The sequence below is a fragment of the Anabas testudineus genome, chromosome 7 (assembly GCF_900324465.2).
Source record: "Anabas testudineus chromosome 7, fAnaTes1.2, whole genome shotgun sequence".
NCBI classification, from domain to species: Eukaryota; Metazoa; Chordata; class Actinopteri; order Anabantiformes; family Anabantidae; genus Anabas; species Anabas testudineus.
The window spans coordinates 20,122,263-20,177,613 of record NC_046616.1 but is presented as its reverse complement, the minus strand read 5'-3'; the positions used below and the strand labels follow the sequence as shown (position 1 = coordinate 20,177,613).

Below are 55,351 nucleotides of genomic sequence, written 5' to 3'. Positions count from 1 at the left end.
ACTAGATGCCTCTGCCTTTTAGGCCTCGAAACATCCTTCATAGGTCCTTCAAATGGGACACATCCAGGATGGATTACAACTTGACCCAGTCTGAATCTTTATAGTAGCCTACTGATGTAATACTTTACCCTGCATCAGTGGGTTGTTGACCCAGTGCTATTACTATTTTTTTTATAGTACTGTTATTTACTCAAACTGAAATGTGGTCATTTTGTTCCTGTGTTAGAAACAAAATGTTTGACCCTAGGCTATGATGACTTATGATGTTTGCACTGATATTTTCAGTGTCCTACAGATCCTTATTCTGGAAAGCAGTTTTTGTTAGTTAAACTAAAAGGTAAAATAAAAGTGAACTGAACACACCTCTGATTACAGCCAGCCACTTGGTGCACCTGTTGATGCTTAGTTGACTGACTCTCATTTGATTGCAGGGGGAGGTAAAAAAAAAAAAAGCGCATTTTCTTCTGTGCTCATGTTTGACAATTGAAACTAAATAAAAGGAGACATCAAATTGATTTGGCTGAAATTGTACTAAATTACTAATCAAGACAGAAGAGTAGTCATTTGCATTGTGCAAATGGGGGATTCGTTTCTACAACCAAATCTTTCAAAGAAAGAGCAGTGTTGGGATATTTACTCCCCTGGGGGATGGATGGAGAACCCTGGAGTTCGGCAGTCCTGAGAGAGGACACAACACGAGCCCAAATGATGAAATGAAATGAAATATCTTGCAAAGGCCTCGGCCATTCACCACACAAACACATGTGCACTCGTTGTTTTTTTTTTCTTATAATTATTATGGGACATTCTGTTGAATGTTGAGCTGCTCGTCGTTCAGTCGGGGTGGGGCCCTTTTTTTTTTTTTTTTTTTGTCCAGCATACCGCTGTCTGAGTCAGGATGGAGAGATGAGGACGGGGCATCCCACTCACCCTCTGCACGGCCGGAGACACTGCTGCGCTGCTGTCATGGCAACAGCAGCGCCAGCATGGGCCTATAATGCACAGGCCAGGAGGAGTCTCACACAGGCTGCACACACGCACACACACACGCACACAGAACTACACATATAAGACAAATACAGATCTTAACTGTGTGCAGGTTAGAGCTTCTTTTGTGTACGACGACATCTGTACACTTTACAAAAAATCAACAAATCATCATCACAAAAGGAAAAAAAACATAATAATCTAAATCTATCACAATGGGTAGCTGAGTCTTATTTGTTAGGATATCTTGGTTTTACAAGAGCCTCATAAACTGTTTTACCGACAATTTTACAGGCCGCAGTTTATGTTTCCTCACTGCAAATAAACTATGTTATCAGTGTTTTCTAGCATATTTATCAGACAGTTTAAAATGATTCCGCCTGCTCCCTCTCTCACCTTCTGCGTCTTCAAATCGGACATTTGCTCCCGGGGACTAAAGGGAACAGTACGCCACTTGTAAACCGGGGGCTCTGCTGCAAATGAATCCAGCTACCAGCCTAATTACACAGCGGGCTTTTTACGGGATCCCATTCAAACAGGTGTGAGGAGCAGAAACAATCCCAGGTGGCGCATGTTGATCGGATATGTGGCCACGCAGGGGCACGTTTTGAGCATCTCTGCGCTTTTTTTTAAGGGTTGAGCAACCCGCATCCGAAAATAGTGTTGGCTGTTAGAAAGTAGGTCGATAGGAACTGAGAGCGACGTTTGTTTCCACGCTTTTGTGTGTGTTCTTTGTTGTTTAGCGAGGACTGTGGGTTTTTTTTTTTTCTCAGAGCCTAGCCTTGAGTGAAGAGCGTTTTACGCACAGGTGGGAGATACCCGTTCAGCATAGGACAGCCCCCCTCTCTGCTCCTCAGCGGATGATGTGAGGAAGTGACATTTTTCACCGCTGCGGTTCGGGACAGCACGGCTCCTCTGCAAACAGGTGTGCTGCTGTCCGGGTCACTTTTACTAGGAATTCACGGGGAGGAAGCGTCCCAAAACCAGAACCGAAAGCTCCGGGACACGGGACAGCGGGGACCAAAGGAGGAAAGCCAACCCCTTCAAGTCTATTCTTTATTAGCCTGGGCTGTTTGAAAGGGTTCAGACACAGAGGGAGAGGGAGAGAGAGAGAGAGAGAGAGGGGGAGCGATGGCAACGAAAAAGGCGTGCGTGGATGCGCCCAAAAGGAGCCGGAGTCCGGTCGTGTTGGAGGCGGAGATGTTCAGTGAATTTCAGGACTGGTGTCTCCGGACTTATGGAGATTCTGGTAAAACAAAGACCGTCACCCGGCGAAAATATAACAAAATCATGCAGACACTGTTGCAAAACGACGAGTCGGACGGCGTTTATGTCGACAACAGCCACATCAACGCCAAATTCAAATTTTGGGTGAAGTCTAAAGGATTTCAGGTCGGGACCAACGTTTTGGGAGAGCACAACAAGAAAGGAGCTCCAGGGAAACCCGTCCTATATGTCCCGGTCAAGTCAACGGTAAAGTGTGTGTGTGTGTGTGTGTGTGTGTGTGTGTGTGTGTGTGTGTGTGTGTGTGTGTGTGTGTGTGAAACACACAGAACGTGCGTGCATGTACAGGGGCACGAGATGTCCCGTTGCCGCCTCTAAGTTGTGATTATTTCAGGTTGCACACATGCGCTTGTCGCACGAATAAAAAGACAAGTTGTTCTGTTTTATCGTCCCGGTTCGCCCTCATCTTCCCTCATAAAGCTCGACTTTGTCCACATCCCGACCAGAGCAGCCCTACTCTCATCCCTTGCTGCCATAGCAACGCCGGTGCCTCCTGGCAATCGCAAATGTAGAAGGTAGGCTAACGTGCACAGCCATGTCGCCAGAGAGGTTGAGGTCCTGTCAGTGGCGCGCTGCGGGGCGCAAAGCACGACATGATTTACTACTGACAACATTTAGTTTGAACCGTGCTTTAGGTTTTGTGCAGCCCGGTATGGTGACGCTGTGTGAGTGTGTGTGTGTGTGTGTGTGTGTGTGTGTCTATGTGTGCGTGCGCGCGCGCGCAGATGCAACGGCATGTTCTCGGGTCGGCTATGTCAGGGCGCTCCGGTGGGCCCCTTGAGGGACTAGAAGCTATTAACGCCAACTTACAGGCTAAGATGTCAGAGCCTCTGTTCAGCTGGCAGGCTCAGCTGGTTTGATTGTCAGCGATTCGTATAAGGACACGCGCCCTCACTGTCCCATCTAAAGCACGCAGAACGGACCGTGTCCGCGCGTCGGCGACGTGTGTTTATCTTTCTCCTTTAGGAGAGACAAATAAGGCTGGAAAACCCTCAGATATAACACGTAAGCATGTGTCTGTCAGAGAAATGTCATCGTGTGGCAGTCAGTCTGAGTGCCTGCACCCCACTCCTCATTGTCCTGGGCAGGATGCGGATCGGCTCGCAGAGCACTCGTTGCTCTGGCAACACCTGTGTAGTTCAGGATAGTCTGCCGCTGCCGCATTTCATTGTGCTCGCTCCGACATTAAGCTCTGGAAGCCAGTTTAAGACTGTCCTTCCAGGAGAAACCTTTTTAAAATGAATGTCGGCTTTTGATAGAGGGTGGTAGCTGTGCGTAATTGGCGACCACGTGAGAGGCTGTGGCGGAAACAAAAGGGTCTTCTCGGGACTGGAGCGCGACATACGCCCACAGTTGGTGCTCAGACTTGGGTCCAGATATCACCTCATAGGTCCCGCTGCGCATTCCGCAGGCAGCCGGTGCACCGAGGGTTAAAGCCCACACTCTTCTTTTGTAAGGGAGGATAAACATGTACATGACGAGCTGTCAGCCAGTGGCCCCAGCAGCTCTGTGTGTGTGTGTGTGTGTGTGTGTGCGCGCGTCTGTGCACGAGCGCCCATGTCTCTGTATGGTGTTTGGGACTGCTGTGCCGGCAAGGAGACAACCATTTTAAATAAGCTCCTTCAGGGAATGAACCCCCACTACACCACACCACACACCCACCCACCCACCCCCCTTACTGCTGGGACAGAGTCTCTCTGGACCTCAAAGAGCAAAAACACATTTTCTGTTAACAAACTAGACGAGATATTGGCTCTGATTACTGAATGAGTCCTTTGATTATAGCTGTATAGCAGTGATCCCTCCACAGGTGTTATACCTGTGTGAATGCACAATTAAAATTTAGCCCAACTGCCTTTACAAAAGTCCTCTAATCTCCACGAGGTATTAGGTTTCCCTCTGGGCAACAGGGCAGGAGTGATCTGTCTCTGCAGGTGCAGATGGTGCCTGAAATGTGTTGTTGATTAGCTGTTCTCTGTGGATCCTGTCATTTCATTCACATTCATTCATTGTGCAATACATTTCTCAGTATAAGATTCTTCTGCTTGACTGATTTCTCTGTCTGTAAAAGTGTAAAAGTGTTTATTCGAGCTATGAAATGAGCTGCATTCTTTGTAGCTAATAACACGGGGCTGGGGAAAACCTCCCCCTGACTCAGCTTCACTTTAAATTTAAACAACAAACACAACATTAGCCAACACAAGCTGCTTCTAATGATGAGTCAGAATCCACAAATCAACCAATTTATATGCATATGACTGTATTAGAAAGCATTTTCCATTCAGCTTGCGTTCATAGGCTTTATAAATAGGCCGTCCTGGGCTGGTGTAAAAGTGACCCACACACACATGACGTACAAATACACACACACACACACACACACAATGGTCACTGCCTCCTCGTATGGCTGCAGGGCTGGGGACGTGTCTCTGGAGCTCGAGCACTGGAAGCTCCGCTGCAGCTGCTCCCAGGGTGTGCCAAGTTTCTGTATGGGGGCAGGCAGGGGGCTAAATGACGGGAGGCTGGGTGGGGGTAGGGATGGATGGTGGCTGATGTGCAGACAGAGAAGGCCTCTTCTATGTGTCAGTGAAGCATACAAGGCGGCTTCAGTGTGTGATGGGACAGAAAGCCACGGCACAGTAGCACGGACTCATCGACACAGAGTAATTTTCTCTGTGTGTTGTCTGTCCATCCTCTGTCCTCGTGCCCATGTTGCCTCAACCCTCTTTCTGCACAAGTCAGAGCACTCCCAGTGCTCGGAGAATCCAGCAGCCCTCAGTGTGGAGATACAACCTCGTTTAGCTTTCATTATGTCCTGATTAGAGGATGCTACAGAGGAGGAGGGGAATAGGACCAGAAACAGACACAGACGTGCACCACAGAATTGCACAGTACATGAGCACAAGCTTTTCCTGAGATGAAGGGAGTCAGAGTGCAGCCAGTTTCAAAAGAAATGCTTAAACGCCCTCTGTGTTTTCTTTGGGCTGACATGAGCATTGTACTGAAAATTTTGAAATACTGCGAGCTGTTGCTTTTTGTTGCCATGCCAACTGAAATCTGTAAATATCTCTGTTCATCTCTCACAACTCAGTTTTGGTGGCCGTGGTCTCCCATAGAGACACACAAACAGTATGTACACATGTCAGTTCAGGAACACTTCACATGATCCACAAAACGTTTCAAAGTGCTTATTTTATGCTTTTCATGCAGGGAGTGCTGCCACAAAGTGGGAACCCAATCAGCTTGTATAAACCTTAATATTTTAATATAGATGATTATTTGAATAAGCCAAGTTTCCTTAAACTGAAGCAGTTAGTTGATCAACAGTTCACTCACCTGCAACTACTAATTATGGATGATTGAGCTGTAAACTTAAAATAGGAGAAAGTCGCTTGTTGTGCTGAACCAAAACCAATGATATTGATAGTGATTTTCAATTCATTACTGTTAAAAAACTAAGGAGACCTCAAAATATTCATATCTGAGAAACTGAAAAGAAAGAAATTTGGTTTTAAAAGAGACTTAAAGTAGTTAATCAGTTATCAGAAAAGTCTGATTGTTTTAATAGTCAGTACTTGTTAATCACTGCAGTAGTTTTTATCGTCTGAGTACTAATTGATTGTTTGGAAAAATTATTTAAAGTTTGATCAATAATGAAAATATTTGTTAGTGGCAGCTCTAAAGAGACAAACAAAAAAAGATTTAAGAATAGAGGATTTAATTATACTGCCAATTTACAAAATAAAGGTCTTTCTTGGGGCGTCTTCCCTAGGTGTAGAAATCAGAATCCACTATTCCTCCTGTATGTTTGTGTCTAACCATCAGCCAGGATGAGGAACATCATCATTATTATCTGATTAATTAGTCCACTTTTCCTCTGAGGGCCCCTCTTTTGTAGTAGGGCCACAGAGGCCAAACAATACTGGTTTCATTATTCATCAGCATTTACATTAATGCTATCTTTGCATAGCCAGTCTCTAGTGCTTTTGTCCTGCATTCTCTTTCACTTTCACCCCTCTCTGGCTGTGCTGACGAGGGGCAACACATGGGCTCATCCTCACGGGTTCAAACGACAAACGCTCACCACCCCAGTGAAGAATCACTCACTTGTTCTCATGACTTTTATCATCAGAGCCACAAGAAATTACCTGAGTGTGTGTGAGGGGGAATCTTTTCATCATGAGTGCGTTGGTTTGAGGGTACAGGGTACTTCTTTGTTAATTTCAAGTCACACTGAGATTCATAGACAAATGAGCCCATGTCAATATTGGTTATTTCTGATTCTAATATGTTTCTGTGACTTACTGTCTGTGGGTGATGAAATCCATACTGCGCATATATGTGGTAGTTTGTACGTGTACGTGTGTTCCTACAAAGAGGGGGTCGCTGATCGCATGCTCTGTGTTTCCTCCCTTCAGCACCCTCTCTGTTGCCATGGAGAGACTGTTCTTTGCTTTCCCATAGGAGGAGAAATTAACACCATTTTTAACTGGCCCGGGGGCCTCCCCCCTGTGTGGGAGATAGTATGAGTTCTGCTGCAAACACACACACACAGACACACACACAGACACTGTCCTTAAGATGACAATGATCATACTACCACACCGCTACTGTCATTTCTGATACCTTCGCGAGGCCAACATTTAACAAATTGGGACAGTATGATAATAGCCTGAAAACGGTGAAATGGACTCTGGGATGTAATGATGTATGTTCGAGTCATTTACATACCATTTTGAGTCAGTGACTGGAACGTCAACAGTGCCAGTCTGCGGGGCCAGTGGGACTGTCTGTGTCTCCGGCTCCATGGGATATTGTGAATGTCACATACTCTATCAAATAATGTTCATCATGGGAGCAGCCAAGAGTAAAGCACCCAGACACGGATGTCGGACAGAAGGGTAGAGCCCGATGCACCTGATGTGGATTTTGTGATGGGGTTTCTGAATTGAAAGAGAGGAGATGGGGCAAGGAAGGGGACAGGTTTTTCAGAAAAAAAGAAAAAAAAAAAAGAAACGGGGCCATTGTAGATGTAATGGTGTCTTTTATCCCAGTTTTTTTTTTTTTGTAGTATAAGCCTTTATCTTGTACTATCTTCCCCTTGGCACACTCACAGAGGAAACACGAATTGTCCCATTTACGTGTCCATTAGCTAGTTGATAGATTTACAGAGGGGAGAGGGGGCTTTAAAAGATGACCTGTTGTCACATCTGCAGTGAGATAATCTGAGTCATGAGTACTGTTGACATAGTCATCCACACACGTTGCCTTTATAGCTGTGAGGACACAATGCATTCCCTAGCCCCTTATTCCAGGCTTAACCATTACAATTCAGTGCCTTACATGAACCCTATGCCCAATACTTATGACCTAACCTTTAACCCTCAAAACCTTTGAGGCTGGGGACACTGAAGCCAAAATGTCTTCACAACAATGGTTGTGAATACACAAATTGCTCACCCAGCCACAGAAAGATGGGCACACATGCACACTGGGAGTACCTGAGCACACATTAATGCAGCCACCACTTAAGCTACTTATTGTGTATCCACCTTACAAAATAAAACGCCATGTGCAGGCTTATGGTGCAGCTTAGCTTAAGTTTAAAAGTTAGGGGCAATGGGAAATGTGTGCTTTGTGTGATTTTGGATGTCACAGTCATGTTTACCCATCCACCCATGGAGCTAATTTCTTGTGTGAGGCATCTCTTCCGTCTTTGCCAGCCTGCCTTTGTGACCCAGCTGCTTCCCTTGAACCCCCACCCCTTCTCCTCCTCCTCCTCCTCCTCCTGACCTGCCTGTGTGCAGGACTGCTCCTCTCTCCCTTCAGCGACTCTGCTAAAGTGTGTGTGTGTGTGTGTGTGTGTGTGGCTGCCAGCGGGGGTGGGGGCAGTCGACTCAACCCCTCTAGTCTCCTAGCAACAGAGCGGTTTGGTGCGGGACAGGGAGAGCGCGCAAGGGATGGGGGCTGGTTGTACAGTGACTGGGGAGAGCAAAGTCCTACGGGATTAGAAAGCTAGAGAGAAGGCGGAAAGGAGGAGAGTTTTGCAGTGGTGTTGGCGATTAGGGAAGCTGACATCTCTCCTTTGCAGTTTAAACGGCATGCTGCTGATGAGACCAAATATCTGCAGCACCATTCAACAGCTGTTCTCCTCTGAGATGCTTCCTCAACAAGCTCTGCCCGGTAGACATGTACTGTACTTAAACACACAAGGCACGCACAAATACATACACCCAAAGCACGTTGTGTTAAGAGGTGAGTGTTTAACTCCCTGTTGACTTGTGTTTGGAAACTAAAGAGCTTATCATTGCAGGAGGCCCCAGGCAGGCCTTGAGGTAGCAGGGTTGGTGTGATGGCCAGTGAAAGAGAAGGTCTTGGCTGAAGCAGAAGTAGCCATCAAGAGGCAGCTAATGTCTATTTTCATTATCGATTTATCTGCCAGTGTTCTCCTTGATAAATTGATTATTTATGCTGTCCATAAAGTGACAAGATGCCTGCTATGATTTCAGAGATCCCACTACATTTGAAAACCTCACCTTGGGCACAGTAAGGAAACTGTGATAGACATTTCTATGTATAGTTTTTGTCATTCTGATTGTCAGCCTTGTTCTATTCTGTACACATCATGTCTATTGAATCTCTGTCCATCCTGGAAGGGGTATTTCTCCCCATGCTCTCCTGGAGGTTCTTCTGTTTTTTCCCCATTAAAGTTTCTTTTGTCTAAGTACAGACGGTGTTGTGTGCTGAGATTGTAAAGCCCCTGAGGCAAAGTTGTGATTTGTTCATTTATAAGTGAAATTGATTTTACTCAAGCCTTTGTCTTGATATTTTACAGGCTAAATGAATATCAATTAATCAGGTAAGTAATTAAGAATCAAAGTTGCAGCCCAAAGAACAACTAATAATGGTCTTTGACTAAGACTTCAGCAAAATTAGCTGAGCTCACCACCAGGTCAGGTGGGTGAAGTACGCAGTATGTGCTTGTTTTCTGGATGGATTCGAGGTCAGATAAAACCCTCCCAGCAGAATATCCGGCGTGTGTGTGTTGGATATTTTGTTGGGGTAGAATTTAGTGGAGGATGCAGCAGCGCTATGGGTGCATTGCACACCCCACAGTTGTATGAGATTATCTAAATCCAGCGTGAATGGACCTGACACCATTGTCCCGAGAAGCAGCAGCAGCAGCGGCGGCGGTGGCGGTGGTGGTAGTGGTGATGCCACTGGGGGAATGATGATGATACCTCCAAGTGCAATAGATTACAGCTGTGATGATGAGGTGGAGGATCGCTATTATTTCATTTATTATCATTACATTTAGCTCATGCTGACAGGGGAGAGTGGCTACGGAGAGAGGGAGAGGAAGGGAGAGGGCCGGATTAAAACAAACCCGCTCTGTGAGCCTGTTTTAGTTGCCATGGCAACGATCATTACCTCACACTTGGGAAAGCACGAGCAAGGAAAGAGAAGAGGTGGTGGTGGGGGGGGAGAAAGAAAGAAAGAAAGAAAGATGGGACAGAGGTAGGGGATGAAGACATAGAGGCAGGAGACAGGACACAGTTGGAGAAAATGAGGAAATAAAATGTCACATCCCGGGAACTGTGGAGAAATGTCAAGTAGAGGAGGGGGGGAAAGTGTGATTCCTCAATGCCAGGGGGAGAACTTTTTGAACTTGGGACCCTCCTTTTAGTCTAACTCAAACAAAGATCACTCTCAACCAAGAACCCATGATAACAAACAAATGGAATCACATCCAAATGAATTTGTTCCATTTCATGCTCATGACACTTTGTGTTTAAAATATCAGCAGGTGCAGGAATATAATGATTATCTAGGGGAAAATGAAAAGTGTTGACTGATTGTAAGGAGGTAATGAGGGGATGAATGACTTATTTGGAGAAAAAGCTGGAGGTAGAAAGGACAGGAAAACTCCATGCAGTGCTGCGGATGGAGGCCGTTGTCCTGGTGATCCCACTTCTATGGGGTGTCACATGACCCTTCGCCCAGCACACCTGCCCGAGAGAAGTCAGCAGCAGTTTCTATGGCGACAGGGTCAGCAGTACAGGAGGCAGGATGGCTGCCAGAGGTGGTGGAAGGAGGGACTGCTGGTCTCGTACAGTGTCGATGGTGTTATTTTTAAACATGGCAGAGATGAGGTTGCTGACCCAGCTGGGGCCTAGACTTCTCTACTTGAAGGAGAAATTTAAAGACTGAATGATTGCAGATGGAGGGCCAGACAGAACAGGACAGGTTGTTTTCACTTTTCTCTGGTGCTGGTGAGGACACCGTGTTCAGGTTGTACAACTGTCTGTAACCAAATAATCCATGACTCATGTGAATGCGTCTGAACATCCTGCTCACATCACTAGGATGCAGAAATCTTTTGCAGCCACAATTTTCCGATATCCTCCACTAGAGATGAGACACACAACCCGAGGCAGGACATTCCACTAAACTCCAGTGTGTTTCTATGTTTCAGTGTTCAGACGGGAACTCGGCCCAAGACAACTCCTCACTGAAGCGCGTCGCTGTGGTCGAAGACTTCTTTGACATTATCTATGCCATGCATGTGGAGATGGGTGCTGATCCTGGCAGAGCACCCAAACATGCAGGCCAAAAGAAGACCTACAAAGCGGTGAGTAAAGCCAACAAGGAAACCTACTTGCAGCTCACAGCCAATTCTGCTAGCATTGGTTGTTGGTCAATATTGAGGATGTTGACCGTAAAAAGCTACATTTTATTCCTCTTGTCTGTATCTCTATGTCCATAGTGCTTTGAGCTAAATGCTAACAACAGCATGCTAAGATGCTGAGGTCAGAGCTAACATGCTGATAAGCAATAAGTACAACTAAGCCCAAGTTTTGCAGGTATTTAGTCACAAAACAGAATGAAAGCTCTTCTTATTTGTTTAGAGGTAAGTTGAAAAATGTTAGCTTGCTAACACACTAAACTAATATGGTCAACATAGGAAACATTCTGCAGCAGGTGATTGACATGAGCATGCTAACATTAGCACTGCTGGGTACATCCAGTACATCCACCATGGCACAGCCTCACAGAAATACAACCGTGGCTTAGACTCTTTTTCGCATTTTAACATTTTAATATTTTTGCAATCTGCAATTTCTTGAGAAGGGACATAACACTGTACAAGAGAGAAACACTGTACTTTAAATATTCATTTAGTTAGAGACGGTAGAGTCTCTTTATTGATCACATGGATGTTTACTTTTTTTTGGGGAGCTTTAAAATGTCATTGTGCTGGGAACCTTTCCTTTTTCTTTGTGTAAAATGTGACCCACAGTTGGAAAGATCCCCAGTAGGGTATTTATAAAAAGGGGCTATGCTTACTAGCTCGGTCACCATAATGTATAATTTTTAGCATTGGTTACCAAGGGAACAACCAGCCACCTTTACCAGGAAAGTAGTTGTCTTGCTACAGGGTTTTTTTGTGTCACAGTAGCTCCTGTATGTTTCTGGAACAAAGGCAGTCTGTAAGCTGAGGTGTGGTCTCGGGCGTGGCGTGGTGTGTGGTGTCCAGACAAACCCACGGGCTTCGAGTGCATCTTTTGGTACATCTATGCTGGGAGGTACTGTTGGAGGGGTGAGCAAGAGGTAGTGTTGGGGGGTTTACCCCTCATGTCCTTCCTTCACCCCAGGATTGTAAAAAAATAAATAAAATAATCGAGCCAATTCCTTCTGCCCTGTAGAGAGGTCCTGTCACGTCTCATAGAGTGTACCCTTTTGAGGAGGCAGCATCACTGGGGCAGGGCATAATATGGTACTGTCACTGTGGCCTTCTGGGAGGTGCTCACTCCTCTGGGTAGCCTTTCCCTCTCAGCTGCCTCAAGGGACCATGAGGGGTCAGGGGGTGGGGGTGAAAAGGGGATGGGGATCCGTAGCAGTGGCGGTGGGCCGGTGGGGGTGGGCACCCCTGCTGCCACTTCATAGTCACGTGAAGGTCGCATTTTACAGTGAAATGCCAATGGGGTGAAGAGGGGAGGGTTGCATTGCGGTGGAGACAAACCGAGAAGGAAGGCTGTGCATGAGAGAGGTGTAGATATGAGCTGACTGCACCTGAGAGAGCATGAAGAGGAATAAAATGTGCGGCACTTGTGTTAAAAGGTATTAAAGCGGAAACGCTGTGTATACAGAGCTACAGCTGGAATTAGGCCATACGAAAGCATGAGTGAACGCCTAGAGGGAGGATTTCTCCTCATGCCATGTCAAGATAACACATATTCGCCGACCCCAAACTTTCACACATGTATGGCACTATAAAAACAAACAAACAAACCAAAAACAACAACAGCAACAAAAAAAATCTGCAGTTTGAATTCAGTCACAGCCTGAGCCATTTCTGTGCCGTAACCCAGTCTCCTGTGCTCACTCCTCCGGCACAGATAGCAGAGACGTACGCTTTCCTGCCGAGAGAGGCGGTGACTCGGTTCCTAATGAGCTGTGGAGAGTGTCAGAAGAGGATGCACATCAGTCCAAGCACTGCAGAGTTCAAAGGTAAATGCACACATCTGACCTGTGTGACTTCCATGCATGCTGAGATACACAGTACCACTTTAAACTAAAAACAGTCAGCCATTATTGTTGTAGGAATTTCTAAAAATGATTTCCGTGAGATTCATAGAAATGCTTGTTTCATCATGGAGGATGGATGTGCTCCGTTTGTGGATGGCATCTAAATGAGACATGCTAAGTTTTCCATTGTCCTGTCAGACAGTAAATGTGAGCTGATGTGATCTCATGTGTTTGCACTTTGAAGAGTTTTTGAATTGAGCCTCATTAATAATACATATTGTATATATCCATCATCGACATGATGTAACAAAGACTCAAGAGGACCACATCTCTGAGACTATTTAGAGGGACCAACATGATCACAGAGTCCCTCTAGTGGCTGGTGTGCAGACTGCAGACAGGTCTCAAGTGAAGAGACTACTGCCAGGATTTCAGACTTTTGCTGGATATTGCAGCAATTCTGCTGTGTTCAAGCAATTGTTTACAGAAGGATTCAGTGAAAAACAGAGGCTCTAAAACAAATTATGTTAGTGCAGTTATTGTTGTACCGTCCAGTTTTAATCCGGCAGTACCTCTTGTTAGTATGGAGCAGCTATTCAAACTGTGAGTGAGAGTGTGATCTGCTCATATGAAGGCTGTCAATTGTAGATAAAAGTTCAGTAATAGCATAATATGTACTTAAACTCTTTAAAACTGTTTGGGTTATTTTAAAATATAAATAGAATATCATTTTTTAATGTACTGTATCATTGTATAGTATGTGGGCTTATTTTTAATAATTCCATGTACAATTTGGTTCTAGTCTATATTTTCCAATTCAGATTCACCATTATTTATGTTGTTTGATGTTTTTAAATCACTTTTTTTTAATCAGAAAATGACAGGCCAACCTCACTGGTCCCGGACATCATCGATTACAACATGCCCATTACTGCCACCTACCTAAAACAAATGAAGCTGCAGTGTATGACTGCCACTGAAAGGGTAAGTACTACAAGTGGACAATGATTGTTTGTGAAACATGGCCGTAGATACAAAGTGTCCTGGTTAATTAATTAGGAGAATCTGCTGCTGGAAAGCTCTGCTTTTTCCCCTTAATTTATTTGTATTGACTGCACAAGGCCTTCGTTTTGTCTTTTTTGTGTGACCAATAAGGCTTTAAAGAGGATTGCTTTGTGCAGGACACACTGCCTCTCAACTTTTAACTCACTTTGAAACAATCAGAGGAGCCCCCCTGCTAGGAGGAGGAGCTCACTGAGGATTAGTAAAGCCTCTGTACAGAGTGACGTCATATGCGAGATCCCTCCCATTTGTAGCTGTGACAGAAACAGACAGAAGCTGCTGTCATTAAAGTGCAGAGAGCGGTACTTGATGATGATAATGTAGACCTCACTCACGCATAATTAGGATTATCCGGAACAATGACCCAGGCTGTGATTCGTGGGTGAGTACAAATTAACAAATGCTCAGACGGTGGGTCGCATCTGTGTGCAGACTGAGAACGAGCAAGCCAATAATTTAATAATTAACCAACACCAAGGGTTATTTCAATGTTGGAGGAGACTAGTAATAATTTGTTCCATATCTGTGCAGCTCTGTTTTAGTGTTCAGAGCAGCAGTTGGTGCAAAAATGCACCATGTTTACTCTGTTGACAAAAGCAGGTCAGAAGTAAACATGTGAATGTGAATCAGTCAGTGCCGTCTGTTTTCTGTTTGCATGCTATTTTGCAGAACTTTGGTGATTGTTGAAGTACAGCCTTACTTCTCTGTATGCTACAGACGTAAAGTACAATTACTATGTTCATATGATAGGTGGTGAAATCATGTTTTACATTTGTTATACACTTAGGTAAGGCCACCAGGTTGGAGTCGTTGTTCACCACTAAAACTGGACTAAAACTAATGAGGTTTAGTCCTATTATAAAAGTGCAGAAAATATTTTCCTGGAGTTATGCCCTTAGATGGCTTTTTCTGTCCATTACTGCCTATTTTCTTTAATGGTCAGACACTGTTCAAATCTTTCTAAAATAGCTGAGCAAAGAGCTCCAGCTTAATTCTTTGTATATTCTGCTTTCTCTGTTAAAACTAGACCCTCCTACTTTATTAGTTGTCTATTTTGTTGGCATTAAAGCTACATTTCCAACTACTTAGAAACTGTAATTAGGGACTCTCTCCCTCTCTCGCTCTCTCTCCGACGCTACATGGCTCACTTGGTACCTAATGGAGCTGTCACTGAGCATTTTGGTCCCCCTCAAATGGATGCATATTCCCTGGAGTTTGGGCCTATTTGTGTGCGTGTGTGAGAAGGAATAAGATGCTATTCTGCTCTGTTCCTGTCACACAGTTGTAGTTTCCCCCTGTGAGTGAGATGCCAGCTGACACATGACGGCATGGTGCGTGGAGGTCAAAGAGGAACAACTGTAAATGATAGTCTAAAGTAAACTGGCCTTTGTAAAGCGTAGAGTTGGTCTGAAACGTGGTCGTGCATGTCAGCAGATTTTCAGGCCGAAGCTCAGCAGAGCTTTTGAATAGTTTGTGAGATTATTGAGTTTTTCTTTGCTAATCCCAACCCTCCCGCGGCTCACTCATATTTTGTATTACGCTACAACAAGCATCTTTAGAGTCTCTACGTAACAGGGTTAAAAATAGCAGTGCTCCAAGAAATGGATTACTTAACAGGGAGGCTCTTGTATTTTCTATTTTCCTCTGCTGCCAGATTTCAGCACATTTTAGAGATGTCCATTAAACGGGAGACTCAAATTTTTTCCAAGCAATAAATGTGCATTGAGAGCACTGATGGTGTAAGTCGTCCTCACTGCTCTGACTTCAAACAGAGTCCTACCTAAAGCAGTAACAGTGTAAGTGATAGAAGGCAAAATCCACATAGTTTGTTCTGCAAAAGTAAACTCCATGCATCAGATGAAGCTGATGTAAGACTTTCTGTACTGTCCTCCTGTGACAAGCTTGATGAGGAAAAACAGTGTGTGAAAGCACAAAGAGGGGATTTCATGCAAAAACACAAAGTTTGGAAAGATTCTGTAGATTTGTCTAAAGCCTCATGTTACCGCTGAACCGTAAAATGCATTTTTACACTGAACATTTTATTCCATATTACTTATACGGTAATAGATTTAGGAGGGGCTTTTAGATGCCACTTTTACTGCACATAAGCCAGTAAATGTTTAGAAAGAGTCTAACATCTACAGCAAAAGAGACGAGAGATGTGTCCTGTCCATCTGGCAATTCAGATTTTGTTTCTAGTGTAACAGCACCACCACCTAGTGTAACCCCTCTCCACCTCCATCTCTCTTTTCAGGATGACAGTTCGGTGAGCAGCGAGGACATGAACGGAGCTGAGCCCGCATGGGTCGCAGCTGAGCAGCCCGCAGTGCCTGAGCCCAGTCCACCTAATGGAGATAGAGTCAGCAACCAAACGACCACCGTTAAAGAAGAGGATGGTAGGATTGCATAGGACCTCATGTCAGCTTTTATGACATCACTCTACTGGACATGATTTGGGCCCTTTAAGTTTTATTCACATCTGGAAGAAGAAGGTTTCCTTATTAAATGAGAGTACAGATTGGTGTGCTGCAGGAAACAGCTTGCCTTGTTCTTAGTGGAATAATCCATATAAATCCGGTCTTACAGGGGGTGGGACACCACTGCTGCCCCAATCCACTATGTACCCCTCTCTCTCAGGGTACAGGGCTTAGAGAAATAGGACAAAGGGTGATATTAACCTTTACAGATTAGACAACACTAAAGAATAGATTGAAAACATGTTATATCACTGAAAGGGAGAATCACTCTGTTCCAGTGAATATAGGTGTTCATGTGATCAATGTAAGAATGATCTCAGTGAAATCAGTACATGACCAGGAACTGGGTTAAAAAGCTGTAATTTGCACACCAGGGAGTGGAGGCTCCCTACCCCCATCAGTTTCTTTCTCTCTGCTGTTACTATTAATTCAAGATTCTCCCCTTTAATATAACTTTATTTATCCTGACAGTTGACCCCAAAACCTACTTCCTTCACAGTTTCAGAAAGCACAATTTAAGACAGGAACCCCCTTCCCCTTGGTAGTAAGACACGCAGTCAGTGAAATGGAATAGTGCCTGCTGTGGTATATATGCCAACCCAATGCTAAATGGTGCTGATGACAAACCTCCACACAGCTCATCTCTGTGTCTCGCCCTCCTTTCTGCCAGATGACGACTCTTCTGAGAGTGGCAGTGCTAATGGGCTGCCGGCCCTGACTTCCCCGGAGGTCATGGCTGTGGGTGGGAACCCCCCAGATGGTGGGGCTCCTTATGGGGAGGTGACAGCGAATGGTCTGAGCGCTCCCCTGGACTTCAGCACCACCTCATCCTCCTCCTCCTCAGACGATCAGCAGCCGGTCAATCTGAGCGACAAACTGGTGCCTGTGGGGAGCTCTCCTCCAAACTCCTACCCCGCAGACCCCAACAGGAAGTACCCTATCAAAACAGAGTACAACAACAAGGTGAGAGCGGAAACCTGATTTGATTATTGATTAACTTAAAGACATGGTTCTTCATCTACCTGCTGTAAAACCAACTACACCTGTGTTGTATAGTCCACAGCCCTGATGTTAATGAGTCTATCTGTGTGTTTCTAGTCCCCTCCTTACAGCTCAGGGAGCTATGACTCTGTAAAAACTGAACTCAGCATGAGCGTAGAGGACCTGACTGCTGGACGGGCGCAGATAATTGATGACGACGACGATGATCATGACGACCACGATGACAGTGACAAGATCAACGATGCTGAGGGTATGGACCCCGAGAGGCTCAAGGCTTTCAATGTAAGTAACCTGTCACACTGTTGCAGTATAGTCAAAGTCACACACAGAGAATACACACGTGTGTATTATTGCATTGACTTTATACTATACCTAAATAAAATCTAATACCCAGTCTTATTGTCGTCATGTATGTAACACTTCTGTTTCAATCACCTCCCCCTCCCTTTTTATCCTTGCTCTTTCCTCTCGACCTCTTATGCTTCTCGATTCCCTGCCTTTTCTCTTTTGTTTTTGACTCACCCCCCCCTACCCTGCACCCCCACTCCATTTTTCTGCTCTACATCCCTTCCCTTCTGTCCCCTCCCCCTCTCTGTGTCTCTATCAGATGTTTGTACGTCTGTTCGTAGACGAGAATTTAGACCGCATGGTGCCCATCTCTAAACAGCCTAAGGAGAAGATCCAGGCCATCATTGAGTCCTGTAGCCGCCAGTTCCCAGAGTTCCAGGAGCGCTCCCGCAAGCGCATCCGCACCTACCTCAAATCCTGTCGCCGCATGAAAAAAGGCGGTTTTGAGGTACAAAGATCCCCCCAGCCAAAATGCTGTTTGCATGAATCCACTTAAAAAAAACACAGTTTCATGTCTGTAATGTGCAAAAATCTTTCTGATACTTGATGCTAGATACGACCAACACCTCCTCACCTCACCTCTGCCATGGCTGAAAACATCCTCGCTGCTGCCTGCGAGAGCGAAACGCGAAATGCTGCTAAGAGGATGCGGCTTGATGTCTACCAAGCAACGGTAAATATCTCGAGTCTCAAGGTGTTTGTGAACTTATAACGTTAGAATTTGGGAATGTGCCATAATGGCAATGCATCACTAACAGCAAACTGCACAACATAAACTCCTATAAATGTCTTGTAGGATGAGCCCGCTGCTGTTGACAAGCCCAACTCCAGGGACCCGGCCTCTGTGGCCCCATCAGGGTTCTCCATTTCCAGTGCAGCTTTTGCTCAAGACCAGCTCTACACCAATGGCGGCCTCAACTACAACCTGCGTGGATATGGGACAGTCAGCAGCAACCAGCAGAACTCTGGTGCTGCGCAAACCAATGGTGAGGAGTTTAGTTAGGCTTGAAGACATGGTAATGCTGGGTATTCACATTAACAGCAACATGCCCTTTAAGAAGTTATTTCTATGACTCTGATTATTCCAAAGACTTCATCTCCACTATATATATTCATCACATTTGTGTCTGCAGGTCCCACAGATCTGAGTATGAAGTCAGTTGGCCCAAACTCCTCCTGCTCTAGCGCCAACAGTCATGGTCAGGGTGGCGGTGGTGGCGGAGCCTCAGCTCAGCTCAGCCCTCCGGAGGTCACAGCGGTGAGGCAGCTCATCGCAGGTTACCGGGAGTCCGCTGCCTTCCTGCTTCGCTCTGCAGATGAGCTGGAAAACCTGATCCTGCAGCAGAACTGAGTCAGAGCCAAACCGTGCCAAGACCCTCTCCTAGCCTGTCCATCTCTGTCGCTCTCAGTCACGCGTTTGGGCAGACTTTCAAACACAAACACACACATGTACACAAGTGATACTGCAGCGAACTGTGGGTCCTGTAGGTATGGTACTTTTACTTATTCCTACATGTTTGTGTAATGGGACGGGCTGGAACATATCACAGGTTGAAAAAAATGTTTATTTATGCATTCAGTTCACTTTGACCTTAGTGCCCTGTTATCTGTAGCCATTCATCCCGTTCAGTTCATTTTTACCACCTCAACCTCCATTCGTCTCAGGAAGCGAAGATTTATGTGAAAAAAAAAATCCACATTGGTACACAGGGGAGCACCAGAGTCGTTAAATTAGCTGTGACCATAATGCCACATTGGCTCATTTGTGCAAATGTTTGGTCAAATTAATTAATTAATTAAGCAGTAATTTATTGTCAGTACATGGTTTCTGTTTTTAAACAAATGTAAAATATGCTGTACAGTGACATGATTTGATGGAGCCATCTGAATTGAGTCATCTCTCAATAATCACCCTCTCCAAAATCATTTGATACGTAGAAAATTTGGAGCACTGCATTCTGAATGTCCACAGGTGACTCGCTGCTAGAAGACGTGGCAGCCTGCCGCCGACCTGTTAACCTCAACAGCTGCTGTGGGACGTGCTGAATTACAGTTACGAAAAAACATTGAAAAAAAATGAGAGAAGGGAAAATAAAATCATGACAGTATTTGACAGATTTCACCCGTAAATTCTGATCAAGAGAGTCGACAAGTTGCGTGGTCAAATCTATACCTCGATACTACTCTGTTGGAGCGGTTTCCACATCCTTTGGCATGTGGTTGCAAAGAGACAAAGACTCATTACACAGCATGACTTTAGTTTCACTTGTTTAATTATGAATATTTCTATCCTGGGAAATTCTCATTGCTTAAGGAGGAAGGAGGTTTTTAAAAAGCCCAGGTATGCAAATTGAGGTCACAGACAGCTGTCAGGGAAAAAATGAAGATTAATATATTGTTTAGATTCTTGGTTTGAAAAAAAAAAGGTGCAATATTGAAGATAATCAGTAATTGTGTACTTACTGAAATGACTTTGTCAGACTTTCTGGAGTGGGAGTACTTTACCACAACCCCCCTCCTGCTGTAACAGTTGTCAAATTGTAGAAAGAAATGATATCCCATGCAGCATTGTAGCCAATGTCAATGTTGTTGTTTGTTGTGAATACTGATCTTTATTGCTAACCTCACAACTGAGGCACTTTCACGTGTTGGGATCAGTCACTTGTTGTGAGGAAAACAAATGGGACCTGGCAGAAAAATGAGACTTAATGTTGCACGTCTGGTTTTTTTTTTTTTTTTACGTTAAGGTGATTTTTGGGGTCATGTTGTTCTGTGAGCTGAAAAGACACGTGTGGATCCATTACTGACAGTCAGATGAATGCAGTGGTTTAACCCTTACGTCCATATGGCTTTACTGGATGCAGTGTGAGTGTGTGTTTTGGGCTGCTCAGACAAAAGAAACTCCTCCGTTCATCCGTCCGTACCATCCCCTCTGACCTCAGTGGTTTCACACCCTCTCTCCCATCTCATCGATATCACGTCTGGAAACACACTGTTTGAAAAGAAGCAAAAGACAATCTTTAAAAAAGATGTAATCGCATCACAGTTTACTCTCCCAGCTTTCTGCTATGGTGTGTTTGTACATGTGTGTGTGTGTGTGTGTGTGTGCGTGTGTGTTGTGTGTGTGTTCAGTCTGGGGGCACACAAAGAGTACTCAAAGCCGATCTAGAGCACAGTCTCACAGCAGACACTTTTAATGGTGAGTCACTCAGCACAAAAAAGAACCTGTTGTGTATGTGTGTGCATGTGTTTTTTATCCTTTTTTGTCGATGTAAGTGTTTGTATTGACAGTATGTTGATTTTCTGTTTGTGTATAAGTGGAGTGACCCAGTTTGTACAACATCAATCTGTGAAGATTTAATTCAGTAGGCTGAAACATTCCAAACAAGGACAATGACTCTTCGAGCAGCCAAAAAGAGGCTCGCACCTTATTGATTTGTCAAAGCGTAGAGAAATATATTTCTGTATTTTTCACAAATCATATTTATCATGACTCTGTCTATTTCAGTGGCATTCATACATTTCTAATTAATACCAGGCTGCTGTAGAGCTGGATTTACATACATGTCCATTTTACATTTTTTATTAGCATGTCATGATTGGGATGCATTGCATTTAAGTTTAAATTACCTATTGCAAGTTTGGAAGCACTTTATAGCTCAGGATTAAGGTAACATAAGGTAACATGTGTCTTTACCTCATTTGGAATATCAGCTTCATCGTGATTATAATACAGGACAGTTTGACACGACCCACAATCGAAAGTAGTTTTCATTATGCTTTACTGATGAAAAATAGCAAACGGCTCTTTCTTTGGAGCTCGGTTTGAACTTGTCACTTTGCACAATCCATCTGAGGGGTGTTTCATAAGGCACAGAAAAAAAGGGTTCAATGTAAAAAGCTTGACTTGAAATAACATAACAAAGTGAACCCGGATTAATCTGTTTGATAAAGGTGGTTTGACCTCTGGTTTATTTTGTTGCTTGGAAACAAAGCCGTTGCTCTTAACTGTAAAAAAACCTACTGTACACTACTGTGTCAGCAGCAAACAGCAGACATTCAGACAGTCGGGTGATGGTAGAAACCAAAATCAGGGCTAAAAGAGAATAGATTCATCACATTAAGGAATGATGACGTTGCCACATATCTTCAAGATGTGTAAATGAACTGTTTAAGTTAACAGGTTGACTGTTAACTTAGGTAATAATATGTCAGTTTTGGATTCAAAACCTACCACCACTGCCCCCAAGTGGCCAAAAAACTCAGTTACTGTAACTTTAATTTTAGTCAGTGACATTTAAAGGGTCTAGTAATAGTCTAAATGTTTTTCCCCATGAGGCTACATGGATACATGCCAGAGATGTTCATCAGCTTTGAGCAGGTGTTATGTCAGTACGTGATGTAATGTAATGAAAAGCCTGATTCAAACCTTCTTTATGAAACAGTTTCCTGACTTACAGGTGCCTATGAAACACCCGTCTGGATTCAAACAGGCGTAATCATAGATGTCCGTGGGGCCCGAGTCCTCACACGTCTTCCTCGTCTCCCCTAACCCGTTTGTTTGTTACTGTAGCCATAGCAGATCCTCTACACTTTACGTCTAACTCCAGTGACACCATGTTGAATCTTCTCCCATTCCCGCTACCAAACGCTTGCTTGTGCGTTTGTACTCTGTCTTAAGGCCGCGCTGAGCAACAATTTAGCTGTGTGCTGGAGTTTCAATGTGATCAGCAACAACTACTTGTTGTCATGTTGTTGTTTTTGTTTTGTTTTGTTCGTTTGTTTGTTTTCTAATAATGCCCAATGGATTTTCTCTTTGTATTGACTGGACAGTGTATTCTATTGGTGTTGATTAAAAATGCCCTGGTAGCTTGTGGATTGCTAAAGTGGTCAGATAAATGTACTGTATAGCTGTACAAAGAGTGATAAAAGATGTTTTAAACCTTTCTTTTTTCTGTGGGTACAGCACTGTTTAAAAAAATCAAAGTGGTTTTAGCCCTTGCCTGTTTTACCTTATCATTTGGTGGTGGTCTGTATTACTTCTATTGTTATTTATATGATTTCAACTGTTGCCTCTCCTGCACTGATAAGAGACTGTAGCTCTGTGCAGGGGGTTGTACTGTAACCTGTGTGAAGCTTTGTATTTTTCCCCTCTGGTTTTGGACTCAGTGAAAGTGTGATGTTTACATGTACAGTTTTTCAGAGTACTTTTTTTTCTTCTTTGCCGTTTTATTCAGGCTATTTTTTCCCCCTCACCTAAACCCCTAATCTGTGTACATTTGCCCCCGATATTTTCCTTTTGCGTTGTTTCACTGCATCAAGTGCAGACGTCACCTCTTCGACTATACTTGGTCACACGGTCAGAGTGTGCCCGGACAGCTGGTTGTGGCCGTCTCTGTGTTGTGGCGGCTTCCAGCATTTTAATCTTTAGTAAAAAGGGAGCTTCACAACTTCTCAAAGTGGACCAGAAAATAATTATTGAGAATCACGTTGACTTTAACGAACTGTTTTAAAATCCTATTGTGGCCTAAATGGAGGTGGTTGTAAGTACATTTATTATACTACATTAAGTGCTCATAGTCTTTTAATACTCCGGCCATGTTGTCAGGTTAAACTCCTTGTCCTTAACCTGACTGCTCTCTGAAAGGTACACTTTGACCTGTTGTAATATCTCCTCAGTAACATAAAAGCCATTCCCCTCTCCTGGCCTTTTAAGGGGAACCCATAAACCTCAGGAAATACTGAATCTCCAAGTTTAGTTTTTATCCACTGATTTCTTCTGACGCGAGATTTAACTCTCTAACGAAAACCATTAACATTTATATGAGATGTCTATTGTTTTGTACATTTATCATTGTGATTTAAAAGTGGAGCTTTTCCCAGTACCTGTGACTTAATATTTTGATTTTTTGAAGTGTTTATAGGTATGGATATTTATTATTATATGTGAAACTACAAAAAGACAAAAGAAAAGGTTGAATCTGTTTCATTTGTATGTTTCATGCAAAACTGTCCAGGTGAGATTCTCTCTGCCTCTTACATATCACTAATGAGGGACCTGTGTTTGTTTGGAAATAGCGCTTTTTCAGTGTTGCATCAACGCTATGAATAAAAAAAGAAAAAAAAAACACCAGTGGTTTACCAACAGCAGAGTTGCAAGGCTCTCCTCTTCTCCTGAGATGTCAGTAATTGAATAAAATAGTGCGATGAGCTATCAAACTGAGACTTCGCTCGTGGTTTTCTTTGTTCTATTCTTGCAGCACATGTGGTTCATTGTGGCATTTCCTGCATTGTGAGTGAAGAGCTGTGTCCACAAGAGTGCAGCAATGTTGCAGGAAGCAGCGAGAGACCAGGGCGCAGCGGTCATAAGCTGCAGACCTATACAACCTGTCTGTAATTAATTGTTCACTACTTTTCTGAGGGAAATATTGTCCTTTTACTTATAAAATAGAGCGAGGACAATGTGACAGATTTTCAAGGCAAACTAAGGGAACTTTCATCTGTGTTTTCCACAGAACATGAAATAAAAGCAACACACGCTGTTTAAAAGAAACATACAATCTTCTGAGCAGATATTTTTAGTTGATTTTTTTATTTATCACAGCAACTGGTGCCCACTAGCTAGATCAATAGTTCAGATCTAATATTTTTGGCCTGGTCACACTCTCTCCAGCTGAAAAAGGTCTAACGTGGCCTTGTTTTACATGGTTTAGAATTTCAGCCTGGAAGTGGAGTAGTGATGCTGTCAAACTATTTGGCCGCTGCACATGTAGGTCTGGCAACATTCACAGCAGCTTTCATAATCAGTCTCGTGAAAGCGAACACTCTGTCCCACCAAACCTTAGTCAATATTTCCCCACAGTAAAAACACAACAGCAGTGACCTCATTATTTTCTGGTATCCACTGTTTTTGTTTACGGTAAGTTAATACGACTGAAACATGAATAGTTCAAACACCGAAAATTACAACTTGAAACAAAGGTTGAGGTGTTTTTTACGGATGATAATTTTAAGTCATTAATGGTCTATTACAGTGAGCTTTTAATTTATAACAAAACATTAGGCAGATCATATGTTTATGTATGTAAAGTAATCTAAATATAGCTACTGTTACAGCTGGTAACTGTAGTAGAGTCCAGTGCAACATTTTACTTTGTAACGTAGTGGAGACGTATAAAGTCTTATCTCTGGCTTAGAGGTAGCTAGACTTTATTTTCTGCTGTACAACAATCACATTATTTACTTTTCAGTTATTTTTAACTGACCTTAAATCGTATGCTCAACTGTTTAACAGTCATGTAGGCGACTTGCTACCTGCTCTCTTACTTTCCTGCAGATGAAAATTTGCTGCAATGCATCTTTAGTCTTTGTGTGAAATTAATGTTTATTTTAATCATATATTTAATAAACATATTAAAGCAAATTTAACCTGAACAAACTCATAAACCTGTACAAAGACTTACAGGAAACTGGACACTGAAAAATCCCAAATCTGAGTCACAAGAGAAAACAAATAAACAAGTGTTGCCTGCAGACATAATCAATCAGGGTGGGACAGCGTGCAGCTTTTTTTCTGTTGATGCCTCAAGTTCTTTGGTGACACGTGGACTCATGTCTCATTGGTTCACGTTTTCAGCTCATGCTGCTGATCAAATATAGGCTAAACCCAAAACAGGATGACACCTGAGCCGCTCCAAACACTGTGAACCCCTTTACCTGAAAAGACAAACGTGTGTACGCTGTGTCTGCAAATACGGAGAACTACATGTGATGTCCCTCTCCTCTTATCTGTGGCGTATGAACTGGTGCATTTTTTGTGAGAGTCGGGGGTTGGACTGTTTGACTGCACTTAGTCGTGGGCCAGATGCCTTTGCCCCAGATTCCCCATTTATCTTTGAGCCAGTTGATGCGCAGGATTGCTCTGTGGGGCCTTGCCAACATTTTCCACTGACTATAGGCAATCACAGCACATGAGAGTTTAAAAAAAGACTGACCCAGAATAGAGTTTCAGTCATCTGTGAAACTATTATCCAGCATTTCTCTTCACCTTCGTTTCTTGCAGACAAACTGGAACTTATTTAATTGACCAAACAGTTCACTGTGGCTGCAGCTAGAAATCTTTTTCATTATTGATTCATCTGCTGGTTGTTTCCGTGATGAATTGTTGTCAATGCAGAAGACTGCAGAAGCAACAACTATATTGGCATGTTTGCTTGAAAAATTAAATATTGATATTATTTACTTAATTGATTGATTAATCATTTCAGCTCAAAACATGTCATTTCGTTTATTAGGAGCCACTTTAGGTCCATCAAAACAGAGCCTATCCTTTCATTCGCCACATTAGCTAACAACACTTCAACGCACTGTAACTTACTTAAACCACAAAACACTGAAGAGTCCTCGAACAACATCTTCTAGACAGGTGAGATCAAGATACGCCTGTGTCAGAATGAAAGAGAAAAAGAAGAGAAGAGTTTGGGGAAGAGGTGGAACAGGTCATGATCTGAAGCTACAGCTTTATCTGAGAAGCATAGTGGAGGTGGTGTTATGATGTGGGCATGCATGGCTGCCACAGGAGCTGGTTCCCTTGCAGCAGCGTGAACTCTGAAGTGTTTGGAGTTATCGGCTCTGGAAAAGGAAAAACGTCTTAAAGAATCAGCAGCATCGTGTTTGTGTTTATTATTATTTTACAAAACCAGACATAGAGAAACAAGAGCACAGTATTGCAGAGCTACAGTATTTTGTAGAGAGAGTACAGCACACAGCAGGGATTCATCCCCTCACTCTGTTCGGTCACCTTTGTACAGAGAAAACCTGAGTCTCCTCTGGAGTAATAAAAAAAGAGCTGCATGATGATGGGAGATTCCCGTATCAGTGAGGTGACACAGTATCTTTTTTACTTGGCTGCGAACACGCATCATTTTTAGACGTGAATGCCTCCATGATACGTCGCCAGGAACCTGGTGGATAGGTCAGGACGCTTTAAATGGTGAGAGTCACTGGTCCTTGAAATGACTAGTTATTTGTCCCAGTGTGTGGCTCTGAATGCTGTAGGACTGTAACTGTTCGACTTTCCTGTTTAACACACAGATTATCTTAGAACAGGACTGGACTGGACTGTAATCAGACTTTGTTTGGTATTTTTCTTGGTTTGTCACCAGGATTCTGCAAATTATTCACTGCATGTTATTTCTGGAAAAAGTCAATCCAGAGAATCAGTGCAGTTATTGATCTTTCTGTTAATCACTAATACATCATGAATATGTGGTTAGCAGAATATTCTGAATGTGAAATCTTTGAGTGGGATTTTACATACACGCCTCTATGTTTCTCTCCTGACATTCAATGATTTCTTTCAGCACAATGCTTAGTCTCAAACCATGAACACGTCCTGCATTTGAAGACAGAAACAAGCTCTTTTGTAACATTTGTTATGTGGACTGGCTGAAGAAAGTAAGATTTAACATAATTATAAAACGTTTTGGTTTGATCTTTGCTTTCTATGACTCTTTTTCCACAAAAGGTGTTGACCTACATTCATGCTGAGGTGTTGTGTAAGCTGTATTACCGATTGAATTAATCGTTTCTAATCATATCGCAGCTAAACAGATTAAGTGGCTCCTGGTGTTCCTTCACATAGTTATAACACAGCTCCTGTGCTGAAGAGCACATGCAAGGTTCACTGAAATAATACACAATGAAAATAGTGGCTGCAGGTATTATATTTATTATCATTAACAGTGTAAAGTTACAACAAGGATAAAATGAAAAACTTCTTACATAGTTGAGCTTTTTTTTAAAGCGTTTGGTCTTAATAAAAACATACTATACACAGGGGAGAAGGAAAAGCATAGTCTGCTTATTAAAGGAAGAAAAACAAAAAATGACCCTCATCATCACCACCATTATCTCCATCTCCATGGACTATGTGATGGTAAGCTGAGGGTGAGGGAGGTGCCGGGGGGTGAGGGTGGCGGGGAAGTCTAGGAGGAAGTTGGTGGAGGGGTCGACGGTTCAAACTTTCCACTTTCGCTGTTTTCAGTGAGTTCTCTGTTCAAAACCATTTCCCTGGCGATGCAGGTCACCTGGCCGTTGGCCACTGTGTAGGTTCTGTTCCTGCAACAGATGTAACAACAGAGGATCGTTAGTTTCACCGAACAGAGTCAAGATAAGGTAGAGAACAGCTCTGTCAGCTTCAGTGTGGTCTCGTTCCATATTTCACTCACTTTTGATTTTCAGATCCATTCTGCATGCCGGCCTGGTTCTGTTTCGCAAAGAAGAATGACGTCCACCAGTGGCCAGAATCTTGCCTGGGAAGTCCTGAGAAGAGCAAAGTACATCTGTGAGGACTCATTTTAAAACAGGGAGATTTTATTTTTTCACTTTGTCCGTTCTCTCACCTGGATGGTGTGGAATGACCTCTCCTGTGTACTCTGAACTGCCACAAGAGCTGTTACTGGAGTTGGACCCGAGGCGCCCTGGAGCAGAGATGTGGTACACTTTTAATGTAAAGACTCTAGCATAGCTTAGAGATGGATTAAAACAGGCGAGAAAATAATGGCAAAGTATATTGTGCATTTAAGCCATGTCTGACTCACTTCTGTAGTAATCATGGGTGGCAATGAGGGAGCCACTTGATGGAATTGCTGCCATTTTCTCCGACCTTAGGTGAACTACCGCTCGAAGATGGAAAATGGTAATCTGAGGGAGAGACAGAGCAAAACAGATGGTAATGTTAAAACATGTGCTTCTATCATTTGAGTTGTTCCATTTTGCATTCCTTGTTGTCTTCTTACCACCACCATCATCTTATTTTAAACAGTGCTACATTAGAAAGAGCCTGCACAGGGTTATGGACCCATAATGTGAGCAAGCACCTCTGCACTGCCAAGACAGAATTCACAGAATAACATGGCTCACGGAGACACATTTCAAACTTCTGCAGCATGCATGCCCTCTGTGCTCCATGCCTTCGATGCAAAATGATAAAACAGATGCAGCTGCTTGACAGAATCCTGTTTCCCCCTGACTCAAATAACCGGAGTGTGTGAGCTCATGTCCACATGTCCACATGAACTCTGCTAACGTGGCGCATGAGCTGACTGCATGACCGAAGGAGCAGCTGGCTACTGATTGTGCCAATGTTCCTGTCATTGAGAATATATCTGTATTGCAGGTTGATGGCCGAGGGGGTTCAGCCAGGAGACTGTAGAAGGTTATATTCAGGTGTTTAATGCCAAAACGAAAAACAAAACTAAAGTAGGATTTGTTATCAGCCTGGATCCTGAGAACCAGCTGAAGGCTGTAAAGCTTAGCACCAGGTGAGCAGCAGACGGCTTTAGGGATTACAAGACAGGCAAATAGAGCTGCACCTCTGAACTTCACAGCCTAGATAAACACAGCAGCTGCCACTTGTACTGGGAAAAATAAACTGTGCTGCTGTGAACCTGCAGAGGATTACAGATGTTCAAAACCTGACACGTGTACATGACAGGTCACCAATAAAGAGCAGAACTGTGCAGCACATTTAGGCAAACAACTACCTTTGGAAATGTGTGATGGAGACAGGAGTCGTGAGAAATCAAATCTGTGTGGAACTAAGGAGAGAAACACAAACCACATGGAAATGAGTGTACTGCCCTCCTGCTGAATGAAGTAAGGAAACATGTTCAAACATAGAGAGAAGTTGAAAACAACGGCATTACTTTGACCTACCTTTACGTTTAGGATGCTGATGGTGGCACCAGATGCGGCTGGAAGGTGCGGATGGCTTCAAGTATAAGAGGTGCTAGTTGTTCCAATGGCCCATTGGTGGATACCTGGTGTGTGTGGACCCTCTGGTCACGACACTGCTGCTCTCACTGCCCGTGTGCACGCTCCCCGCCGCCTTTTATAGCGTGTCACTGGGCGGAGACTGTGGCTTGGAGCTGCTTTAGGTTTAACCCGCTGCAGACCAGAGCCAGCACGGTGCGGTTCCCACCTGTTTAGTCCCTCTAGTGCCACAGACTCAGCAGTGACCTCGACACAAACGGACAACTTACTGAGAGCTGTTAGCCTGTATCATTTTAACTTCACGATTCAACGTCATTCTGACAAAACAAGTCAAACTTAACTAATCGCGTCAAAAACAGGTTACCTGTACCACTAACTACCATAAGAATGATACAGATCACACAGCGAGCACCGCTCCCTGGTGGTCTAGTGGTTAGGATTCGGCGCTCTCACCGCCGCGGCCCGGGTTCGATTCCCGGTCAGGGAACATTTGTTTTTCCTTCATTTTCTTTTAACGTGGTTGTTTTTTTAGAGAACAGCTTAAGGAACCCTTCTCTTTACAGTGATCGCCTGTCACATACGTATCACTAAGTGTTTTTGTGTTCTTAATTAAGAGCGACCTGGGACACTTCAGTGTTTTATTATTTCTATGAATCCTTATTATTAAGGATTTCTCCTTTTTATTTGAATAAATGTGTATAACAGATATTGTTGAAGCAGATCGGCAGCTGCTTATATTCGAAATAAAACACTGAACGTTTCGAGTTAAAACATGTTCATAGCTCTTAGCGCCACCCAAAGGCTACATATCAAATAAGGGCACTGCATCTGGTTTTAGGACCAGTTTTTTAGTAGCTGTAGGGAATCAGGAATTCATTTCGACAAATTCAATTTGCTTACATGACCCTTAATCACAAAAGTCAAACACCATTCAATTGACTTTAATTGAAAAATCTTAAAGTACAAAAATACTTTATGGTAGTAATTTCAGTTTTGTAAATGTCACAATTAGTCAGTCAATGAATTAGTCAATGAATGCATACTATGTATGGCCTTAGTGTGTTTATGCCAAAATACATGCTGAAATATTACAAAATCCTCAGTCACATTTTAGGTTAAAATAAGTTTACATTACAAACCTATTATATTTTATTAGTAATGTAATATTTACTAACAGATAAATAATAATAGTGAACAAATACACACATACAAGGGAGTAAAATAACATTTACAAGTTCTGTAAATAATTAACTGTGGTTTTTTTATCTCATGTGCTGCGACGTGGGAATCTTCTGTCAAACCCAGATGTTTCTCCATTATTTGTCAGACTGCCAGTCACCTTATCCTTCATGATTGAGAGAGAAAACATGCGATTTAAACTTAGTGAAACAGTAAGAACACTGTGTGAGGTACGTGTCTGAGGTTTTGATAACTCACCTTTACATTACCAGCAATTTCCTCAAAAGATTTGAATGTGGAAGAGTGTCTGCAAACAAGTATGAGTATTAATTAAAAGCTATTTATGTTCAATTTTACAAATATAGTAACAAGCAGTAAATACAGGAACGGTAGAGACAAACAATCATGGTGTTTTACCTCATACTCGGCACACTTATGGTGTGGCTGGGGGGCCGGGTAAGAAAAAGAAAGTGGTTTGAGCATTTCACAGGTTTGATAAGTAAAATTTCAAAACAGAAGAAAGAAGCAGAAATTTTGGTATATAAAAGCACTTATGCCAGTGAGGAATCACGTTTACTGACAACCATCACCACAGTTAGTCTGGTGACAAGGGATTTGGTGGCGATTATTCTTAATCACTTGGAAGGCTTTCTGAACACCAGTTAGGGTTTAAACACAGTCATGGATTTGACAGATGTGTTTCTGTTGTAAAGGAAATAATCCCATATTACAGACGTCAAGGTCCTGCGTCTTTGTCCGGCCTCTAAAGTGTATGACCAGATTATGCAACTGAGACCAGACTGTATTAATCACTGGTCACTGGTTGACAGAGGTCTTTCCTCTGGATGTAACTCACTTTAAAGTCACTGTGTTCTACTTTACATTTTACAATGAGCTCAAGTCATATGTCTTACCGTGGTGGGCTTGGAAGAGGCAGAGCTCTGTGGAGTTTGGAGCATGAAGATAAAGACAGACACACAGATATCACACCAGCTTCTATTTCCACTTGGAGGAAAACAACAGACTTATCAGCTGCTGCTGCTGCTCATGCACAGGTGTACTAGTGTAATTGGATTATGGTTTGATTACTGGCTAAACAAAAAAGCCTTAGAACTTAAAGTGACAAACACTCATCCTTTTTAAGATAGGTGCAGTTTTTGTTTGTTTGTGTTGTTCTTCACACGACACAAATGTTGCACAAATTCCAATATTTCATAATTTTAAATGTGGAAAATGTTCATTGAATCATAGGTTTTGGGTGGAGGTCAAACAAAACTGTAAAGGAACATCCGTTGCCTACAGTTTTCATTTTTTTATATATTTGGACTAAACTAAAACTGCGCATGCACAGGATGACTACGGCAGTGAGAATGCTGTATAAAATTGATCAAAAAAGCAAAGACTGCTGTGTACCCAGCCTGGGTCTGATATTTTACCACTAGCTGTTGAAAACAGATGGTATGTCCATCTGGAACCATCGTGTATCTTTTTTTTTATCCTTTACAGGGATATAGAAGAACATATAATTAGAAGTTGTTTGTTCTTCTGTTTTTTGTATATGTTTTATCTTGAAAATAGTGTCAACAAATGACATTAAAAGACTAAACCAACAAATGTGTTGGTTTAGTCTTTTCAGCTTTGCCACTGGGCCTGTAACACTCAGCAACAACCTTGCTAAGATGGTATATGTGGGACTGAGTCAAAATAAACTACTGTGCCTCTGCTCATTGTAGTGAAGGAGCACGTCACACAGTACAAGTTATTGTTCATAAATATGTTCTAATGGCTTCTGGACAACAATGGAGCTGTATGGTTTTGGTCTATTTGCAGGATTTGTTTACAATGAGAAGAATATAGCTGGTGTGATGTTAGAATATAGTAATTACAGCAAAATATGTCTGCTGTAAAAATCAGATTATCTTAATTCCTATTTAGCTGTTTCAATATAGTGTCTAGTCATCTTAGTACATTACTACACACTGATGGTAATAAGACCAAACATTATAATTTACTGTTGGCAGTTAAACAGACTGTAAGTCTTATTATGACTCTGAGACTAAGCTTCTTCACAGAAGATACTTTGACACAGTAGGAAAATCAAATGTGCAAATTAGAACATTATTGAAACTAAATACAATTAGGCTGCTCGAGTTTCACGCTGCTCGTATGTCACTGTGTCATGGCTTACTGGACCAACATTACTCAAATTAGTGACACATATGCTTTTCATACTATGACTAGTCAAAATATAACTTTTCCTGATTGCCAGAACATAGTGTTATTACAGTATATTGTTGTATCTTCTGATATTTATTAAATGTATTAGTTTGAGATGAAGATTTTGTCTTTATGCACATGCAGAGATTGGTGTGTTTATTGATATGCCAAATGTGCAGATGTAGGAACATAAAACCCTCTCTCAAGCTAATTTCTTCCTTTTTTTTGGTTTGTTGTGACTTTATTATAGAGCAGTTGTTATGCTGTGATGCTGGCCACTGTGAATCAGTAGGCATTATTTTATGTTCACAATAGAGAAAACAATACATTGAAAACAAGATAGTGGAGGAACTTCATATTTACACCCCATGAACTAGATAAAACGTAGATGATCGTAGATGTTGCTGCATAAATTGGCACATTGTTTGACTTAAAGTGGATTTAGGCAGTTCAAGTTCCTTTTGTTGAAATAATAAAATAAGTTAATAATATGACTTATTTTCAAAATTAGGAGGGAGAAGCTAAGCCAATTATAAGTTTACCTCATCTCTGTCAGTCTCCTGGTGATGGTCCCACCCATAGTGGACAGTGCAGAAGATGTCACGTGGCCTGCATGAGAGAGAATCTCCTGTGTCCTCGCATATCTACACAAACATTAAGAAAGCAGTAATATAGTTCAGGAATCAAGTAGGGCCATAATATTGCCAACACACATCTGATGGTCATCAAATGGGAAAGTACATACAGAGAGCATAAACCCAGAAATTAAACACTCAACAACAAGCTCAGTCCTTCTGGCTGCAGGAGATCCCTTACTCACTAAGATTCAAACACACTCTTCACGTTACTCCCGCCATTGCCTGTAAAAACAACTGCTCTTTGTGCTAAGTCAGGCTGTAAGGCTATTAACAGGGCACCAATCTATTTGACCTGGATAATCCCATCACTTGTTTCTTAAAAGAGTTCTCTCTTTAGCATGTGGGAGGATTAAATGCTAGGAAACGTGGTGCAAATGTTTTCATTTTTCAGGCTGTGATGCAAACAGTGACAGAAACCTACACATTGGAGTGCTTGATGTCATCCAGGGTGGCAGAGGCTGTGAGATATCTGGAAAAAGAGCAGAACATGCGCATGTTATTCCCTAAATTTAAAACACAGATTAAGACACTCAGTCATTAGTGTGCTTCTCATGATTATGTAACTGTGTCACACTAAGACAATGCATGCCACAAATGTTCCACAAGAGCTGGAGTGGCGTCTTACATCATGTACAGATGTAAGACACTACAGCTACATAGTGGTACTTCCAGCAGATCTAGATACAATATTTAGGCTTCATACTGTGCCAGTCTAAACAAGCAATGTTAATGAGAAAGCAAGTGCCCTTACGGGGTTGACGTTTGGACATCTTGCCAGCCTTTGGACAGGTTCTGTTTGACGTTGCTGAGAGGACTCATACCCAGTTGCCTCCTGATGTCGGCTGCATATTTTTCTCTGGCCAAAAGCATCTGCCGCAAAGTCTGAATCTCGTCCTCCGTCTGTGTATGAAAAACACAAAAAGATGATGTCAGATGATGTTGTTAAACTGGACTAACTAGCCCACACATCACCTTTCATCACCTTTGCAAGCTCAGTCCGCAGACTGTCTACATCCTCCTCTGGTAGATCTGAAGGTGAGCATCCATCTGGATATGATGAGCATCCATTTCCTGTTATCCTTGAGAAATGTGTGGATGTTGAAGCCCCAACAAAACCTTACGAGGAGGCAAATTCAAATATTTCAAAAAAAGTTAGTAGATATATATATGTATTTTTATCTAAGGAGTCTAAATTAGTTAGAAACTGTAAATATACCTTGTCAGATACTGTCGTTTTTATATTTTATAACTAAATGGATACAAACAGTGGGAACTGTCCGTGGTGCTGAACGTCACTCTGTTTTGCTAACTCGAGCTAACTGCTAACGTTAGCTACCTGTTGCTTACACAGCTAACGTTAGCTAACTTTGTCAACCAGCATAAACACACTGTAAACACATTAGCTGACGACTGAAAACAACCAACCACCATACTATTGAAGATGTGCGGTGGTCTTACCTGGTCGGTTCATTGCTGCCACTTTCACCTGGTAGTGTTGTGACTAGCTAACGTCAGTGGCTGCTGGTCTCCATCCAATCAGCTCTACTGAGAAACGAGCAGGAGGCAGCAACAGGCTCAGGATCACTGGGGTTATTATTGGGACGGTGGTGGAGAGTAAGTCCATTATCACTACATACTCACGGGCTGAGGTGCAGTGTAGAGGCACTTTTATTTTACTTTACTACTAACTGTATTTACATTTTATGCTACTTTATACCTAACTATACAGTCCAGATCCTTTTGTTTGTTGACATTAATACAGCCCATGGATGTCGTGAAATACTGTGCAGGAATCCACAAAATTAGAGTCCACTGGAAAACTGCACCATCATTAACACAGAGAGAACACCCCGCTGAAAGGACTGGACTGAAATCAACACTTTGTCTCCATCTGCTGGCAGAACAGGCCACCACACTACTAGTCCTCCAAAATGAAGCCTTTAGTTTGCTTCACCTGCTCCTTTAGGGAAATATTAGCTGCAGCGTTGCATTACTAATACACAATGCAATTGACAAATTAATGATGTATTGGTACATGCATTTTAAATGATTGAGGCACTAAGCAGCATATAAAAAAAGTTCAAAATTAGCATGCGCACCTTGCAACATTAATTTGGTGTACACAAGAATGCTTTAAGAATTACAATGCAGTAACACAGATCCGTAGGTGTCAATCTCTATAATGAGTACTGTACTTACACTACTTTATCTGTTGTAAGTTTAAGTTGGAAATAAACTCTTCCCCTGCTGTAGATCTGGATCATATGTTCTCCTTCACCTATTACCACGTGCATTACATACTGTAAATAACTACTGTAGTTGTGTTTTTTTTGTGTAAAACTGTAAAATTAGGGGGGAAAAAGAACTAACATACTACTATAAACATACTATTATCCCCATGTGAAATATATTGATAAATACACAAGTCCAAATGTTCAGGAACATTTATTCAACAACAGCTATTCAGATCAATGATCCACTTGTTTTCATCCAGACACACAATTACCATGCTACAACATAAACTTTTAAGGTTTATACTTTATATGGGCCAAGTGTATGTACAAGCAACCTTAACCATTAAACCATTCCTTGCAAAATGTAATGGTTACATTACAACACCATACCAGATGAAATCATAGTCAATTATCATTTGAAACATGAAGTATGAAATAAATAAAATTCCAAAAATGCATCATATAACCATTTCACTATAGTTACACTATATACTATGTTGTCATTTCCTGATCCTTGACCAATTATATATTTTTTTAAACACAGTGCATTCAACTTAGAACATTTACAGTAGCATTTTTCAGTATCTCAATGAAAAAGCCATGACAGGAACATCTATGTTTCATCAAGGGTTACAGGAAACATCATACAAGGGCCACAGAGGTCAACATCCATACTGTTAATAGCAGAGGGTGGGCAACAGGAGCTCACCAATTGTAAACCATTTAAACACATTATGAGCAGTTATGAAACTGACAGTGGCAAAAATGTTCATGGCAATTTATGGCATTTTGCAAATATGTGGCAATATATGCAAATTCAGTAGTATGAAAATTTTTACTCAGAGCTGCCTGTAGCACTGGTTCACACATGATATGCCTCTTACTCTACATGGATTTAAAAAAAAAATCAACAATGAAACGATCACAGCATTACACAAAATGTGAAAATCATCAGACTTCAGTTCAAAACACAAAGACACAAAGATCATGATGAAATAAAACCTTTCCCCTTAAGCTAAAATATCACTCTGTGAATGTCACCTTTAATTCCCAAAGAGTGTAACATGTTTTTTGTTCACATCACATTAACTATTTAATATATCAAAGACAGACTGAAAAACATGTCACCCTCTGAACCTGGGTTGGTGTCAACAGACATTTGTAGTTTCTACCTTTTAACAGCTCTGATCAGAGCCGGCTGGATTATCTGGAGCTCCTTGGCTTCATATAGCACAAAAGCAACTAGTAAATAAATAATAATGCAATAAGTACATAAAATGAACGTCTTTCAGTGTCAGTGAGTTGTTTTGTCTTTAAAAAAATAGTATGGTTTAATTAAATAAATATACCAAGAAAAAGAAATGAGGCAGCAGCTCAGGATTTTATTCCCATAATCTATACGAATCATTAAATTAAACTCATAAAAAACAATGTTTTGTAGAAGATTTTTTTCAACATCTTTGATTTATGACCCCAATAACAAAAATTCTAATAAAACTTATAACTATAACTGCTGATAGCAACAAAAAAAGCTACAATGGCGATAAAACCAGGACATTATAATGAATTCACCTACGATAGAAATTATGGGTGAACCTTAACGTTGTCTTTAAAATAATTGTCACAGCAACTTGTTAAGTGCTGCGTGAAAGACAAGGAAAGGAGTCTATGTCCTGCAAGGATGGGCTGAAATAAAGCTGTGTGGCAGAGGAAAGAAGAGCCAATACGACTTCATTACTAAAGCAGAACGTTCACGTGAGCAGGCGTTTATGAAAATAAAGCTCTGTGCCTTAACCACCTTATGATTCACATTAAAACACTCAGGGAGCACATTAAAGATAAGCGAACACAGTGCCAAAGACATATTGAAGGTCTGATGATGGCGGGTGGCATTTTCAACTGAAATATTGCTGACTGCAAATAAGAAGAGAAAACCACTCTATTCTTAAGGGTTTATTAACACATCACCCAACAAATACATCTCTTTAACCAGCACCTCCCTGAGCCAGGGCTCTCTCTTCTTTCGCTTTAAAATATCACGTAAACTTGCCTCCTCCGCCTTGCAAACCGCACTCATATTAACAAACCGTACGTACGAAATTTGGAGACAATGTTTCATGAACAGTGCATGCTACACCATGATGCAAAACGTGGGCGAGGGGAACTGGGGTAGGTGACCTGTGTGGCCAAGGCCAAGAGATACAAAAGAAGAAATCAAAAGGAAACAAATGACTTGTTTCTCTTCTTTTCTCATTCTTGGGTAAATAAGTAGTGGACCAATCAAGGAGGGGTGGAAGGGATTAGTTCCTTTCATGGGCCATGCTTACTAGTCCCTCTCCACATGGCTCGCTCGCGTGTTTTGGAAGTGGAAGGATGGATTGCCCCTTTGTTTCATCTCACTGAGGTGGAGCAGGGAAGCAGGCAGGACCACAGGCCAGGATTGAGGGGAATAGGGGGTTAGTTGAAGCCGGTGTCAGTGTGGTAGGAGTGGTGCCCATCTGATGTTAGCTGGGTTGTCTCTGTTGCTGACGGTTGCAGCACTATAGGGTCACCACCAGCCTCTGTTTGACAAACAGTAACAATATTTTTAGTGTCTGCATGGAGCCTCCGGCTGTTGCCAACTCTCTGACAATTTCAAACTGGGAGTGGTGATACAGGTTGTTCAGTCTCACCTCTCTCATCAGATTGCAGCTGAGCTTCCAGGTCCTCAGGGGACACATAGAAGTCCTGGTCCTGGCCATCCCGAGGCCGTGGTTTACATTTTCCACAGCAGCAGTTACAGCAGCAGCACAGGCAGCAGCAGAAGTAGCAGCCAGTAGCCAGGCCGCAGAGTACAAACAGAGCCTGCAGGCAATGAAATTAATGGCAGGAAGCAAAAATAAAGGCAGAGAGGTTGTAGCAAAAGTGTGAGCGACAGAGAAGAAATAGAGGTAGACCAGAAAATGCAAATAATTACAAATAATCCTGGTTCTTACCTTTGCCCACCAGCTTGAAAGGACAAAGTAAGTGTTAACATTCTCCTCTCCAAACTGCTCAGCCACATACAGTCCAAGAGAACCGTATTTGTCGTAAATGTTACGCTTCGTGGGGTCGTTCAGAATCGCATGGGCGTTGTTTATCTCCTTGAACTTATCTGCTGCCTCTGGATTGTCTGGATTCTTGTCAGGGTGGAACTTAAGCGCCAGTTTCCTATGAGGAGCAAGACGAAAGATGACAACCGAATAGAAACAATCACATTCACCAACCTTTCTGTGATAATTATGTGATGTTACAGAGGGATGCCTCACCTGTAAGATCTCTTAATATCATCGGATGTGGCCATCTTGTCAACTCCCAAAACATGGTAGAGAGACTCACCAGCGGTGGACAGAGAGCGTTGCCTCTGGTGCTCAGCCATGATGCCTCACGTCCACAGGCTGGGCACAGACACAGAAAAACACATGCACTGTTTGGGCTACATATCTTGCTTACTAAACAAGCCTATGGGGCCAGACCTACTTTGTTAAGGTACCCTGTTTATCATGACATACATCTGCTCACAAAATATCAGGCCTTTATCTGAATGAGGCATGTTTGATTGAATCCTGCAGCAGGAAACAGCTGGTCCACTGCTGTTTCGATTAAATACAACAGTCCTGTCCATGTTATATGTGGAAAGCCCAGCTCAGAGTGAAATATAGGGCAAAGATGCCACAGGAAGAAAAATGTAGGGTTTATTACATTTTCTGCGCTGAACTAATTCTCACAGATGTCATTGTGCAAATGATATAGTGCATACAACTATACTGGGCAAAAGCACAAAATGTTAAATGTTCACATAACATGCAATAAGTATTATGTCTACATTGATTTATAGTGTATTTAATCTTATGTGTAATTAAAAACAAACAGGTTACATAGCTATATACATAGAAAATATAGGCCCTGATGTACAACCTCAATGCAACAAAAGGAAGTACACGTGTTATTTCTCCATGAACAAGGCTTTAAAATAACGTGAACACCACAGATTTCTGTTTCACTCAGGGCTGTGTCTAATGCAATATGGCTCCACATCGGAAGGACTTGTTAAATTGTCAAGGCAACAGAACAGAGATCAGATTGTGAGACTTCATCAAGATGAGAGAGGGTACAAGAGAATCAGTAAACATCTGAACATGAGCTGAAACACATCTGCAGCAGTGGTTAGGAGGCATACTGTAGGAGGAGCCATACTAGCAATAACAGAAAGTGCAGTGGCAACTGCAATTTACGCAACCTTGTGCTGAAAAACAGATGTAAGTTTTTCTGCCTTGGTATAAGTATTATTTGTGGAAACTACTATTTTGGAGACAGGGACAGCACAAAACTGGCATAATAAAAAGGTGGCAGCGTGCTGATATGGGGCTGGAAGAATGCAAATGCTTCATGAGAGATGACATTTGTAGATAATCACTAGGAATGCATGTTAGTATCAGTAAATACTGAATGAAAAGAATGACTCCCAGTCTCACGAAGCAGGTCAGAAGAGGAATTCCTCAACTTGACAGTGAGGAAGAAAAACATGAAAACTCTGACCTCATTCGAATTCAGTGGAATAACTGCGGAGTATTTTAACTGAAGAGAGTAATTTGCTTAGATCAGATCTCAGATCTCTCCACACATTTGTGCACGACTGGTTTGATCCAGCCCAGGACGATCCAATCTGTTTTACATGCAATATATGGATATGGGTAGATGGCTAGGCAGATAGATTTCTGTTATTAAAGTAACAGGCACCATTATTTGGGCTAGAACAATAGAACTGTATAGACAGGATTTGTAATTACTTAACATTTTACTGGTATTAAGCAGCAGTGTACTCTGTTTTATAAATTGCCCTGCATGCTATTAACTGTGATATCTTGGCAGGACCACTGACAGCCTCTGCTGCTATAGGTAAATCACTAACTGACATCAGTACATTGAAGGATGCTGCAAGAGAGAGAGATTGAGGCCTATTGAATTGATGCTTCAAAAGAAAAAAAAAAAACAGATAAAGCCATTCCTGACTATATATCTGCCTCCAAATGGGTGTCATCGTGACACAATTGAATGACTACAGCTTTATTTCAACAAATTCACCACCCAACTCACTGCTGACTGCCAGGTGTCAAATTCCCCCTTTGTTACGAATCGCATCCCGTTAACAGCTGTCTATAAAATGGATGAGACAGTGCGAATGGGACGCCAGGAGCATAATCTCTGTGCAAGCTTTCAGCAGTAGCACTGCTATAGCGCACAGCATCCATGTTGGTTTGCTTCCTGGCCTGTTCTTGATGCAAGACAGGGATGGATTGTCAGCAGTAATTTTCAAGGGCAAGGGGCAGTGTATCGGGCTTAAATAAATGATGCGAATGTGCAAGAACGCTCACCTTTCAGTCGACTCTGATGCGCGGCAGAACTAACGATCCCAGCAGGTTGTGATTTGAGGCGACTTGGCGTGACTATGGCTGCATCTCGCACGTACCCGGACCCTCTGTGGCTCCCACCACACGACCATGGACAGCTGCGGCAGTACGCTGGCTCCGCCCCCTCCCCCCACAGCGCCATGGCGACGCGACGTGCGCGCGCACACGCGGACGGGGCTGGGAGAGGGAGTTGCTCGGTGCTAATGCTACTTCCAAAGCTAATCACGAACACACAGAAGCTACAATTTACATTTACAAACTGGAATATTGCAGCATACGCGCTGTGTAATGGTGCTGTTCAATGCAGATGAAACTCGCCAGTCAGTGAAGTCGTCCTTGAACTAACAAGCTCAAGACTTTGCTCTGAAACGTGTGGAAATTAGCTTCAGCACCTGGTTAGCTAGGTGTTGCACACACTGTAGAAACAGCTAAGTTAGGCAAGCATCTCTCTCTCCTTCACATTTACACGTGTACAATATACACATGTAAAAGTGACAGCAATAAGGAGTTATGTGCCTGAATGTTTCTGTGATATTGCTTTTTTCAGTTGGGTAGTTGCCAAGCGAAAAGTAAGTTACTGTTTACATGCCTGCAACATGGTGAACTATCATCCCTACACATGTTGAGCACATTCAGCTTGATTTGTTCAGCGTTAGGCACATCTAGGCCTGATAAGAAAACAGATTTCCTATACAGGCCTGAGAATATGGATTTTATGTTTTCTTATCAGCCATCACAGTGTTTATTTCCACTTATTAAAACATTATTAGTATAGTAACACATGCTTTTCCTACTATGACAGCTATATGTGTTTTTAGTTTAAAAGGCCTGTTATATGTTGAGTTATATGTTGTAATTATAGTATGCTGATTGCTGATTATTATTATGACACTTTTACATCACCTTCAAAATCTCTTTTTATAATGACCCCATTATGACTCCACCACCCACTGTTCCCCCAATAATAAACTAGAACTATCACCTTTCTGACAGTTTAAACAAAAACAGAGAAATTATAACCTTGTAAAAGTAGAATTCACGTCACAGCTGCTGTGCTGGATTGCATTAGATTGTACATGTGTGCATGATAAAGTGTCCAGTGAATGTATGTTAATTGTTGTTTTAGTTCACAAAATGTAATTCACCAACTTTGACTGTTATAAAGCCACTGTGATGCTCCAGTTTTGTCCTTATTGGCAAAGTATTTACGCTTTTTTATGCACTTTCTCCCTCTAAGACTTAGATTGTGCAAACAAAAACATTTTATTGTTGCATTATTATTTTATATCTTCTGAATTACTCTCAGGAGAAAAATGCCATGCTCTAGATTTCCAAACATTCAAATCACAAATAGTGCAATATTCCAGTGAGATATCTATCTATAACACCACCTTTCAATTAGGGCCTGTGCCCTGTAGGTCTGCTCCTTAATCTATGCAATGCTACACCTTTCTAACATTCCTGCAACAGAACCTAGAACTAAACATTAATGAGTCATTGTTGGATGGAGGTTGCAGGCAGGGGCCTGCAACTAACACTGATTTAATTGAGGCTTTCTTCTGTTCTCTGAACTTCATTGTGAAGTTAGTTGATAAAGTAATCATGACATCATTTTTGCAAGCATGCACACTTTGCTTTTAGCTCATAAAACCTGCGCGGTATCCTGCTGTTTATGTATAAAACGACCGTGTCGTGTAACTTATCACTGACAAATGTTAACAGCACATTTGACGGCTCGCCTCTCTGACACGAACTGTTCCTCGGCAACCGTGACGTCACCGCCGCCACCAATCGCAGAGCTCTCGGGCCTGACGTTCCTATCGCGAGATTATCACATTAGCTCGGTTAGTTAGCTAACCGCGAAAAGCTTGATTGTGTACCCTCAGTGGATATTTCTTTTATTTGACCTACAGCACCCAGAGAACTGCCCGCTGCTGTTTTATTATTTGTTTGTCACGCCTGCAAGAAGGGATCGTCGCCGGACCTTGTATTTGCACGGTAAGTAGTGTAAACGCACACAGTCTGCTAACTAGCCAGGGCTGTTGCCCAGGAGGAAATAGGTTTGTTTTGGAAGCCTCTGAGAATTTCAGAGTTATTTTTAGTCACGCTAGCGTCCTTTTAGAGTCTACTTAAATGCAAAGATGTGGTGTCTGTAATGGAGTTATTTATTGTTGTCTGTAGCGTATGTTAACTGTATTTGTATGCGGTTGTTTAAACATGCCTCTGCACAGTTGTAACGTTGCTGTACATGTAGATACAAAGTGTGACCAAGCTGTGTCAGTCTTGCTCACGTTTTAGTGTATTTCCAATGGATTCCTTACTTTTCAGGATCCTAATGATGAGTTATGCTGAAAAGCCTGAAGATATCACAAAAGAAGAGTGGATGGACAAATTAAACAATGTTCATATACAGAGGGCCGATATGAATCGACTTATTATGAATTACCTGGTGACAGGTGAGACATCTACATACAGCGTATGCAAATCAAATGAAACTGTTCTTACTAGCACTGCGACTAAGGATTATTTCTGTTATAGATGAACTACTTGATTAATCGTTTTGCTCTCACAGTGTCAAAAAACATTGGAAAAAGTCTTAACAGCTTTTCTTAAAACCAAGGCAGTGTCATCAAATTGCCTGTTTTGTTCACTCAACAGTTCATCAACATATAAAAAATAATACAATTCAGACATATTTTGAGATGGAACTGGCAATGTTTTGACAATTTTAGTTTAAAATTAACTTAAACAATGAATCTATTAAACTGGTAAACTGTTTTCTGATCTGCACGTCTTTGGCTGTATGTTTTTTTTGTTTTTACGTGTTTCTAGAGGGATTCAAAGAGGCAGCGGAGAAGTTTCGGATTGAGTCTGGCATCGAGCCGAGTGTCGACCTGGACTCTTTAGATGAAAGGATAAAGATTAGAGAGATGATCCTTAAGGGACAGATACAGGATGCTATTGCACTCATCAACAGTCTACACCCAGAGCTGCTGGACACTAATCGATATTTGTATTTTCATCTGCAGGTACCAATTTTTTTAACCATCCGTAATTCCGATTGTGATATGTGCCTCTGTTAACTGGAAATGTTACATAGAGATTTAATGACAACAGCACTGATGTCTACGTGTGAATAAACATTTAACACCTACGTCCCCTGTAGATATTTCCCATGCTGCTTTGCTACATATATTAAGATTTTATTCTTTGTCACCCTTTCTTGTTTAGAGGGAGAATTTTGTGACAGCAGATATAGTCTGATGAAGGCTGAACGTTAACATTCATTCTACACACTTTGTCATTGCAGCAGCAACATTTGATTGAGTTAATCAGGCTAAGGGAGACTGAGTCAGCGCTGGAGTTTGCGCAGACACAACTGGCTGAGCAGGGGGAGGAGAGCCGTGAGTGTTTGACAGAGATGGAGAGAACGCTAGCCCTTCTGGCCTTTGACAACCCAGAAGACTCACCATTTGGGGACCTGCTCAACATGATGCAGCGGCAAAAGGTCAGGGTAACTTGTTTTGTTTTTTTTTTTTTAATTTCTCTTCACTATTTTACTTCCATATATATTATATTATGTTTTGTGTCGCTGCACAAATCTGAGATATATGCAGTGTAAAATGCTAAAATGCAAAGATAAAACTGTTCTGACCAAAATAAATCAGGGAAAATGTGCTTTACTCATGCTGACTTGCACATGTTACCATGGTTACCAAAAGGCATAACTGTCGGCTATACAGTGCTGCTATAGACTGGGAAACACATTTTATAGTATTTTTGAATTTGTTCTGAACAGTGTATGAATTATCACACAAGTTAGCCGATGGTCTGTTTGCTTGTACACTACAAACAAACCACATTGAGCACATTTCTTTTCTTTCTGTTAGGCAGTAACATTGTGTATGTTTAGTCTGCACTAGGTCCAAATTTAACAGTTTTAACGAGAAGAGAAACAGAAGTGATTTTTCTGTTTTTGCGACTGTCTCTTATTTTGCCTTTCTTTTCCACAACCAGAAGATCATGGACTGACAACACCAGTGCCATTTGCAACTTCTTATCAGACATATTCTCGATTACAAGTAGTTATAAACTGTCTGTGGTGAGCAATAGTGAAAAATGCAAATGCTGCTTTGTTTCCAGACTGGTACAGTCAGTCCCGAAATAATGCAATGATGATATGCTTTTGGCATATGTCCTCTGTGCACCACTGCATTGAATTTGAAATAAAATGCTTAAGATGTAAGTGAAGTCAAAACTTAAAACTTTAGTGCAAGGGGTCTGACAAAAGTGTGACATTAACCATTTAGGAGTGACAGCCATTTTCATAACACACCCCCATTTTAAATATATTTATGAACCTAAATCTAATCTGATGTTCCTTTCAGACTACTGCCACCTGCTGAGTTAGTTCCTCCCATGCAGGCACATAATATAAGTATGTTCTAGCTGGCCCTGGGCTGCAGTCTATGCGGCATGTTCACTGGCTACTTTTTGGCCCAAACAAATGATAAATGAGACAACACAACTATCAGCCTTCGTCATGGCTGTCGTTGAACGTTTGATTGATATGTCTCTGCACTTAGTGATCTAGAACCAGGTTACAGATTACTTGAATTGTTGCTTTACAATTGCAATACAAGGTATCGTGCACGTTCATCTTAACTCGAAATCATGATGTTGATGCACAGGTGTGGAGTGAGGTGAACCAAGCTGTGCTGGACTATGAAAACAGAGAGTCAACACCCAAACTGGCGAAACTCTTGAAGCTACTGCTGTGGGCACAGAATGAGCTGGACCAGAAGAAGGTGAAATACCCCAAAATGACTGATCTTAGCACGGGCACCATTGAGGACCCCAAGTGAACATAACATCCAAGAACAACCACCTTCCACGTCCCCTTTATTTATGATCAGTCAGTGACTGTGTGACAACCAGGTAACATATATGTATAAATAAATGCTACATTGTTTTGTTTTTTTTCTTCATGTTTCATTCATGAGAAGTAAAATTTAACCCATTGTGTTAAATGTAAATCGCTCTATTTGCAAAATAGCAGAAATTATTTAAATACTGATCCTGGATTTTGAGATATATCTTGGGAGACAACAAAATTTAAATTGCTTTTTTATATTTAGTCTTTCTAAAGCCTAAGCAAGAAGTATTATTTATTGTAATCAGTTTTCCCCACCAAGATAATATCTAGTGTGTGTGTGTGTGTGTGTGTGTGTTTGTGTTTGTGTGTGTGTGTGTGTGTGAAGCCAGAATCAAGGCTCTGCAGGATGGAGAGAACTACAACTGTAAGGAGTGATTCAGATCATTAATAAGTGTGAATTCTTAAACAAATGTTACTGATTTTTCTTTTTATTTAATTTAACAGAAATACACACTTATAATTTTAATATAAAGTTGTATAATTTTATTCAGGATTATGTTAGCAGTTGGCTATACAATCAATCTCTTGTTTTCTACTGTTGCTGTATCTCTACAATACTATATGTTTATGGGATGGACTGCCTCGTAATTTCACAAGTGTGTTTGTTTGAGAAGGTGACTCAAATTAGAGAAGAGTGTTGTCCCGTTAGGGAAGGAGGGGGGGGTTGGTGGAAGAGGTTATAGTAACAATCTGCTTGAGAGAAAGGGCAGCTGTGTGGAAGAAATGCTGTCATTTATGGGTGGTTTCTGTAAACTCTCATATTTGCAATCCGTTCAGACTCATTTGGTGCATTTGCTTTGTTGATAATCATTAATGATGATCAATAACACTGACACTTTAAATCTGAACTGAGTGGCTCTAGAACCTGCTGTCCATTTCTCCACTTTAAAAACCGTTAGTATTTTCACTTTAAGTGCATGCAAGTGTATCTTTTTTTTCCAGTGGGAGAAAGTACTTGTGCTTGTTTTGTTTTTTTAATTATTTTTATATAAAAACAAATTTGCTGCTACTTGTCCATCCTTACTTTCTTTTAAGGTTGTATTGTCTATATATAGGTATTGGCTTTGTCAAATACTGAGACCCAGAGAGCTCACATCCCTTTTATTATTCAGCATTTTTAAGATCAGATTTGCAGATATTAAAATAAACAAAACTTTTATGAACAATAAAACAGCTGTCTGTGTGCATATATGCAATTTCTAAGGGGAGAATTCCCCTGTATTTAGTGTCCAAAAGTGATTTAAAAGAGAAAAAGCAGCAATTTTGGTTGTACTTTAAAACCTTTAGGCTGGTTTTAATAAACAGTAAAACAGGATGCATGTTGGAGCAAAATGCAAATGTAATTACCAGGGAAACCACCAGGAAGACCTCTGTTGTGAGTCTTGCAAATCACATCCAGGTGCATTGTAGAGTCAACAGGTTTTACCAGTTTGCCCTGTCTGTGGGCATACGATGTATAACTACAGTTTCCGTTTCAAACGCTGCACAGATAAGAGGAATGTGGTTTGAATGGCTGACAAGCTCACAACAGAAAGCAGCAAGAATGATTTCAGTGACTACCGGCTGGATCTTAGGGTTTCCACAGCCAATGAATCTACTGAAGAAGAGCAAGAAAACCAAAACCTGTGGCCCAGGTGAGACTTCTAGACACTCATCCAGTTATATCTTTCTTTAGTCTATAGTACATTAAATGGTACATGATTTTTTGTAGTGAACAGAAAGTATGATCACTGACTGATACAAATATTCCAGATACCTTACTATGTGTACTTTCATATATTTTAGTTTCCTTACTCTCAGGGTGAATTACTGCTAATATTGGGCTCTTCTTCTTCTTTGGGACACTGGGACAGGACACATACCAAAGGTGTCCTGTCCCAGTGTTTGGGACAGCAGGGAATACTTGCTCTTCAAGTTCAGGCTGGCATCCACCTGTAATTTGCTGCTTGGTCCAAACTGTTTAAACCTTGTTAAGAAAGTGAAATGAATGTTCTAAGTAAAGAGCGGCTTTCTCAGCATCAAATCATGGTGGGACAAGGTTTCAAAGTGGGCAGTGCATGGCACCCTAACACGCTTTACAGAAACTGAACCACTTGTATAAAAAGTGACTGCACCATCAGCAGATCAATACAGCAGACTCTATTCGCCGAGAGAAAAGCTACTTCATCACAGATGCAGAATTTCCTAACACAAGACTCCAATCAGCATAAGTACTCTCACTAAACCACTCCTCAGGACGACAAACTGTGCCAAACTATTTGAGTTTGTTAAGACATGTCAGCATTTCACAGTGGATCAGTTTGGCATTTATGCCTGAGGGGCAGATGTGATTTCTCTGCTGTTTGTCTCAAACCAACACTGAAACGTGAGGGTGGGATTATTCCAGTCTGGGGGGATGTTTTGCCTTTCGTGGATTTAGACACCAGCGTTAAATCGACCACACCCTGACCACTGAGAAGTACTTCTACATTTCATAATACAGTCCGTTTTGCATCTTCGTAAAGAAGTATTCACACTGCAGTAGGATAATGATGTCAAACACATTTTACTCCTGCTTTGCATGAACTACTTGAGAAACTAAAGAAGTGCTGACTGTCCTCTACAGTCACCTGACGTCAGCTCCACTGATTATTTACGGGGAAACCTGAACACTGAGGAAGCCAAACATTCATGAGAGGAACGCTGTGTTTGTACATGTATGTGACATCTGTATTCTGCTTCCTGGTATGAAACGGAAAACCATGTGAGTACAGTACAGTGTTGTACAGAGTCACATAGGTTTCACAGAGTCTCATATTGCTCTAATTCACCCTGATTTAGCGATACCAGCCTCATTTAGATTAGCTCACTATTTTGCATTAACTGGGATATTTTGTACAAACATTCATATGAATGAATGTTAAAATCAATCATCAACGATGTTTAACACTGGTTGAATTGTAATATCTTTAATGATCCCTGTAATTACCAACTAGCACCAAGTTTAAGTAAACTCTGTACCTAGCTCAATGCACTGCTGTGCCTCGGTGCAGCCTCACAGAGATGACAGAATGGCTATAGACCTTGTTCTGTAGTTAAAGCTACTTTGACGACAGTTCTTCACTTCATGCTTACAGACCTGTGGCTCAAAAATGGATCCCGGTGCTGTTTGTTGGCACTTGCCTCCTCTACTGTGCGAGGATGGCTATGCCAATCTGTGCCGTGTCAATGGCCGCCACTTTTCACTGGAGCAAGATCGATTCTGGGATGGTCCTGGGTGGATTCTTCTGGGGTTACTGTTTCACACAGATCCTTGGAGGACATGCCAGTGACAAGTAAGAAAATCAGCTGGTAGAATAATGTAGCATCACTTCACACTGGTTAACGCATGGTGTTTACCAACTTTTATACAGTGTGGATTAAAGTCAGTCACTGTTTGTTGCAACAGAGTGGGAGGAGAGTGCATCCTGTTCATCTCCACAATCTTGTGGGCTCTGATCACAGCTTGTACCCCTCTTCTGGCCCAGCTCGGGTCTCACACCCTCGCTCTCATGACTGTGGCTAGATTCCTTCTGGGACTATTGCAGGGTGAGTACTGCACCTGAAATAGAAATAAGGGTAAAGGAGCAGCGTTTTGGGAAGTATGAATCTTGTTTATGTTCATGATTCATTGATTTTCAACAGTAGTCTTTTAACAGATTTTACATTTTACTTTCGATGTCTACAGGCGTCTTTTTCCCATCTTTGGCAAGCCTTTGCTCACAGCGTGTAGTGGAAGGGGAGAGGGGTTTTTTAATGAGCATCATGAGCAGCGGTAGTCATCTTGGGTACGTTGTGCAAACACATGTACACAATAACACTGGTGTCATAGTGTGTGTCACCCTTTTTCTCTCTGTTCAGAACATTGTTAGCAGGTGGCATGGGGTCTCTGTTGATGGACAGGTACGGCTGGGAAAGCATGTTTTACGGAGTTGGATTCCTGTCCGGACTCTGGGCACTCATTGTTTGGCTGTGTTTACTAAAAGGTACAGTAACCATACACTTGTTAATTGAGGAGTCAGAGTAGAAAGACGGCCCTCGTTAAATCTGCCTCTACATACAGCATGTGAAGCCACATGAGTGACACGTTTCTGTTGGTGCTTGATCAGCCTGTCCTTTACATTGGTCCAGACTGAAATAGCTCAACAGTTATAGGATTAATTGTCATAAAATTTAGTCGACATGTTTATGTCGCCTTCAGGATGAATTCTTTGTGGACCCCTTAGTGAAGCTCCAGCACATCTGTGCCACAGTTACAGAACTGAAAGTGTGGGTGTCTGCTCTCGTTTGTCAAATCACTCTTTTATGATATACAGCAGTATAACGTGCAATCTCTGGCTCAGGTGACGTAGCCTCCAAGCCGCTGGGAACAAATAGTGGCTCTGAGTGGAGTTTGTCAAAAGCGCACTGGCTGAGACTTTTCAAGAAGCCGTCTGTCTGGTACATGTTTGCCTCCCTGTTCTTTAATCCTTCACTACTTACTAATGATTGAGTCACCAGCTCTAACCCTGTCCCACCCTCTGTTTCATTGTCATCTTCTCTCTCAGGGCCATGGTCTTTGCTCACATGTGCATGTGCAGCACTTCTTACACGTTACTGTCATGGTTGCCAACATACTTCAAGGAGTCATTTCCACATGCCACGGTATTAGTTTTCTCTGCCGTATGTTAATATTTAGCTTAAACATCCTGAACTGGCTGCTAGATTGTCATGTCTTTAAACGGCCTGAAGCGACTTTATTGTTCAGAGTTCATATTAAAAGTTGTTACTGGCGTCCTTCAATCTGTCTTTTCTTGCAGAGTTGGGTGTACAATGTAACTCCGTGGCTAGCTGCAATTCCATCAGCGCTTGGTGGAGGATACATTTCTGATTTTCTCATCAACCGAGGTATTAATAAACTGTTATGTAAAAACATTTGTTGTGGATGGGAGTTCAATATCTTTGAAAAAAAATTTGTATCTTTTAATCTTTCTGTAGGATATAGTGTAGCATCTGTAAGAAAACTAATGCAGGTAAGTACAGAAAAAAACTGTTGTGATTGTTCATTAATAATAATAATGTATCCAGTGTACAGCGACTGTCTTTGCCATAATGTAAACAAATAGCATCATTTAATCTCTTATCACTGTAAACTAATATTAAATGTTACATTAATAAATATTAAATATTAATGTGAGTCACTGAGTGATAGCAGGCTGCAGTCCTGTGTTGTGAATTTTGATTATGTGGCTGTATTTGTGTTTCAAATCTTAGACTGTGCCTTTAGGTATCTTACCTGCATGTCTCTCCCTCTCTCTCGCTCTCTCCTTAGTCTATTGCCATGGGCGTCTCAAGTATATTTATAATGCTTCTGTCTGGAGCTGTCACATTTACCTCTGCTGTGATTTTCATTTCTGTTGCTGTGGGTTTATCCACCTTCACCAGCGGGTATGTTTTGATTATTAATCAGAATCTGTATTTGTGTGTAATCTGTTACAATCTCAAGTAATTAGTACAGAAATTAAATATAGATGGACCAATACTGGATTAAACTATTGCCCGAGAATGCGTTCATTTTTCAGTTAATTTACATACTTACTAATACTTACATCATTTAAATTTACAAAATACTAATAAAATCACTTCGATTTTTAGCATGAAACGAAAAGAGGATGTTTTGATAGTTGGCATTTAACTGGAGAAAAATCTTGGACCTATTAGAACATTTCCTCCTAAAGATCCATTTCTTTAAAAACTGGAAGGCTAAACCAATTCAGTGGGCAGTGTGGTGTATTTGAGTTTACTCAGCAGTCGATTAATGTCCATGTTGTGCACTGATGTATTAACACTAACAGGCTGCAGTCTGTGGGTTTCATTAATAATAAACAGTCTATGTTCACATTGATGGAATATGTCACCCTGTGTGGCGGCTGCAGTGTTTTCTTAGTTTGAGAAACACTTCAACCAAACAGACTCGCTTGGTTTGATCAAGTCAATGTTGGTTTTAGTCTTTTCATGGGATTTGTTGACAATATTGAAAATATAGGATCACACAAGAATTATCCTTCCAATCCTCTACGGTGTTGTAAATCAGTGTCATTCTTGTTCAAAGTGCTGTGAACGTGCACATGATGAGTTTCAATGTGTTTCAGTGGTGTGTCTGTGAATGTGCAGGATCTCGCTCCGTCGTGTGCAGGCGCCCTCTATGGTGAGTTTCCAGCAGTCTATATTTCAGTATAACTTATGTTTGTTTATGTAATGATTTTACCAATATTCCCCTTCTGTGGCAGGTTTTATGAACATGCTGGGTGCTTTTATGGGTAAGTATTAAACATAGATTTCACTGCTCTTCATAGAAAACGTGTGGAGCACAGAACTAATTGATCTCCTATGTGTTGCACAGGACTGGTGCTGGTCTCTTCATCAGGCTACTTGATTGAGGTCACCCTGTCGTGGGCCACAGTTTTCTCCCTCATCGCTTTAGTAAATACCACAGGTCTTGGGATCTTCCTTGTCTTTGGAGGTGCTCGTCGGGTCGACCTGAAACATTACAGTGAGGTTATGGTGATTTGACCCTTACCTTTTGTTGCAAATACCAGCTGGTGTCTGATTTGTGAGACTAGGTTTTATAATTACCTCCACACACACGAATCTGTCAGAATCTGTTGATTGTTCTGATGCTGAAACATAATAGAAAAAAAGAAAAACATCACAGCACAGTGCTCAGGGATCAGTGCACCACTGCAGTTTTAGCTGAAACAGAGCCCTGCTTGAATTTTGCAGGCAGGTTTTTGTTCATGTGAATCCACTGTAAGTCAGTCTGGATAAAACTGTCAGATACTTATGACTGCATAAATATTTATTGTAAAGAGATTGATTTCCACACAGGACTGTTTACATATATGCAAACTGTATGCTGCTGCTCGCCATTACATCTAAACATGACACATTACTGTAGGTAGTTAACAGCCAAACTCTGTTTACATGAGACTTTACCTACTTGAGAGTTGGGCCAAAACCTTGGGCAGTTTCAACATGGAAAGAACAATATATATTTTGCACAAAACTTTTTTTTTTTTTTAATATAAATGCCATGAAAAGACCAAATGCAAGAATGCATACATCTGTCTGTCAGTACTTTCTGATTTCTCTATAAAAAGCTGACTGGGGATTTGGTGCTGAACTGAGTTTGTACAGCACCTGAACAACATCTGAAAGACTGGTTCTAAATAAACTATAGTCCCAATGTTAATTGTAATCACTTAGTTAATGTTTTTTAGCTACAGTGACGCTCAGAGGAATAAGATACAGTTTCAGGCTTTGGATACACCGTACAAATGCATTGTTTCTTTTGGCTCATCTAAGGATTTACTATGTATAATCAAAGTATAAGATACACCAGACACATCTTTTAACTGCTCATTACTTTGGAAGCCTTACTGGCAAGTCTGTTGTCGCTAATAAAGAACAATTCATTTGATAATGTTTTACTTTAGTTTACGCTGGTAAAAATATCCGCCTGTGTTTGGTCCACTGTCAAATTGTCAAATCCACTGTATCATTTCTGTGCTTTTATACAGTTTGGTTATGTTGTGTGTCCCACTTTTTTGTACATATACCTGTGGGAGATATTTATATATATTTGTGATATATTAATATATGTATGAAAACCTCTCTTTATGTTGGAACATGTGTGTTTTCTATTTATCTATTATTTTGGATTTTATTGCACAGTACTTTCCTTAAAACTCCAAATGTTACCTCCTATTTCTTTAGTGCTGTGAAATAATACTGTATATCTGTGGCACAAACATTACAACACTGTTTCTACAACCACTGTGTACCAGCATTAATACAGAGACAACATGTGAAGCTGTGCTCAGAAATCATGTGAAATAATAAACGTTTGTCATTAAAACCTAAATTTGCAACCAAGTTTCCTTTGTAAACTGCATTTTGTTTTCTCCAAACTAAATGAGACTGCAGCAGGAGACAGCACAGCTCTATGAACTACTGAAACTGAACGACTAGATTTGATTTGTCCGTGGATGCGTCGCGGCTCCGGTTTCAGGACCCCGGTCAGCGCCTGGTGCAGCCGCAGTGCTTCTCCGTGCGCACAGAGGAAAAAACCCAGTACGACCGGGAGCAGCTCGGGTACGTTGTGTGAATCTAAACTGTCAGACGCTGTAATGGGGCCGCATTCAGCGTTTGATCGCTGGGTTCACGTCATGACGTTACTGCTTCAGCCTATGAGGACCAGGACATGAAAGCCACACGCAAATCAGGACGGGGGGTTTAAGCTTGATGTGGAGAAATGTGAAATAATCCAGAAAAGCGACAGCTAGTCTGCTACGTATTTAAACCAGAAGGCATCACCGAGCTGAAGCGCGCCTCGGTCGGTCCTGACTCCAAGTCTGAGCGGACACCGTCAGCGGGCCTGTGCGCCCTCCTCGGCGCGGCGGACGGCATTGTTCGGCCTGCTTCACTCCACGGATCCACCAGATCACAGTAAGAGGGGATGTTTCCACCGAGCTGCAGACCTGGGAACCGGCGGCCGTGTTGCGGCATGAAGGCGTGGAGCTGGACCGGAGACACAAGAGGAGCTTCAGTATGTGAGACCACAGCAACAAGGACGAGAAGGAGAAGGAGAAGATGAAGAAGAAGAAGATGAAGAAGATGAAGAAGAAGAAGATGAAGCAGCATCAGCTCCGTGTTTAAACCACAGCCTCTCAGCTTCAGATCGCACTGTGAGGACATTTAAATTGCACTACAATGGCGCCCAGACCCATGAAATCATTTGTGTTGATGTTTTCTTTTCTTATTTCCCAGTGTGTGTGTGTGTGTGTGTGTGTGTGTGTGTGTGTGTGTGTGTGTGTGTGTGTGTCAGATGCTCATGCAGCTTCTCGATCAGGGCCAGGATTCCTGCTCCTCGTGTTCACGGCGGACCTTGATTTATTAGCCATACAATTAAGGCACGCGGTGAATGCCAAGAGAGGAATCCCTCTCTGCACGTCCTGCATCATTCATGAAGACGGAGAGCTTCTGTGGGAAACATCTGCAGAGAGGGGGACAACATCTGCCTGCGCTCCCAGGAACAAAGGCTGCCTGTTTCCTGACGCTCATGACCCATTTTCCTTTCCTGCAGATTTGATTGTAATTTCATACTTTTGACTGATCAGTCATCTTCAGTCAGGGGTTCCTCTGCATTTTTCATGGGAAATCTGTGGGGTTGATTTATAGGCTCTCTCTCTCTCTT

General features: G+C 41.9%; 6 protein-coding genes and 1 non-coding gene across 11 annotated transcripts; 4 read left to right on the top strand and 3 right to left on the bottom strand.

The window, feature by feature from the left end:
- The first annotated feature begins 1,938 nt into the window (after positions 1 to 1,938).
- On the top strand, positions 1,939 to 23,893 carry nol4la (nucleolar protein 4-like a). The gene is made up of 11 exons (XM_026367194.1): positions 1,939 to 2,460; positions 10,748 to 10,903; positions 12,672 to 12,783; positions 13,676 to 13,785; positions 16,118 to 16,259; positions 17,011 to 17,303; positions 17,439 to 17,624; positions 17,950 to 18,138; positions 18,244 to 18,363; positions 18,487 to 18,676; positions 18,824 to 23,893. Exons 1-11 carry the CDS (start codon positions 2,119 to 2,121, stop codon positions 19,039 to 19,041), a joined length of 2,058 nt encoding a protein of 685 aa, XP_026222979.1. The 5' UTR covers positions 1,939 to 2,118; the 3' UTR covers positions 19,042 to 23,893.
- A 3,531-nt stretch (positions 23,894 to 27,424) lies between these two features.
- On the bottom strand, positions 27,425 to 29,573 carry ppdpfa (pancreatic progenitor cell differentiation and proliferation factor a). 2 transcript variants are annotated; one of them, XM_026367275.1, is made up of 6 exons: positions 29,409 to 29,573; positions 29,237 to 29,290; positions 28,292 to 28,394; positions 28,094 to 28,171; positions 27,920 to 28,013; positions 27,425 to 27,809 (listed from the first exon to the last, which is right to left on the bottom strand). In XM_026367275.1, exons 3-6 carry the CDS (start codon positions 28,344 to 28,346, stop codon positions 27,677 to 27,679), a joined length of 360 nt encoding a protein of 119 aa, XP_026223060.1. In that variant the 5' UTR covers positions 28,347 to 28,394; positions 29,237 to 29,290; positions 29,409 to 29,573; the 3' UTR covers positions 27,425 to 27,676. The 2 variants fall into 2 exon arrangements, with proteins under 2 accessions (XP_026223060.1, XP_026223061.1); XM_026367276.2 differs by lacking the exon at positions 29,237 to 29,290.
- A 307-nt stretch (positions 29,574 to 29,880) lies between these two features.
- On the top strand, positions 29,881 to 29,952 carry trnae-cuc. The gene has a single exon. It is a non-coding gene; the product is annotated as a tRNA-Glu (tRNA).
- A 494-nt stretch (positions 29,953 to 30,446) lies between these two features.
- LOC113166975 (tumor protein D54-like) lies at positions 30,447 to 35,056 on the bottom strand. Of its 2 annotated transcripts, XM_026367260.1 has the most exons (9): positions 34,958 to 35,056; positions 34,482 to 34,615; positions 34,251 to 34,399; positions 33,921 to 33,968; positions 33,404 to 33,505; positions 31,559 to 31,585; positions 31,062 to 31,088; positions 30,903 to 30,951; positions 30,447 to 30,810 (listed from the first exon to the last, which is right to left on the bottom strand). In XM_026367260.1, the coding sequence occupies exons 1-9, from the start codon at positions 34,968 to 34,970 to the stop codon at positions 30,733 to 30,735; spliced, it is 627 nt and encodes a 208-aa protein (XP_026223045.1). In that variant the 5' UTR covers positions 34,971 to 35,056; the 3' UTR covers positions 30,447 to 30,732. The 2 variants fall into 2 exon arrangements, with proteins under 2 accessions (XP_026223045.1, XP_026223046.1); XM_026367261.1 differs by lacking the exon at positions 31,559 to 31,585.
- Positions 35,057 to 35,933: 877 nt separating this feature from the next.
- dnajc5aa (DnaJ (Hsp40) homolog, subfamily C, member 5aa) lies at positions 35,934 to 41,265 on the bottom strand. The gene is made up of 5 exons (XM_026367263.1): positions 41,127 to 41,265; positions 39,021 to 39,149; positions 38,709 to 38,922; positions 38,406 to 38,577; positions 35,934 to 38,294 (listed from the first exon to the last, which is right to left on the bottom strand). The coding sequence occupies exons 2-5, from the start codon at positions 39,128 to 39,130 to the stop codon at positions 38,191 to 38,193; spliced, it is 600 nt and encodes a 199-aa protein (XP_026223048.1). The 5' UTR covers positions 39,131 to 39,149; positions 41,127 to 41,265; the 3' UTR covers positions 35,934 to 38,190.
- Positions 41,266 to 42,989: 1,724 nt separating this feature from the next.
- Positions 42,990 to 47,256, top strand: LOC113166972 (glucose-induced degradation protein 8-B homolog). 2 transcript variants are annotated; one of them, XR_003299248.1, is made up of 6 exons: positions 42,990 to 43,160; positions 43,491 to 43,618; positions 43,995 to 44,191; positions 44,473 to 44,670; positions 45,854 to 46,100; positions 46,424 to 47,256. XR_003299248.1 is itself a non-coding variant. In XM_026367256.1 (5 exons), exons 2-5 carry the CDS (start codon positions 43,498 to 43,500, stop codon positions 46,025 to 46,027), a joined length of 690 nt encoding a protein of 229 aa, XP_026223041.1. In that variant the 5' UTR covers positions 42,990 to 43,160; positions 43,491 to 43,497; the 3' UTR covers positions 46,028 to 47,256. The 2 variants fall into 2 exon arrangements, 1 of the variants encoding a protein (XP_026223041.1); XM_026367256.1 differs by having other exon boundaries at positions 45,854 to 47,256.
- Positions 47,257 to 47,597: 341 nt separating this feature from the next.
- Positions 47,598 to 54,013, top strand: LOC113166952 (solute carrier family 17 member 9-like). 2 transcript variants are annotated; one of them, XM_026367232.1, is made up of 14 exons: positions 47,652 to 47,732; positions 48,704 to 48,841; positions 49,215 to 49,412; positions 49,526 to 49,665; positions 49,805 to 49,904; positions 49,978 to 50,102; positions 50,460 to 50,556; positions 50,664 to 50,760; positions 50,916 to 51,003; positions 51,094 to 51,128; positions 51,428 to 51,543; positions 52,248 to 52,303; positions 52,386 to 52,415; positions 52,499 to 54,013. In XM_026367232.1, the coding sequence occupies exons 2-14, from the start codon at positions 48,825 to 48,827 to the stop codon at positions 52,666 to 52,668; spliced, it is 1,269 nt and encodes a 422-aa protein (XP_026223017.1). In that variant the 5' UTR covers positions 47,652 to 47,732; positions 48,704 to 48,824; the 3' UTR covers positions 52,669 to 54,013. The 2 variants fall into 2 exon arrangements, with proteins under 2 accessions (XP_026223016.1, XP_026223017.1); XM_026367231.1 differs by lacking the exon at positions 48,704 to 48,841 and having other exon boundaries at positions 47,598 to 47,732.
- The last annotated feature ends 1,338 nt before the right edge of the window (positions 54,014 to 55,351 follow it).

Coding starts and splice junctions, on each gene's coding strand:
- nol4la (XM_026367194.1), top strand. CDS start 2,119: ATGGCAACGAAAAAGGCGTGCGTGGATGCGCCCAAAAGGAGCCGGAGT. Junction 12,784..13,675: donor AAGCACTGCAGAGTTCAAAG/GTAAATGCACAC, acceptor TTTTTTAATCAG/AAAATGACAGGCCAACCTCA. Junction 13,786..16,117: donor GTATGACTGCCACTGAAAGG/GTAAGTACTACA, acceptor CTCTCTTTTCAG/GATGACAGTTCGGTGAGCAG.
- ppdpfa (XM_026367275.1), bottom strand. CDS start 28,346: ATGGCAGCAATTCCATCAAGTGGCTCCCTCATTGCCACCCATGATTAC. Junction 28,172..28,291: donor CACCCATGATTACTACAGAA/GTGAGTCAGACA, acceptor TCTCTGCTCCAG/GGCGCCTCGGGTCCAACTCC. Junction 28,014..28,093: donor GGTCATTCCACACCATCCAG/GTGAGAGAACGG, acceptor TGCTCTTCTCAG/GACTTCCCAGGCAAGATTCT.
- LOC113166975 (XM_026367260.1), bottom strand. Junction 31,089..31,558: donor CCTCTTCCAAGCCCACCACG/GTAAGACATATG, acceptor CCGGCCCCCCAG/CCACACCATAAGTGTGCCGA. Junction 30,952..31,061: donor ATAAGTGTGCCGAGTATGAG/GTAAAACACCAT, acceptor ACTTGTTTGCAG/ACACTCTTCCACATTCAAAT.
- dnajc5aa (XM_026367263.1), bottom strand. CDS start 39,130: ATGGCTGAGCACCAGAGGCAACGCTCTCTGTCCACCGCTGGTGAGTCT. Junction 38,923..39,020: donor GATATTAAGAGATCTTACAG/GTGAGGCATCCC, acceptor TGCTCCTCATAG/GAAACTGGCGCTTAAGTTCC. Junction 38,578..38,708: donor TTTCAAGCTGGTGGGCAAAG/GTAAGAACCAGG, acceptor CATTGCCTGCAG/GCTCTGTTTGTACTCTGCGG.
- LOC113166972 (XM_026367256.1), top strand. CDS start 43,498: ATGATGAGTTATGCTGAAAAGCCTGAAGATATCACAAAAGAAGAGTGG. Junction 43,619..43,994: donor TATGAATTACCTGGTGACAG/GTGAGACATCTA, acceptor ACGTGTTTCTAG/AGGGATTCAAAGAGGCAGCG. Junction 44,192..44,472: donor ATTTGTATTTTCATCTGCAG/GTACCAATTTTT, acceptor TTGTCATTGCAG/CAGCAACATTTGATTGAGTT.
- LOC113166952 (XM_026367231.1), top strand. CDS start 47,608: ATGGCTGACAAGCTCACAACAGAAAGCAGCAAGAATGATTTCAGTGAC. Junction 49,666..49,804: donor CCTTCTGGGACTATTGCAGG/GTGAGTACTGCA, acceptor CGATGTCTACAG/GCGTCTTTTTCCCATCTTTG. Junction 51,004..51,093: donor TGATTTTCTCATCAACCGAG/GTATTAATAAAC, acceptor ATCTTTCTGTAG/GATATAGTGTAGCATCTGTA.